A 69,982-nucleotide genomic window follows, 5' to 3' on the forward strand; every position below is an offset into this window, starting at 1 on the left:
CAGTGTATGTCTTTGTTACTTGGTGTAAGTGTATGTCTTTGTTACTTGGTGTCAGTGTGTATCTGTGTTACTGGGTATCAGTGTATGTCTTTGTGACTTGGTGTCAATGTATGTCTTTGTTACTGGGTGTCGGTGTGTGTCTTTGTGACTTGGTGTCAGTGTATGTCTTTGTGCCTTGGTGTAAGAGTGTGTCTGTGATACTGGGTATCAGTGTATGTCTTTGTTACTTGGTGGAAGTGTGTGTCTGTGTATCAGTGTATGTCTTTGTGACTTGGTGTCAGTGTATGTCTTTGTTACAGGGTGTCAGTGTGTGTCTTTGTGACTTGGTGTCAGTGTATGTCTGTGTTACTGGGGGTCAGTGTGTGCCTTTGTGACTTGGTGTCAGTGTATGTCTTTGTTACTTGGTGTCAGTGTATGTCTTTGTTACTGGGTGTGATTGTATTTCTTTGTTACTTGGTGTAAGTGTAAGTCAAAATACCTGGTGTATGTGTATGTCTGTGTTACTTGGTGTAAGTGTGTGTCTTTGTTACTTGGTGTAAGTGTGTGTCTGTGTTACTGGGTATCAATGTCTGTCTTTGTTACTTGGTGTAAGTGTGTTTCTGTGTGACTGGGTATCAGTGTATGTCTTTTTTACTTGGTGTCAGTGTATGTCAAAATACTTGGTGTAAGTTGTATGTCTTTGTTACTTGGTGTAAGTGCATGTCTTTGTTACTTGGTGTCAGTGTATGTCTGTGTTCCTTGGTGTAAGTGTGCGTCTTTGTTACTTGGTGTAAGTGTATGTCTTTGTTACTTGGTGTCAGTGTAAGTCTTTGTTACTTGGTGTCAGTGTGTGTCTGTGTTACTGGTTATCAGTGTGTGTCTGTGTTACTGGGTATCAGTGTATGTCTTTGTGACTTGGTATCAGTGTATGTCTTTGTCACTGGGTGTCAGTGTGTGTCTGTGTTACTGGGTATCAGTGTATGTCTTTGTGACTTGGTATCAGTGTATGTCTTTGTTACTGGGTGTCAGTGTGTGTCTGTGTTCCTGGGTATCAGTGTATGTCTTTGTGACTTGGTGTCAGTGTATCTCTTTGTTACTGGGTGTCAGTGTGGGTCCTTGTGACTTGGTGTCAGCGTATGTCTTTGTGACTCGGTGTAAGTGTGTGTCTGTGATACTGGGTATCAGTGTATGTCTTTGTTACTTGGTGTCAGTGTATGTCTTTGTTACTTGGTGTAAGTGTGTGACTGTGTATCAGTGTATGTCTTTGTGACTTGGTGTCAGTGTATGTCTTTGTTACAGGGTGTCAGTGTGTGTGTTTGTGACTTGGTGTCAGTGTATGTCTGTGTTACTGGGGGTCAGTTTGTGTCTTTGTGACTTGATGTCAGTGTATGTCTTTGTTACTTGGTGTAAGTGTGTGTCTGTGTTACTGGGTATCAGTGAATGTCTTTGTTACTTGGTGTAAGTGTGTTTCTGTGTTACTGGGTATCAGTGTATGTCTTTTTTACTTGCAGTCAGTGCATGTCAAAATACTTGGTGTAAGTGTATGTCTTTGTTCCTTGGTGTAATTGTCTGTCTTTGTTACTTGGTGTAAGTGCATGTCTTTGTTACTTGGTGTCAGTGTATGTCTGTGTTCCTTGGTGTAAGTGCGTGTCTTTGTTACTTGGTGTAAGTGTATGTCTTTGTTACTTGGTGTCAGTGTATGTCTTTGTTACTGGGTGTCAGTGTGTGTCTGTGTTACTGGGTATCAGTGTATGTCTTTGTGACTTGGTATCAGTGTATGTCTTTGTTACTGGGTGTCAGTGTGTGTCTGTATTCCTGGGTATCAGTGTATGTATTTGTGACTTGGTGTCAGTGTATATCTTTGTTACTGGGTGTCAGTGTGTGTCTTTGTGACTTGGTGTCAGTGTATGTGTTTGTGCCTTGGTGTAAGAGTGTGTCTGTGATACTGGGTATCAGTGTATGTCTTTGTTACTTGGTGGAAGTGTGTGTCTGTGTATCAGTGTATGTCTTTGTAACTTGGTGTAAGTGCATGTAGTTGTTAGTTGGTGTCAGTGTATGTGTTTGTGACTTGGTGTCAGTGTATGTCTTTGTTACTGGGTGTTAGTGTATGTCTTTGTTACAGGGTGTCAGTGTGTGTCTTTGTGACTTGGTGTCAGTGTATGTCTTTGTTACTTGGTGTAAGTGCATGTAGTTGTTAGTTGGTGTCAGTGTATGTGTTTGTGACTTGGTGTCAGTGTATGTCTTTGTTACTGGGTGTTAGTGTATTTCTTTGTTACTTGTTGTAAGTGTAAGTCAAAATACCTGGTGTTTGTGTATGTCTGTGTTACTTGGTGTAAGTGTGTGTCTTTGTTACTTGGTGTAAGTGTGTGTCTGTGTTACTGGGTATCAATGTCTGTCTTTGTTACTTGGTGTAAGTGTGTTTCTGTGTGACTGGGTATCAGTGTATGTCTTTTTTACTTGGTGTCAGTGTATGTCAAAATACTTGGTGTAAGTTGTATATCTTTGTTACTTGGTGTAAGTGCATGTCTTTGTTACTTGGTGTCAGTGTATGTCTGTGTTCCTTGGTGTAAGTGTGCGTCTTTGTTACTTGGTGTAAGTGTATGTCATTGTTACTTGGTGTCAGTGTAAGTCTTTGTTACTTTGTGTCAGTGTGTGTCTGTGTTACTGGGTATCAGTGTATGTCTTTGTTACTTGGTGTCAATGTATGTCTTTGTCACTGGGTGTCAGTGTGTGTCTGTGTTACTGGGTATCAGTGTATGTCTTTGTGACTTGGTATCAGTGTATGTCTTTGTTACTGGGTGTCAGTGTGTGTCTGTGTTCCTGGGTATCAGTGTATGTCTTTGTGAATTGGTGTCAGTGTATGTCTTTGTTACTGGGAGTCAGTGTGTGTCTTTGTGACTTGGTGTCAGTGTATGTGTTTGTGCCTTGGTGTAAGTGTGTGTCTGTGTATCAGTGTATGTCTTTGTGACTTGGTGTCAGTGTATGTCTTTGTTACTTGGTGTAAGTGTGTGTCTGTGTATCAGTTTATGTCTTTGTGACTTGGTGTCAGTGTATGTCTTTGTTACAGGGTGTCAGTGTGTGTCTTTGTGACTTGGTGTCAGTTTATGTCTGTGTTACTGGGGGTCAGTGTGTGTCTTTCTGACTTGGTGTCAGTGTATGTCTTTGTTACTTGGTGTAAGTGTGTGTCTGTGTTACTGGGTATCAGTGTATGTCTTTGTTACTTGGTATAAGTGTGTTTCTGTGTTACTGGGTATCAGTGTATGACCTTTTTACTTGGTGTCAGTGTATGTCAAAATACTTGGTGTAAGTGTATGTCTTTGTTAATTGGTGTCAGTGTATGTCTGTGTTCCTTGGTGTAAGTGTGTGTCTTTGTTGCTTGGTGTAAGTTTATGTCTTTGTTACTTGGTGTCAGTGTATGTCTTTGTTACTTGGTGTCAGTGTGTGTCTGTGTTACTGGGTATCAGTGTATGTCTTTGTGACTTGGTGTCAATGTATGTCTTTGTTACTGGGTGTCAGTGTGTGTCTGTGTTACTGGGTATCAGTGTATGTCTTTGTGACTTGGTGTAAGTGTATGTCTTTGTTATTGGGTGTCAGTGTGTGTCTGTGTTACTGGGTATCATTGTCTGTCTTTGTGACTTGGTATCAGTGTATGTCTTTGTTACTGGGTGTCAGTGCGTGTCTGTGTTCCTGCGTATCAGTGTATGTCTTTGTGACTTGGTGTCAGTGTATGTCTTTGTTACTGGGTGTCAGAGTGTGTCTTTGTGACTTGGTGTCAGTGTATTTCTTTGTGACTTGGTGTAAGTGTGTGTCTGTGATACTGGGTTTCAGTGCATGTCTTTGTGACTTGGTGTCAGTGTATGTCTTTGTTACAGGGTGTCAGTGTGTGTCTTTGTGACTTGGTGTCGGTGTATGTCTTTGTTACTTGGTGTAATTGTGTGTCTGTGTATCAGTGTATGTCTTTGTGACTTGGTGTCAGTGTATGTCTTTGTTACAGGGTGTCAGTGTGTGTCTTTGTGACTTGGTGTCAGTGTATGTCTGTGTTACTGGGGTTTCAGTGTGTGTCTTTGTGACTTGGTGTCAGTGCATGTCTTTGTTACTTGGTGTCAGTGTATGTCTGTGTAACTTGGTGTAAGTGTGTGTCTTTGTGACTTGGTATCAGTGTATGTCTTTGTTACTGGGTATCAGTGTGTGTCTGTGTTCCTGGGTATCAGTGTATGTCTTTGTGACTTGGTGTCAGTGTGTGTCTTTGTTACTGGGTGTCAGTGTGTGTCTTTGTGACTTGGTGTCAGTGTATGTCTTTGTGACTTGGTGTAAGTGTGTGTCTGTGAATCATTGTATGACTTTGTGACTTGGTGTCAGTGTATGTCTTTGTTGCAGGGTGTCAGTGTGTGTCTTTGTGACTTGGTGGCAGTGTATGTCTGTGTTACTGGGGGTCAGTGTGTGCCTTTGTGACTTGGTGTCAGTGTATGTCTTTGTTACTTGGTGTAAGCGTGTGTCTGTGATACAGGGTATCAGTGTATGTCTTTGTTACTTGGTGTCAGTGTATGTCTGTGTAACTTGGTGTAAGTGTGTATCTGTGTATCAGTGTATGTCTTTGTGACTTGGTGTCAGTGTTTGTCTTTGTTACTGGGTATCAGTGTATGTCTTTGTTACTTGGTGTAAGTGTGTGTCTGTGTTACTGGGTATCAGTGTATGTCTTTGTTACTTGGTGTCAGTGTATGTCAAAATAATTGGTGTAAGTGTATGTCTTTGTTAGTTGGTGTAATTGGCTGTCTTTGTTACTTGTTGTAAGTGTATGTCTTTGTTACTGGGTGTCAGTGTGTGTCTTTGTGACTTGGTGTCAGTGTATGTCTGTGTTACTGGGGTTCAGTGTTTGTCTGTGTTACTGGGGGTCAGTGTGTGGTTCTAACCGGGTGTCAGTGTGTGTCTGTGTTACTGTGTATCAGTGTATGTCTTTGTTACTTGGTGTAAGTGTATGTAGTTATTAGTTGGTGTCAGTGTATGTGTTTGTGACTTGGTGTCAGTGTATGTCTTTGTTACTGGGTGTTAGTGTATGTCTGTGTTACTGGGCATCAATGTCTGTCTCTGTTACTTGGTGTAAGTGTGTGTCTGTGTTACTGGGTATCTGTGTGTCTTTGTTACTTGATGTAAGTGTAAGTCAAATTACTTGGTGTATGTGTATGTCTGTGTAACTTGGTGTAAGTGTTTGTCTTTGTTACTTGGTGTACGTGTGTGTCTGTGTTACTGGGCATCAATGTCTGTCTCTGTTACTTGGTGTAAGTGTGTGTCTGTGTTACTGGGTATCTGTGTGTCTTTGTTACTTGATGTAAGTGTAAGTCAAAATACTTTGTGTAAGAGTATGTCTGTGTTACCTGGTGTAAGTGTAAGTCTTTGTTACTTGGTGTAAGTGTGTGTCTGTGTTACTGGGTATCAGTGTCTGTCTTTGTTACTTGGTGTAAGTGTGTGTCTGTGTTACTGGGGGTCAGTGTGTGCTTCTAACTGGGTGTCAGTGTGTGTCTTGGTTACTGGGTATCAGTGTATGTCTTTGTTACTTGGTGTAAGTGTTTTTCTTTGTTACTTGGTGTCAGTGTATGTGTTTGTGACTTGGTGTCAGTGTCTGTCTTTGTTACTGGGTGTCAGTGTATGTCTGTGCTACTTGGTGTAAGTGTATATCTTTGTTACTTGGTGTAAGTGTATGTCTTTGTTACTTGGTGTCAGCGCATGTCTGTGTTACTTGGTGTCAGTGCATGTCTTTGTTCCTGTGTATCAGTGGTTCTCTGTGTCACTGGGTGTCAGTGTGTGTTTGGTTTTGTTACTGGGAGTCAGTGTGTGTCTGTGACACTAGGTGTCAGTATTTAGTTTAGTTTGGAGATGCAGCACTTGAACAGGCCCTTCGGCACACCGAGTCTGTGCCGACCATAAACCACCCATTTATACCAATCCTACACTAATCCCGTATTCCTATCACATCCCCATCTGTCCCTATATATTTCCCTACCACCTACCTATACTAGGGGCAATTTATGATGGCCAATTAACCTATCAACCTGCAAGTCTTTGGCATGTGGGAGGAAACGGGAGCACCCGGAGGAAACTCACGCAGACACAGGGAGTACTTGCAAACTCCGCACAGGCAGTACCCAGAATCGAACCCGGGTCCCTGGAGCTGTGAAAATGCGTTGCTAACCACTGCACCAATGTGCCCCCACCCCAGCCCCCACTGTGTGCCTGTGTTACTGGGTCTCAGTGTATGTCTTTGTTACTTGGTGTAAGTGTGTTTCTGTGTTACTGGGTATCAGTGTCTGTCTTTGTTACTTGGTGTCAGTGTCTGTCAAAATACTTGGTGTACGTGTATGTCTTTGTTACTTGGTGTAATTGTCTGTCTTTGTTACTTGGTGTAAGTGTATGTCTTTGTTACTTGGTGTCAGTGTATGTCTGTGTTCCTTGGTGTAAGTGTGTGTCTTTGATACTTGGTGTAAGTGTATGTCTTTGTTACTTGGTATCAGTGTCTGTCAAAATACTTGGTGTACGTGTATGTCTTTGTTACTTGGTGTAATTGTCTGTCTTTGTTACTTGGTGTAAGTGTATGTCTTTGTTACTTGGTGTCAGTGTATGTCTGTGTTCCTTGGTGTAAGTGTGTGTCTTTGATACTTGGTGTAAGTGTCTGTCTTTGTGACTTGGTGTCAGTGTATGTCTTTATTACTTGGTGTCAGTGTGTGTCTGTGTTACAGAGTATCAGCGTCTGTCTTTGTGACTTGGTGTCTGTGTCTGTGTTTGTTACTTGGTGTAATTGTCTGTCTTTGTTACTTGGTGCAAGTGTATGTCTTTGTGACTTGGTATCAGTGTATGTCTTTGTTACTTGTGTAAGTGTTTTTCTTTGTTACTTGGTGTCAGTGTATGTGTTTGTGACTTGGTGTCAGTGTCTGTCTTTGTTACTTGGTGTAAGTGCATGTCAAAATACTTGGTGTTAGAGTATGTCTGTGCTACTTGGTGTAAGTGTATATCTTTGTTACTTGGTGTAAGTTTGTCTCGGTGTTGCTGGGTATCAGTGTCTGTCTTTGTTACTTGGTGTCAGTGTGCGTCTGTGTTACTGGGTGTCAGTGTATGTCTTTGTGACTTGGTGTCAGTGTATGTCTTTGTTACTTGGTGTAAGTGTATGTCGTTGTTACTTGGTGTCAGCGCATGTCTGTGTTACTTGGTGTCAGTGCATGTCTTTGTTCCTGTGTATCAGTGGTTCTCTGTGTCACTGGGTGTCAGTGTGTGTCTGTGACACTAGGTGTCGGTATTTAGTTTAGTTTGGAGATGCAGCACTTGAACAGGCCCTTCGGCACACCGAGTCTGTGCCGACCATAAACCACCCATTTATACTAATCCTACACTAATCCCGTATTCCTATCACATCCCCATCTGTCCCTATATATTTCCCTACCACCTACCTATACTAGGGGCAATTTATGATGGCCAATTAACCTATCAACCTGCAAGTCTTTGGCATGTGGGAGGAAACGGGAGCACACGGAGGAAACTCACGTAGACACAGGGAGTACTTGCAAACTCCGCACAGGCAGTACACAGAATCGAACCCGGGTCCCTGGAGCTGTGAAAATGCGTTGCTAACCACTGCACCAATGTGCCCCCACCCCACCCCCCCACTGTGTGCCTGTGTTACTGGGTCTCAGTGTATGTCTTTGTTACTTGGTGTAAGTGTGTTTCTGTGTTACTGGGTATCAGTGTCTGTCTTTGTTACTTGGTGTCAGTGTCTGTCAAAATACTTGGTGTACGTGTATGTCTTTGTTACTTGGTGTAATTGTCTGTCTTTGTTACTTGGTGTAAGTGTATGTCTTTGTTACTTGGTGTCAGTGTATGTCTGTGTTCCTTGGTGTAAGTGTGTGTCTTTGATACTTGGTGTAAGTGTATGTCTTTGTTACTTGGTATCAGTGTCTGTCAAAATACTTGGTGTACGTGTATGTCTTTGTTACTTGGTGTAATTGTCTGTCTTTGTTACTTGGTGTAAGTGTATGTCTTTGTTACTTGGTGTCAGTGTATGTCTGTGTTCCTTGGTGTAAGTGTGTGTCTTTGATACTTGGTGTAAGTGTCTGTCTTTGTGACTTGGTGTCAGTGTATGTCTTTATTACTTGGTGTCAGTGTGTGTCTGTGTTACAGAGTATCAGCGTCTGTCTTTGTGACTTGGTGTCTGTGTATGTGTTTGTTACTTGGTGTAATTGTCTGTATTTGTTACTTGGTGCAAGTGTATGTCTTTGTGACTTGGTATCAGTGTATGTCTTTGTTACTTGGTGTCAGTTTGTGTCTGTGTTGCTGGGTATCAGTGTCTGTCTTTGTGACTTGGTATCAGTGTATGTCTTTGTTACTGGGTGACATTGTGTGTCTGTGTTCCTGGGTATCAGTGTATGTCTTTGTGACTTGGTGTCAGTGTATGTTTTTGTTACTGGGTGTCAGTGTATGTCTTTGTGACTTGGTGTAAGTGTGTTTCTGTGTTACTGGGTATCAGTGTCTGTCTTTGTTACTTGGTGTCAGTGTATGTCAAAATAATTGGTGTAAGTGTATGTCTTTGTTACTTGGTGTAATTGTCTGTCTTTGTTACTTGGTGTAAGTGCATGTCTTTGTTACTTGGTGTCAGTGTATGTCTGTGTTCCTTGGTGTAAGTGTGTGTCTTTGATACTTGGTGTAAGTGTATGTCTTTGTTACTTGGTGTCAGTGTATGTTTTTGTTACTGGGTGTCAGTGTGTGTCTTTGTAACTTGATGTCAGTGTATGTCTTCGAGACTTGGTGTAAGTGTGTGTCTTTGTTACTTGGTGTCAGTGTATGTCTGTGTTACTTGGTGTCAGTGTATATCTTTGTTACTTGGTGCAAGTGTGTGTCTGTGTATCAGTGTATGTCTTTGTGACTTGGTGTCAGTGTATGTCTTTGTTACAGGGTCTCAGTGTGTGTCTTTGTGACTTGGTGTAATTGTATGTCTGTGTTACTGGGGGTCAGTGTGTGTCTTTGTGACTTGGTGTCAGTGTATGTCTTTGTTATTTGGTGTAATTGTGTGTCTGTGATACAGGGTATCAGTGTATGTCTTTGTTACTTGGTGTCAGTGTATGTCTGTGTAACTTGGTATAAGTGTGTGTCTGTGTATCAGTGTATGTCTTTGTGACTTGCTGTCAGTGTATGTCTTTGTTACTGGGTATCAGTGTATGTCTTTGTTACTTGGTGTAAGTTTGTGTCTGTGTTACTGGGTATCAGTGTATGTCTTTGTTACTTGGTGTCAGTGTATGAATGTGTAACTTGGTGTAAGTGTGTGTCTGTCTATCAGTGTGTGTCTTTGTGATTTGGTGTCAGTGTATGTCTTTGTTACTGGGTATCAGTGTATGTCATTGTTACTTGGTGTAATTGTATGTCTTTGTTACTTGGTGTCAGTGTATGTCTGTGTTCCTTGGTGTCAGTGTATGTCTTTGTTAATTGGTGTAAGTGTGTTTCTGTTTTACTGGGTATCAGTTTATGTGTTTGTTACATGGTGTCAGTGTATGTCAAAATACTTGGTGTAAGTGTATGTCTTTGTTACTTGGTGTCAGTGTATGTCTTTGTTACTTGGTGTCAGTGTGTGTCTGTGTTACTGGGCATCAGTGTATGTCTTTGTGACTTGGTGTCAATGTATGTCTTTGTTACTAGGTGTCAGTGTGTGTGTGTTACTGGGTATCAGTGTATGTCTTTGTTACTGGGTGTCAGTGTGTGTCTGTGTTCCTGGGTATCAGTGTATGTCTTTGTGACTTGGTGTCAGTGTATGTCTTTGTTACAGGGTGTCAGTGTGTGTCTTTGTGACTTGGTGTCGGTGTATGTCTTTGTTACTTGGTGTAATTGTGTGTCTGTGTATCAGTGTATGTCTTTGTGACTTGGTGTCAGTGTATGTCTTTGTTACAGGGTGTCAGTGTGTGTCTTTGTGACTTGGTGTCAGTGTATGTCTGTGTTACTGGGGTTTCAGTGTGTGTCTTTGTGACTTGGTGTCAGTGCATGTCTTTGTTACTTGGTGTCAGTGTATGTCTGTGTAACTTGGTGTAAGTGTGTGTCTTTGTGACTTGGTATCAGTGTATGTCTTTGTTACTGGGTATCAGTGTGTGTCTGTGTTCCTGGGTATCAGTGTATGTCTTTGTGACTTGGTGTCAGTGTGTGTCTTTGTTACTGGGTGTCAGTGTGTGTCTTTGTGACTTGGTGTCAGTGTATGTCTTTGTGACTTGGTGTAAGTGTGTGTCTGTGAATCATTGTATGACTTTGTGACTTGGTGTCAGTGTATGTCTTTGTTGCAGGGTGTCAGTGTGTGTCTTTGTGACTTGGTGGCAGTGTATGTCTGTGTTACTGGGGGTCAGTGTGTGCCTTTGTGACTTGGTGTCAGTGTATGTCTTTGTTACTTGGTGTAAGCGTGTGTCTGTGATACAGGGTATCAGTGTATGTCTTTGTTACTTGGTGTCAGTGTATGTCTGTGTAACTTGGTGTAAGTGTGTGTCTGTGTATCAGTGTATGTCTTTGTGACTTGGTGTCAGTGTTTGTCTTTGTTACTGGGTATCAGTGTATGTCTTTGTTACTTGGTGTAAGTGTGTGTCTGTGTTACTGGGTATCAGTGTATGTCTTTGTTACTTGGTGTCAGTGTATGTCAAAATAATTGGTGTAAGTGTATGTCTTTGTTAGTTGGTGTAATTGGCTGTCTTTGTTACTTGTTGTAAGTGTATGTCTTTGTTACTGGGTGTCAGTGTGTGTCTTTGTGACTTGGTGTCAGTGTATGTCTGTGTTACTGGGGTTCAGTGTTTGTCTGTGTTACTGGGGGTCAGTGTGTGGTTCTAACCGGGTGTCAGTGTGTGTCTGTGTTACTGTGTATCAGTGTATGTCTTTGTTACTTGGTGTAAGTGTATGTAGTTATTAGTTGGTGTCAGTGTATGTGTTTGTGACTTGGTGTCAGTGTATGTCTTTGTTACTGGGTGTTAGTGTATGTCTTTGTTACTTGGTGCCAGTGTAAGTCAAATTACTTGGTGTATGTGTATGTCTGTGTAACTTGGTGTAAGTGTATGTCTTTGTTACTTGGTGTACGTGTGTGTCTGTGTTACTGGGCATCAATGTCTGTCTCTGTTACTTGGTGTAAGTGTGTGTCTATGTTACTGGGTATCTGTGTGTCTTTGTTACTTGATGTAAGTGTAAGTCAAAATACTTTGTGTAAGAGTATGTCTGTGTTACCTGGTGTAAGTGTAAGTCTTTGTTACTTGGTGTAAGTGTGTGTCTGTGTTACTGGGTATCAGTGTCTGTCTTTGTTACTTGGTGTAAGTGTCTGTCTGTGTTACTGGGGGTCAGTGTGTGCTTCTAACTGGGTGTCAGTGTGTGTCTGTGTTACAGAGTATCAGCGTCTGTCTTTGTGACTTGGTGTCTGTGTCTGTGTTTGTTACTTGGTGTAATTGTCTGTCTTTGTTACTTGGTGCAAGTGTATGTCTTTGTGACTTGGTATCAGTGTATGTCTTTGTTACTTGTGTAAGTGTTTTTCTTTGTTACTTGGTGTCAGTGTATGTGTTTGTGACTTGGTGTCAGTGTCTGTCTTTGTTACTGGGTGTCAGTGTATGTCTTTGTTACTTGGTGTAAGTGCATGTCAAAATACTTGGTGTTAGAGTATGTCTGTGCTACTTGGTGTAAGTGTATATCTTTGTTACTTGGTGTAAGTGTATGTCTTTGTTACTTGGTGTCAGCGCATGTCTGTGTTACTTGGTGTCAGTGCATGTCTTTGTTCCTGTGTATCAGTGGTTCTCTGTGTCACTGGGTGTCAGTGTGTGTTTGGTTTTGTTACTGGGAGTCAGTGTGTGTCTGTGACACTAGGTGTCAGTATTTAGTTTAGTTTGGAGATGCAGCACTTGAACAGGCCCTTCGGCACACCGAGTCTGTGCCGACCATAAACCACCCATTTATACTAATCCTACACTAATCCCGTATTCCTATCACATCCCCATCTGTCCCTATATATTTCCCTACCACCTACCTATACTAGGGGCAATTTATGATGGCCAATTAACCTATCAACCTGCAAGTCTTTGGCATGTGGGAGGAAACGGGAGCACCCGGAGGAAACTCACGCAGACACAGGGAGTACTTGCAAACTCCGCACAGGCAGTACCCAGAATCGAACCCGGGTCCCTGGAGCTGTGAAAATGCGTAGCTAACCACTGCACCAATGTGCCCCCACCCCACCCCCCCACTGTGTGCCTGTGTTACTGGGTCTCAGTGTATGTCTTTGTTACTTGGTGTAAGTGTGTTTCTGTGTTACTGGGTATCAGTGTCTGTCTTTGTTACTTGGTGTCAGTGTCTGTCAAAATACTTGGTGTACGTGTATGTCTTTGTTACTTGGTGTAATTGTCTGTCTTTGTTACTTGGTGTAAGTGTATGTCTTTGTTACTTGGTGTCAGTGTATGTCTGTGTTCCTTGGTGTAAGTGTGTGTCTTTGATACTTGGTGTAAGTGTATGTCTTTGTTACTTGGTATCAGTGTCTGTCAAAATACTTGGTGTACGTGTATGTCTTTGTTACTTGGTGTAATTGTCTGTCTTTGTTACTTGGTGTAAGTGTATGTCTTTGTTACTTGGTGTCAGTGTATGTCTGTGTTCCTTGGTGTAAGTGTGTGTCTTTGATACTTGGTGTAAGTGTCTGTCTTTGTGACTTGGTGTCAGTGTATGTCTTTATTACTTGGTGTCAGTGTGTGTCTGTGTTACAGAGTATCAGCGTCTGTCTTTGTGACTTGGTGTCTGTGTCTGTGTTTGTTACTTGGTGTAATTGTCTGTCTTTGTTACTTGGTGCAAGTGTATGTCTTTGTGACTTGGTATCAGTGTATGTCTTTGTTACTTGTGTAAGTGTTTTTCTTTGTTACTTGGTGTCAGTGTATGTGTTTGTGACTTGGTGTCAGTGTCTGTCTTTGTTACTGGGTGTCAGTGTATGTCTTTGTTACTTGGTGTAAGTGCATGTCAAAATACTTGGTGTTAGAGTATGTCTGTGCTACTTGGTGTAAGTGTATATCTTTGTTACTTGGTGTAAGTTTGTCTCGGTGTTGCTGGGTATCAGTGTCTGTCTTTGTTACTTGGTGTCAGTGTGCGTCTGTGTTACTGGGTGTCAGTGTATGTCTTTGTGACTTGGTGTCAGTGTATGTCTTTGTTACTTGGTGTAAGTGTATGTCTTTGTTACTTGGTGTCAGCGCATGTCTGTGTTACTTGGTGTCAGTGCATGTCTTTGTTCCTGTGTATCAGTGGTTCTCTGTGTCACTGGGTGTCAGTGTGTGTCTGTGACACTAGGTGTCAGTATTTAGTTTAGTTTGGAGATGCAGCACTTGAACAGGCCCTTCGGCACACCGAGTCTGTGCCGACCATAAACCACCCATTTATACTAATCCTACACTAATCCCGTATTCCTATCACATCCCCATCTGTCCCTATATATTTCCCTACCACCTACCTATACTAGGGGCAATTTATGATGGCCAATTAACCTATCAACCTGCAAGTCTTTGGCATGTGGGAGGAAACGGGAGCACACGGAGGAAACTCACGTAGACACAGGGAGTACTTGCAAACTCCGCACAGGCAGTACACAGAATCGAACCCGGGTCCCTGGAGCTGTGAAAATGCGTTGCTAACCACTGCACCAATGTGCCCCCACCCCACCCCCCCACTGTGTGCCTGTGTTACTGGGTCTCAGTGTATGTCTTTGTTACTTGGTGTAAGTGTGTTTCTGTGTTACTGGGTATCAGTGTCTGTCTTTGTTACTTGGTGTCAGTGTCTGTCAAAATACTTGGTGTACGTGTATGTCTTTGTTACTTGGTGTAATTGTCTGTCTTTGTTACTTGGTGTAAGTGTATGTCTTTGTTACTTGGTGTCAGTGTATGTCTGTGTTCCTTGGTGTAAGTGTGTGTCTTTGATACTTGGTGTAAGTGTATGTCTTTGTTACTTGGTATCAGTGTCTGTCAAAATACTTGGTGTACGTGTATGTCTGTGTTACTTGGTGTAATTGTCTGTCTTTGTTACTTGGTGTAAGTGTATGTCTTTGTTACTTGGTGTCAGTGTATGTCTGTGTTCCTTGGTGTAAGTGTGTGTCTTTGATACTTGGTGTAAGTGTCTGTCTTTGTGACTTGGTGTCAGTGTATGTCTTTATTACTTGGTGTCAGTGTGTGTCTGTGTTACAGAGTATCAGCGTCTGTCTTTGTGACTTGGTGTCTGTGTATGTGTTTGTTACTTGGTGTAATTGTCTGTATTTGTTACTTGGTGCAAGTGTATGTCTTTGTGACTTGGTATCAGTGTATGTCTTTGTTACTTGGTGTCAGTTTGTGTCTGTGTTGCTGGGTATCAGTGTCTGTCTTTGTGACTTGGTATCAGTGTATGTCTTTGTTACTGGGTGACATTGTGTGTCTGTGTTCCTGGGTATCAGTGTATGTCTTTGTGACTTGGTGTCAGTGTATGTTTTTGTTACTGGGTGTCAGTGTATGTCTTTGTGACTTGGTGTAAGTGTGTTTCTGTGTTACTGGGTATCAGTGTCTGTCTTTGTTACTTGGTGTCAGTGTATGTCAAAATAATTGGTGTAAGTGTATGTCTTTGTTACTTGGTGTTATTGTCTGTCTTTGTTACTTGGTGTAAGTGTATGTCTTTGTTACTTGGTGTCAGTGTATGTCTGTGTTCCTTGGTGTAAGTGTGTGTCTTTGATACTTGGTGTAAGTGTATGTCTTTGTTACTTGGTGTCAGTGTATGTCTGTGTTACTTGGTGTCAGTGTATATCTTTGTTACTTGGTGCAAGTGTGTGTCTGTGTATCAGTGTATGTCTTTGTGACTTGGTGTCAGTGTATGTCTTTGTTACAGGGTCTCAGTGTGTGTCTTTGTGACTTGGTGTAATTGTATGTCTGTGTTACTGGGGGTCAGTGTGTGTCTTTGTGACTTGGTGTCAGTGTATGTCTTTGTTACTTGGTGTAATTGTGTGTCTGTGATACAGGGTATCAGTGTATGTCTTTGTTACTTGGTGTCAGTGTATGTCTGTGTAACTTGGTATAAGTGTGTGTCTGTGTATCAGTGTATGTCTTTGTGACTTGCTGTCAGTGTATGTCTTTGTTACTGGGTATCAGTGTATGTCTTTGTTACTTGGTGTAAGTTTGTGTCTGTGTTACTGGGTATCAGTGTATGTCTTTGTTACTTGGTGTCAGTGTATGAATGTGTAACTTGGTGTAAGTGTGTGTCTGTCTATCAGTGTGTGTCTTTGTGATTTGGTGTCAGTGTATGTCTTTGTTACTGGGTATCAGTGTATGTCTTTGTTACTTGGTGTAATTGTATGTCTTTGTTACTTGGTGTCAGTGTATGTCTGTGTTCCTTGGTGTCAGTGTATGTCTTTGTTACTTGGTGTAAGTGTGTTTCTGTTTTACTGGGTATCAGTTTATGTGTTTGTTACATGGTGTCAGTGTATGTCAAAATACTTGGTGTAAGTGTATGTCTTTGTTACTTGGTGTCAGTGTATGTCTTTGTTACTTGGTGTCAGTGTGTGTCTGTGTTACTGGGTATCAGTGTATGTCTTTGTGACTTGGTGTCAATGTATGTCTTTGTTACTAGGTGTCAGTGTGTGCCTGTGTTACTGGGTATCAGTGTATGTCTTTGTTACTGGGTGTCAGTGTGTGTCTGTGTTACTGGGTATCAGTGCATGTCTTTGTTACTGGATGTCAGTGTGTGTCTGTGTTCCTGGGTATCAGTGTATGTCTTTGTGACTTGGTGTAAGTGTGTGTCTGTGATACTGGTTATCAGTGTATGTCTTTGTTACTTGGTGTAAGTGTGTGTCTGTGTATCAGTGTATGTCTTTGTGACTTTGTGTCAGTGTATGTCTTTGTTACAGGGTGTCAGTGTGTGTCTTTGTGACTTGGTGGCAGTGTATGTCTTTGTTACTTGGTGTCAGTGTGTGTCTGTGTTACTGGGTATCAGTGTATGTCTTTGTGACTTGGTGTCAATGTATGTCTTTGTTACTAGGTGTCAGTGTGTGCCTGTGTTACTGGGTATCAGTGTATGTCTTTGTTACTGGGTGTCAGTGTGTGTCTGTGTTACTGGGTATCAGTGCATGTCTTTGTTACTGGATGTCAGTGTGTGTCTGTGTTCCTGGGTATCAGTGTATGTCTTTGTGACTTGGTGTAAGTGTGTGTCTGTGATACTGGTTATCAGTGTATGTCTTTGTTACTTGGTGTAAGTGTGTGTCTGTGTATCAGTGTATGTCTTTGTGACTTTGTGTCAGTGTATGTCTTTGTTACAGGGTGTCAGTGTGTGTCTTTGTGACTTGGTGGCAGTGTATGTCTGCGTTACTGGGGGTCAGTGTATGTCTTTGTGACTTGGTATCTGTGTATGTCTTTGTTACTCGGTGTCAGTGTGTGTCTGTGTTACTGGGTATCAGTGTATGTCTTTGTGACTTGGTATCAGTGTATGTCTTTGTTACTGGGTGTCAGTCTGTGTCTGTGAGATTGGGTATCAGTGTATGTCTTTGTGACTTGGTATCAGTTTATGTCTTTGTTACTGGGTGTCAGTGTGTGTCTGTGTTCCTGGGTGTCAGTGTATGTCTTTGCGACTTGGTGTCAGTGTGTGTCTGTGCTCCTGGGTATCAGTTTATGTCTTTGTGCCTTGGTGTCAGTATATGTCTTTGTTACTTGGTGTAAGTTTGTGTCTGTGATACTGGGTATCAGTGTATGTCTTTGTTACTTCGTGTCAGTGTATGTCTTTGTTACTTGGTGTAAGTGTGTTTCTGTGTTACTGGTTATCAGTGTCTGTCTTTGTTACATGGTGTCAGTGTATGTCAAAATACTTGGTGTAAGTGTATGTCTGTGATACTGGGTATCAGTGTATGTCTTTGTTACTTGGTGTCAGTGTATGTCTTTGTTACTTGGTGTCAGTGTATGTCTGTGTAACTTGGTGTAAGTGTGTGTCTGTGTATCAGTGTATGTCTTTGTGACTTGGTGTCAGTGTATGGCTTTGTTACTGGGTATCAGTGTATGTCTTTGTTACTTGGTGTCAGTGTGTGTCTGTGTTACTGGGTATCAGTGTATGTCTTTGTTACTTGGTGTCAGTGTATGTCAAAATAATTGGTGTAAGTGTATGTCTTTGTTAGTTGGTTCAATTGGCTGTCTTTGTTACTTTGTGTAAGTGTATGTCTTTGTTACTTGGTGTCATGTATGTCTTTGTTCCTTGGTGTAAGTGTGTGTCTTTGTAACTTGGTGTCAGTGTGTGTCTGTGTTGCTGGTTATCAGTGTATGTCTTTGTGACTTGGCATCAGTGTATGTCTTTGTTACTCGGTGTCAGTGTGTGTCTGTGCTGCTGGGTATCAGTGTATGTCTTTGTGACTTGGTATCAGTGTATGTCTTTGTTACTGGGAGTCAGTGTGTGTCTGTGATATTGGGTATCAGTGTATGTCTTTGTGACCTGGTATCAGTGTATGTCTTTGTTACTGGGTGTCAGTGTGTGTCTGTGTTCCTGGGTATCAGTGTATGTCTTTGCGACTTGGTGTCAGTGTATGTCTTTGTTACATGGTGTAAGTGTGTGTCTGTGATACTGGGTATCAGTGTCTGTCTTTGTTACTTGGTGTCAGTGTATGTCTGTGTTACTTGGTGTAAGTGTGTGTCTGTGTATCAGTGTATGTCTTTGTGACTTGGTGTCAGTGTATGTCTTTGTTACTGGGTGTCGGTGTGTGTCTTTGTGACTTGGTGTCAGTGTATGTCTGTGTTACTGGGGATCAGTGTGTGTCTGTGTTACTGGGGGTCAGCTTGTGGTTCTAACTGGGTGTCAATGTGTGTCTGTGTTACTGTGTATCTGTGTATGCCTTTGTTACTTGGTGTAAGTGTATGTAGTTGTTAGTTGGTGTCAGTGTATGTGTTTGTGACTTGGTGTCAGTGTATGTCTTTGTTACTGGGTGTTAGTGTATGTCTTTGTTACTTGGTGTAAGTGTAAGTCAAAATAATTGGTGCATGTGTATGTCTGTTTTACTTGGTGTAAGTGTATGTCTTTGTTACTTGGTCTCAGTGTGTGTCTGTGTTACTGGGTATCAATGTCTGTCTTTGTTACTTGGTGTAAGTGTGTGTCTGTGTTACTGGGTATCAGTGTATGTCTTTGTTACTTGGTGTCAGTGCATGTCAAAATAATTGGTGTAAGTGTATGTCTTTGTTACTTGGTGTAATTGTCTGTCTTTGTTACTTGGTCTAAGTGTATGTCTTAGTTACTTGGTGTCAGTGTATGTCTGTGTTCCTTGATGTAAGTGTGTGTCTTTGTTACTTGGTGTAAGCGTATGTCTTTGTTACTTGGTGTCAGTGTGTATCTGTGTTACTGGGTATCAGTGCATGTCTTTGTGACTTGGTGTCAATGTATGTATATGTTACTGGGTGTCAGTGTGTGTCTGTGTTACTGGGTATCAGTGTATGTCTTTGTGACTTGGTATCAGTGTATGTCTTTGTTACTGGGTTTCAGTGTGTGTCTTTGTTACTGGGTATCATTGTCTGTCTTTGTGACTTGGTATCAGTGTTTGTCTTTGTTACTGGGTGTCAGTGTGTGTCTGTGTTCCTGGGTATCAGTGTCTGTCTTTGTTACTTTGTGTAAGTGTGTGTCTGTGTTGCTGTGTATCAGTGTATGTCTTTGGTACTTAGTGTAAGTGTAAGTCAAAATACTTGGTGTAAGAGTATGTCTGAGTTACTTGGTGTAAGTGTATGTCTTTGTTACTTGGTGTAGGTGTGTGTCTGTGTTACTGGGTATCAGTGTATGTCTTTGTTACTTGGTGTAAGTGTGTGTCTGTGTATCAGTGTATGTCTTTGTGACTTTGTGTCAGTGTATGTCTTTGTTACAGGGTGTCAGTGTGCGTCTTTGTGACTTGGTGGCAGTGTATGTCTGCGTTACTGGGGGTCAGTGTATGTCTTTGTTACTTGGTGTAAGTGTGTGTCTGTGTATCAGTGTATGTCTTTGTGACTTGGTATCTGTGTATGTCTTTGTTACTCGGTGTCAGTGTGTGTCTGTGTTACTGGGTATCAGTGTATGTCTTTGTGACTTGGTATCAGTGTATGTCTTTGTTACTGGGTGTCAGTCTGTGTCTGTGAGATTGGGTATCAGTGTATGTCTTTGTGACTTGGTATCAGTTTATGTCTTTGTTACTGGGTGTCAGTGTGTGTCTGTGTTCCTGGGTATCAGTGTATGTCTTTGCGACTTGGTGTCAGTGTGTGTCTGTGCTCCTGGGTATCAGTTTATGTCTTTGTGCCTTGGTGTCAGTATATGTCTTTGTTACTTGGTGTAAGTGTGTTTCTGTGTTACTGGTTATCAGTGTATGTCTTTGTTACATGGTGTCAGTGTATGTCAAAATACTTGGTGTAAGTGTATGTCTGTGATACTGGGTATCAGTGTATGTCTTTGTTACTTGGTGTCAGTGTATGTCTTTGTTACTTGGTGTCAGTGTATGTCTGTGTAACTTGGTGTAAGTGTGTGTCTGTGTATCAGTGTATGTCTTTGTGACTTGGTGTCAGTGTATGGCTTTGTTACTGGGTATCAGTGTATGTCTTTGTTACTTGGTGTCAGTGTGTGTCTGTGTTACTGGGTATCAGTGTATGTCTTTGTTACTTGGTGTCAGTGTATGTCAACATAATTGGTGTAAGTGTATGTCTTTGTTAGTTGGTTCAATTGGCTGTCTTTGTTACTTTGTGTAAGTGTATGTCTTTGTTACTTGGTGTCATGTATGTCTTTGTTCCTTGGTGTAAGTGTGTGTCTTTGTAACTTGGTGTCAGTGTGTGTCTGTGTTGCTGGTTATCAGTGTATGTCTTTGTTACATGGTGTCAGTGTGTGTCTGTGCTGCTGGGTATCAGTGTATGTCTTTGTGACTTGGTATCAGTGTATGTCTTTGTTACTCGGTGTCATTGTGTGTCTGTGCTGCTGGGTATCAGTGTATGTCTTTGTGACTTGGTATCAGTGCATGTCTTTGTTACTGGGAGTCAGTGTGTGTCTGTGATATTGGGTATCAGTGTATGTCTTTGTGACCTGGTATCAGTGTATGTCTTTGTTACTGGGTGTCAGTGTGTGTCTGTGTTCCTGGGTATCAGTGTATGTCTTTGCGACTTGGTGTCAGTGTATGTCTTTGTTACATGGTGTAAGTGTGTGTCTGTGATACTGGGTATCAGTGTCTGTCTTTGTTACTTGGTGTCAGTGTATGTCTGTGTTACTTGGTGTCAGTGTATGTCTGTGTTACTTGGTGTAAGTGTGTGTCTGTGTATCAGTGTATGTCTTTGTGACTTGGTGTCAGTGTATGTCTTTGTTACTGGGTGTCGGTGTGTGTCTTTGTGACTTGGTGTCAGTGTATGTCTGTGTTACTGGGGTTCAGTGTGTGTCTGTGTTACTGGGGGTCAGTTTGTGGTTCTAACTGGGTGTCAGTGTGTGTCTGTGTTACTGTGTATCAGTGTATACCTTTGTTACTTGGTGTAAGTGTATGTAGTTGTTAGTTGGTGTCAGTGTATGTGTTTGTGACTTGGTGTCAGTGTATGTCTTTGTTACTGGGTGTTAGTGTATGTCTTTGTTACTTGGTGTAAGTGTAAGTCAAAATAATTGGTGTATGTGTATGTCTGTTTTACTTGGTGTAAGTGTATGTCTTTGTTACTTGGTCTCAGTGTGTGTCTGTGTTACTGGGTATCAATGTCTGTCTTTGTTACTTGGTGTAAGTGTGTGTCTGTGTTACTGGGTATCAGTGTATGTCTTTGTTACTTGGTGTCAGTGCATGTCAAAATAATTGGTGTAAGTGTATGTCTTTGTTACTTGGTGTAATTGTCTGTCTTTGTTACTTGGTCTAAGTGTATGTCTTAGTTACTTGGTGTCAGTGTATGTCTGTGTTCCTTGATGTAAGTGTGTGTCTTTGTTACTTGGTGTAAGCGTATGTCTTTGTTACTTGGTGTCAGTGTGTATCTGTGTTACTGGGTATCAGTGCATGTCTTTGTGACTTGGTGTCAATGTATGTATATGTTACTGGGTGTCAGTGTGTGTCTGTGTTACTGGGTATCAGTGTATGTCTTTGTGACTTGGTATCAGTGTATGTCTTTGTTACTGGGTTTCAGTGTGTGTCTTTGTTACTGGGTATCATTGTCTGTCTTTGTGACCTTGTATCAGTGTTTGTCTTTGTTACTGGGTGTCAGTGTGTGTCTGTGTTCCTGGGTATCAGTGTCTGTCTTTGTTACTTTGTGTAAGTGTGTGTCTGTGTTGCTGTGTATCAGTGTATGTCTTTGGTACTTAGTGTAAGTGTAAGTCAAAATACTTGGTGTAAGAGTATGTCTGTGTTACTTGGTGTAAGTGTGTGTCTTTGTTACTTGGTGTAGGTGTGTGTCTGTGTTACTGGGTATCAGTGTCTGTCTTTGTTACTTGGTGTAATTGTGTGTCTGTGTTACTGGGTATCAGTGCATGTCTTTGTTACTGGGTGTCAGTGTGTGTCTTTGTGACTTGGTGTCAGTGTATGTCTGTGTTACTGGGGGTCAGTGTGTGTCTTTGTGACTTAGTGACAGTGAATGTCTGTGTTACTTGGTGTAAGTGTGTGTCTGTGATACAGGGTATCAGTGTCTGTCTTTGTTACTTGGTGTCAGTGTATGTCTGTGTAACTTGGTGTCAGTGTATGTCTGTGTATCAGTGTATGTCTTTGTGACTTGGTTTCAGTGTATGTCTTTGTTACTGGGTGTCTGTGTGTGTCTTTGTGACTTGGTGTCAGTGTATGTCTGTGTTACTGGGGGTCAGTGTGTGTCTCTGTTACTGGGGGTCAGTGTTCGTTTCTAACTGGGTTTCATTGTGTGTCTGTGTTACTGGGTATCAGTTTATGTCTTTGTTACTTGGTGTAAGTTTATGTCGTTGTTAGTTGGTGTCAGTGTCTGTCTTTGTTACTTGGTGTAAGTGTCTGTCTTTGTTACCTGGTGTAAGTGTGTGTCTGTGTTAATGGGTATCAGTGTATGTCTTTGTTACTTGGTGTCAGTGTATGTCTTTGTGACTTGGTGTCAGTGTCTGTCTTTGTTACTGGGTGTCAGTGTGTGTCTGTGTTACTTGGTGTCAGTGTATGTCTTTGTTACTGTGTTTCAGTGGTTCTCTGTGTGACTGGGTGTCAGTGTGCGTTTGTTTTTGTTACTGGGTGTCAGTGTGTGTCTGTGAAACTAGGTGTCAGCATTTAGTTTAGTTTAGAGATGCAGCACTTAAAGAGGCCCGTCGGCCCACCGAGTCTGTGCCGACCATCATCCACCCATTTATACTAATCCTACACTAATCCCGTATTACTATCACATCCCCACCTGTCCCTATATATTTCCCTACCACCTGCCTATACTAGGGGCAATTTATGATGGCCAATTAACCTATCAACCTGCAAGTCTTTGGCATGTGGGAGGAAACCGGAGCACCCGGAGGAAACTCACGCAGACACAGGGAGTACTTGCAAACTCGGAACAGGCAGTACCCAGAATCGAACCCGGGTCCCTGGAGCTGAGAAAATGCGTTGCCAACCACTGCGCCAATGTGCCCCCCCCCCCCCCCCCCCCAGTGTGTGCCTGTGTTCCTGGGTATCAGTGTATGTCTTTGTTACTTGGTGTAAGTGTGCTTCTGTGTTACTGCGGATCAGTGGCTGTCTTTGTTACTTGGTGTCAGTGCATGTCAAAATACTTGGTGTAAGTGTATGTCTTTGTTACTTGGTGTAAGTGTATGTCGTTGTTACTTGGTGTCAGTGTATGTCTTTGTTACTGGGTGTCAGTGTGTGTCTTTGTGAATTGGTGTCAGTGTATGTCTTTGTTTCTTGGTGTCAGTGTGTTTCTGTGTTACAGAGTATCAGGGATGTCTTTGTGACTTGGTGTCTGTGTATGTGTTTGTTACTTGGTGTAATTGTCTGTCTTTGTTACTTGGTGTAATTGTATGTCTTTGTGACTTGGTATCAGTGTATGTCTTTGTTAATGTGTGTCACTGTGTGTCTGTGTTACTGGGTATCAGTGTATGTCTTTGTGACTTGGTGTCAGTGTTTGTTTTTGTTACTGGGTGTCAGTGTGTGTCTTTGTAACTTGGTGTCTGTGTATGTCTTTGTGACTTGGTGTAAGTGTGTTTCAGTGATTCTGGGTATCAGTGTATGTCTTTGTTACTTGGTGTCAGTGTATGTCTTTGTTACTTGGTATAAGTGTGTGTCTGTGTATCAGTGTATGTCTTTGTGACGGTGTCAGTGCATGTCTTTGTTACAGGGTGTCAGTGTGTGTCTTTGTGACTTGGTGTAAGTGTATGTCTGTGTTACTGGGGGTCAGTGTGTGTCTTTGTGACTTGGTGTCAGTGTTTGTCTTTGTAACTTGGTGTAAGTGTGTGTCTGTGATACAGGGTATCAGTGTATGTATTTGTTACTTCGTGTAAGTGTATGGATGTGTAACTTGGTATAAGTGTGTGTCTGTGTATGAGTGTATGTCTTTGTGACTTGCTGTCAGTGTATGTCTTTGTTACTGGGTATCAGTGCATGTCTTTGTTACTTGTTGTAAGTGTGTGTCTGTTTTACTGGGTATCAGTGTATGTCTTTGTTAATTGGTGTCAGTGTATGAATGTGTAACTTGGTGTAAGTGTGTGTCTGTGTATCAGTGTGTGTCTTTGTGACTTGGTGTCAGTGTATGTCTTTGTTACATGGTCTTAGTGTGTGTCAGTGATACAGGGTATCAGTGCATGTCTTTGTTACTTGGTGTCAGTGTATGCTGTGTAATTTGGTGTAAGTGTGTGTCTGTGTATCAGTGTATGTCTTTGTGACTTGGTGTAAGTGTATGTCTTTGTTACTGGGTATCAGTGTATGTCTTTGTTACTTGGTGTAATTGTATGTCTTTGTTACTTGGTGTCAGTGTATGTCTGTGTTCCTTGGTGAAAGTGTGTGTCTTTGTTACTTGGTGTAAGTGTATGTCTTTGTTCCTTGGTGTCAGTGTATGTCTTTGTTCCTTGGCGTCAGTGTGTGTCTGTGTTACTGGGTATCAGTGTATGTCTTTGTGACTTGGTATCAGTGTATGTCTTTGTTACTCGGTGTCAGTGTGTGTCTGTGTGACTGGGTATCAGTGTATGTCTTGTGATTTGTTATCAGTGTATGGCTTTGTTACTGGGTGTCAGTTTGTGTCTGTGATACTGGGTATCAGTGTATGTCTTTGTGACTTGGTATCAGTGGATGTCTTTGTTACTGGGTGTCAGTGTGTGTCTGTGTTCCTGGGTATCAGTGTATGTCTTTGTGACTTGGTGTCAGTATATGTCTTTGTTACTGGGTGTCAGTGTGTGTCTTTGTGAATTGGTGTAAATGTGTGTTTATGATACTGGGTATCAGTGTATGTCTTTGTTACTTGGAGTCAGTGTATGTCTGTGTTACTTGGTGTAAGTCTGTGTCTGTGTATCAGTGTATGTCTTTGTGAATTGGTGTCAGTGTATGTCTTGGTTACTGGGTGTCAGTGTGTGTCTTTGTGACTTGCTGTCAGTGTATGTCTGTATCACTGGGGGTCAGTGTGTGTCTGTGTTACTGGGGGTCAGTGTGTGGTTCTAACTGGGTGTCAGTGTGTGTCTGTGTTACTGTGTATCAGTGTATGTCTTTGTTACTTGGTGTAAGTTTATGTCGTTGTTAGTTGGTGTCAGTGTATGTGTTTGTGACATGGTGTCAGTGTATGTCTTTGTTACTGGGTGTTAGTGTATGTCTTTGTTACTTGGTGTAAGTGTAAGTCAAATACTTGGTGTATGTGTATGTCTGTGTTAATTGGTGTAAGTGTATGTCTTTGTTACTTGGTGTAAGTGTGTGTCTGTGTTACTGGGTATCAGTGTCTGTCTTTGTTACTTTGTGTAAGTGTGTGTCTGTGTTACTGGGTATCAGTGTATGTCTTTGTTACTTGGTGTAAGTGTAAGTCAAAATACTTGGTGTAAGTTTATGTCTGTGTTACTTGGTGTAAGTGTATGTCTTTGTTACTTGGTGTAAGTGTCTGTCTGTGTTACTGGGTATCAGTGTCTGTCTTTGTTACTTGGAGTAAGTGTGTGTCTGTGTTACTGGGTATCAGTGCATTTCTTTGTTACTTAGTGTAAGTGTAAGTCAAAATACATGGTGTAAGAGTATGTCTGTGTTACTTGGTGTAAGTGTATGTCTTTGTTACTTGGTGTAAGTGTGTGTCTGTGTTACTGGGTATCAGTATCTGTCTTTGTTACTTGGTGTAAGTGTATGTCTTTGTTACCTGGTGTCAGTGTATGTGTTTGTGACTTGGTGTCAGTGTATGTCTTTGTTACTGGGTGTCAGTGTATGTCTTTGTTCCTTGGTGCAAGTGTCAGTCAAAATACTTGGTGTCAGAGTATGTCTGTGCTACTTGGTGTAAGTGTATGTCATTGTTACTTGGTGTAAGTTTGTGTCTGTGTTACTTGGTATCAGTGTCTCTCTTTGTTACTTGGTGTCAGTGTATGTCTTTGTGACTTGCTGTCTGTGTATGTCTTTGTTACTGGGTATCAGTGTATGTCTTTGTTACTTGGTGTAATTGTATGTCTTTGTTACTTGGTGTCAGTGTATGTCTGTGTTCCTTGGTGAAAGTGTGTGTCTTTGTTACTTGGTGTAAGTGTATGTCTTTGTTCCTTGGTGTCAGTGTATGTCTTTGTTCCTTGGCGTCAGTGTGTGTCTGTGTTACTGGGTATCAGTGTATGTCTTTGTGACTTGGTATCAGTGTATGTCTTTGTTACTCGGTGTCAGTGTGTGTCTGTGTGACTGGGTATCAGTGTATGTCTTGTGATTTGTTATCAGTGTATGGCTTTGTTACTGGGTGTCAGTTTGTGTCTGTGATACTGGGTATCAGTGTATGTCTTTGTGACTTGGTATCAGTGGATGTCTTTGTTACTGGGTGTCAGTGTGTGTCTGTGTTCCTGGGTATCAGTGCATGTCTTTGTGACTTGGTGTCAGTATATGTCTTTGTTACTGGGTGTCAGTGTGTGTCTTTGTGAATTGGTGTAAATGTGTGTTTGTGATACTGGGTATCAGTGTATGTCTTTGTTACTTGGAGTCAGTGTATGTCTGTGTTACTTGGTGTAAGTCTGTGTCTGTGTATCAGTGTATGTCTTTGTGAATTGGTGTCAGTGTATGTCTTGGTTACTGGGTGTCAGTGTGTGTCTTTGTGACTTGCTGTCAGTGTATGTCTGTATCACTGGGGGTCAGTGTGTGTCTGTGTTACTGGGGGTCAGTGTGTGGTTCTAACTGGGTGTCAGTGTGTGTCTGTGTTATTGTGTATCAGTGTATGTCTTTGTTACTTGGTGTAAGTTTATGTCGTTGTTAGTTGGTGTCAGTGTATGTGTTTGTGACATGGTGTCAGTGTATGTCTTTGTTACTGGGTGTTAGTGTATGTCTTTGTTACTTGGTGTAAGTGTAAGTCAAATACTTGGTGTATGTGTATGTCTGTGTTAATTGGTGTAAGTGTATGTCTTTGTTACTTGGTGTAAGTGTGTGTCTGTGTTACTGGGTATCAGTGTCTGTCTTTGTTACTTTGTGTAAGTGTGTGTCTGTGTTACTGGGTATCAGTGTATGTCTTTGTTACTTGGTGTAAGTGTAAGTCAAAATACTTGGTGTAAGTGTAAGTCTGTGTTACTTGGTGTAAGTGTATGCCTTTGTTACTTGGTGTAAGTGTCTGTCTGTGTTACTGGGTATCAGTGTCTGTCTTTGTTACTTGGAGTAAGTGTGTGTCTGTGTTACTGGGTATCAGTGCATGTCTTTGTTACTTAGTGTAAGTGTAAGTCAAAATACTTGGTGTAAGAGTATGTCTGTGTTACTTGGTGTAAGTGTATGTCTTTGTTACTTGGTGTAAGTGTGTGTCTGTGTTACTGGGTATCAGTGTCTGTCTTTGTTACTTGGTGTAAGTGTATGTCTTTGTTACCTGGTGTCAGTGTCTGTGTTTGTGACTTGGTGTCAGTGTATGTCTTTGTTACTGGGTGTCAGTGTATGTCTTTGTTACTTGGTGCAAGTGTCAGTCAAAATACTTGGTGTCAGAGTATGTCTGTGCTACTTGGTGTAAGTGTATGTCATTGTTACTTGGTGTAAGTTTGTGTCTGTGTTACTTGGTATCAGTGTCTCTCTTTGTTACTTGGTGTCAGTGTATGTCTTTGTGACTTGCTGTCTGTGTATGTCTTTGTTACTGGGTATCAGTGTATGTCTTTGTTACTTGGTGTAAGTGTGTCTCTGTTTTACTGGGTATCAGTGTATGTCTTTGTTACTTGGTGTCAGTGTATGAATGTGTAACTTGGTGTAAGTGTGTGTCTGTGTATAAGTGTGTGGCTTTGTGACTTGGTGTCAGTGTATGTCTTTGTTACATGGTATAAGTGTGTGTCAGTGATACAGGGTATCAGTGCATGTCTTTGTTACTTGGTGTCAGTGTATGTCTGTGTAACTTGGTGTAAGTGTGTGTCTGTGTATCAGTGTATGTCTTTGTGACTTGGTGTAAGTTTATGTCTTTGTTACTGGGTATCAGTGTATGTCTTTGTTACTTGGTGTAATTGTATGTCTTTGTTACTTGGTGTCAGTGTGTGTCTGTGTTCCTTGGTGTAAGTGTGTGTCTTTGTTACTTGGTGTCAGTGTATGTCTTTGTTCCTTGGCGTCAGTGTGTGTCTGTGTTACTGGGTATCAGTGTATGTCTTTGTGACTTGGTATCAGTGTATGTCTTTGTTACTCGGTGTCAGTGTGTGTCTGTGTTACTGGGTATCAGTCTATGTCTTTGTGATTTGTTATCAGTGTATGTATTTGTTACTGGGTGTCAGTTTGTGTCTGTGATACTGGGTATCAGTGTATGTCTTTGTGACTTGGTATCAGTGGATGTCTTTGTTACTGGGTGTCTGTGTGTGTCTGTGTTCCAGGGTATCAGTGTATGTCTTTGTGACTTGGTGTCAGTGTATGTCCTTGTTACTGGGTGTCAGTGTGTGTCATTGTGACTTGGTGTAAATGTGTGTTTGTGATACTGGGTATCAGTGTATGTCTTTGTTACTTGGAGTCAGTGTATGTCTGTGTTACTTGGTGTAAGTGTGTGTCTGTGTATCAGTGTATGTCTTTGTGACTTGATGTCAGTGTATGTCTTGGTTACTGGGTGTCAGTGTGTGTCTTTGTGACTTGGTGTCAGTGTATATCTGTGTCACTGGGGGTCCGTGTGAATCTGTGTTACTGGGGGTCAGTGTGTGGTTCTAACTGGGTGTCAGTGTGTGTCTGTGTTACTGTGTATCAGTGTATGTCTTTGTTACTTGGTGTAAGTTTATGTCGTTGTTAGTTGGTGTCAGTTTATGTGTTTGTGACATGGTGTCAGTGTATGTCTTTGTTACTGGGTGTTAGTGTATGTCTTTGTTACTTGGTGTAAGTGTAAGTCAAAATACTTGGTGTATGTGTATGTCTGTGTTAATTGGTGTAAGTGTATGTCTTTGTTACTTGGTGTAGGTGTGTGTCTGTGTTACTGGGTATCAGTGTCTGTCTTTGTTACTTGGTGTAATTGTGTGTCTGTGTTACTGGGTATCAGTGCATGTCCTTGTTACTGGGTGTCAGTGTGTGTCTTTGTGACTTGGTGTCAGTGTATGTCTGTGTTACTGTGGGTCAGTGTGTGTCTGTGTTACTGGGAGTCAGTGTGTGTTTCTAACTGGGTGTCAGTGTGTGTCTGTGTAACTGGGTATCAGTGTATGTCTTTGTTACTTGGTGTAAGTGTATGTCTTTGTTACTTGGTGTCAGTGTATGTGTTTGTGACTTGGTGTCAGTGTATGTCTTTGTTACTGGGTGTCAGTGTATGTCTTTGTTACTTGGTGTCAGTGTGTTTCTGTGTTACTGGGTATCAGTGTATGTCTTTGTTACTTGGTGTCAGTGTGTGTCAAAATACTTGGTGTCAGTGTCTGTCTTTGTTAATTGGTGTAATTGTCTGTCTTTGTTACTTGGTGTAAGTGTATGTCTTTGTTAATTGGTGTCAGCATGTGTCTGTGTTACTGGGTATCAGTGTCTGTCTTTGTGACTTCTTATCAGTGCATGTGTTTGTTCCTTGGTGTCAGTGTGTGTCTGTGTTCCTGGGTATCAGTTTATGTCTTTGTGACTTGGTGTCAGTGTATGTCTTTGTTACTGGATGTCAGTGTGTGTCTTTGTGACTTGGTGTCAGTGTATGTCTTTGTTACTTGGTGTAAGTGTGTGTCTGTGATACTGGGTATCAGTGTACGTCAAAGTTACTTGGTGTCAGTGTATGTCTGTGTTACTTGGTGTAAGTGTGTGTCTGTGTATCAGTGTATGTCTTTCTGACTTGGTGTCTGTGTATGTCTTTGTTACAGGTTGTCAGTGTGTGTCTTTGTGACTTGGTGTCAGTGTATGTCTGTGTTACTGGGGGTCAGTGTGTGTCTTTGTGACTTGGTGACAGTGAATGTCTGTGTTACTTGGTGTAAGTGTGTGTCTGTGATACAGGGTATCAGTGTCTGTCTTTGTTACTTGGTGTCAGTGTATGTCTGTGTAACTTGGTGTCAGTGTGTGTCTGTGTATCAGTGTATGTCTTTGTGACTTGGTTTCAGTGCATGTCTTTGTTACTGGGTGTGTGTGTGTGTCTTTGTGACTTGGTGTCAGTGTATGTCTGTGTTACTGGGGGTCAGTGTGTGGCTCTGTTACTGGGGGTCAGTGTTCGTTTCTAACTGGGTTTCATTGTGTGTCTGTGTTACTGGGTATCAGTGTATTGCTTTGTTACTTGGTGTAAGTGTATGTCTTTGTTACTTGGTGTCAGTGTATGTGTTTGTGACTTGGTGTCAGTGTATGTCTTTGTTACTGGGTGTCAGTGTATGTCTTTGTTACTTGGTGTAATTGTAAGTCAAAATGCTTGGTATAAGTGTATGTCTTTGTTACATGGTGTAAGTGTATGTCTTTGTTACTTGGTGTAAGTGTGTGTCTGTGTTACTGGGTATCAGTGTCTGTCTTTGTTACTTGGTGTAAGTGTGTGTCCGTGTTACTGGGTATCAGTGTATGTCTTTGTTACTTGGTGTCAGTGTGTGTCTGTGTTACTGGGTATCAGTGCATGTCTTTGTTACTTGGTGTCAGTGTATGTCTTTGTGACTTGGTGTCAGTGTATGTCTTTGTGACTGGGTGTCAATGTGTGTCTGTGTTACTTGTTGTCAGTGTATGTCTTTGTGACTTGGTGTCAGTGTATGTCTTTGTTACTGGGTGTCAATGTGTGTCTGTGTTACTTGGTGTAAGTGTGTGTCTGTGTTACTGGGTATCAGTGTATGTCTTTGTTACTTGGTGTCAGTGTATGTGTTTGTTATTTGGTGTAATTGTCTGTCTTTGTTACTTGGTGTAAGTGTATGTCTTTGTTACTTGGTGTAAGTGTGTGTCTGTGTTACTGGGTATCAGTGTCTGTCTTTGTTACTTGGTGTAAGTGTGTGTCCGTGTTACTGGGTATCAGTGTATGTCTTTGTTACTTGGTGTCAGTGTGTGTCTGTGTTACTGGGTATCAGTGCATGTCTTTGTTACTTGGTGTCAGTGTATGTCTTTGTGACTTGGTGTCAGTGTATGTCTTTGTGACTGGGTGTCAATGTGTGTCTGTGTTACTTGTTGTCAGTGTATGTCTTTGTGACTTGGTGTCAGTGTATGTCTTTGTTACTGGGTGTCAATGTGTGTCTGTGTTACTTGGTGTAAGTGTGTGTCTGTGTTACTGGGTATCAGTGTATGTCTTTGTTACTTGGTGTCAGTGTATGTGTTTGTTATTTGGTGTAATTGTCTGTCTTTGTTACTTGGTGTAAGTGTATGTCTTTGTTACTTGGTGTAAGTGTCTGTCTTTGTTACTTGGTGTCAGTGTATGTCTGTGTTACAGGGTATCAGTGTATGTCTTTGTTACTGGGTGTCAATGTGTGTCTGTGACACTAGGTGTCAGTATTTAGTTTAGTTTCGAGACACAGCACTTAAACAGGCCCTTCGGCACACCGAGTCTCTGCCGACCATAAACCACCCATTTATACTAATCCTACACTAATCCCGTATTCCTATCACATCCCCACCTGTCCCTATATATTTCCCTGCCACCTACCTATACTAGGGGCAATTTATGATGGCCAATTAACCTATCAACCTGCAAGTCTTTGGCATGTGGGAGGAAACCGGAGCACCCGGTGGAAACCCACGCAGACACAGGGAGAACTTGCAAACTCCGCACAGGCAGTACCCAGAATCGAACCCGGGTCCCTGGAGCTGTGAGGCTGCGGTGCTAACCAATGCGCCAATGTGCCCCCGCCACCCCCACCCCCCCACCAGTGTGTGCCTGTGTTACTGGGTATCAGTGTATGTTTTTGTTACTTGCTGTAAGTGGGTGTCTGTGTTACTGGGTATCAGTGTATGTCTTTGTTACTTGGTGTCAGTGTATGTCTGTGTTACTTGGTGCAAGTGTCTGTCTGTGTTACTGGGTATCAGTGTATGTCTTTGTGACTTGGTGTCAGTGTATGTCTTTGTTACTTGTTGTCATTGTGTGTCTGTGTTACTGGTTATCAGTGTATGTCTTTGTTACTTGGTGTCAGTGTATGTATGTGTTACTTGGTGTAAGTGTGTGTCTTTGTTACTTGGTGTCAGTGTGTGTCTGTGTTACTTGGTGTCAGTGCATTACTTTGTTACTGTGTATCAGTGTTTCTCTGTGTTACGGGGTGTCAGTGTGTGTTTGTTTGGGTTACCGGGTGTCAGTGTATGTCTTTTTTACTGGGTGTCAGTGTATGTCTGTGTTACTTGGTGTCAGTGTGTTTGTTTCTGTTACTGGGTGTCAGTGTGTGTTTGTGTTACTTGGTGTAAGTGTGTGTCTGTGTTACTGGGTATCAGTGCATGTCTTTGTTACTTGGTGTCAGTGCATGTCTGTGTTAGTTGGTGTACGTGTGTGTCTGTGTTACTGGGTATCAGTGTATGTCTTTGTGACTTGGTGTCAGTGTATGTCTTTGTTACTGGGTGTCAGTGTGTGTCTTTGTGACTTGGTGTCAGTGCATGTCTTTGTTACTTGGTGTAAGAGTGTGTCTATGTTACTGGGTATCAGTGTATGTCTCTGTTACTTGGTGTCAGTGTATGTCAAAATACTTGGTGTAAGTGTATGTCTTTGTTATTTGGTGTAATTGTCTGTCTTTGTTACTTGGTGGCAGTGTATGTCTGTGTTACTTGGTGTAAGTGTGTGTCTTTGTTACTTGGTGTAAGTGTATGTCTTTGTTACTTGGTGTAAGTGTATGTCTTTGTTACTTGGTGTCAGTGTGTATCTGTGTTACTTGGTTTCAGTGTATGTCTTTGTTACTGTGTTTCAGTGATTCTCTGTGTTACTGGGTGTCAGTGTGTGTTTGTTTGTGTTACTGGGTGTCAGTGTGTGTCTGTGTTACTTGGTGTAAGTGTGTGTCTTTGTTACTTGGTTTCCGTGTGTGTCTGTGTTACTGGGTAGCAGTGTCTGTCTTTGTTACTTGGTGTAAGTGTGTGTCTGTGTTACTGGGTATCAGTGCATGTCTGTGTTACTTGGTGTCAGTGGATGTCTGTGTTACTTGATGTAAGAGTGTGTCTGTGTTACTGGGTATCAGTGTATGTCTTTGTGACTTGGTGTCAGTGTATTTCTTTGTTACTTGGTGTACGTGTGTGTCTATGTTACTGGGTATCAGTGTATGTCTTTGTTACTTGGTGTCAGTGTATGTCTTTGTTACTGGGTGCAAGTGTGTGTTTGTTTGTGTTACTGGGTGTCAGTGACAGTAGGTGTCAGTATTTAGTTTAGTTTAGAGATACAGCACTTAAACAGGCCCTTCGGCCCACCGTGTCTGTGCCGACCATCAAACACCCAATTATACTAATTCTACTCTAATCCCGTATTCGTTGCACATCCCCACCTATCCCTATATATTTCCCTACCACCTACCTATACTAGGGGCAAGCTATGATGGCCAATTAACCTATCGACGTGCAAGTCTTTGGCATGTGGGAGGAAACGGGAGCACCCGGAGTAAACCCACGCAGTCACCTGGAGAACTTACAAACTCCGCACAGGCAGTACATAGAATAGAACCCGGGTCCCTGGAGCTGTGAGGCTGCGGTGCCAACCACTGCGCCAATGTGCCCCCCGCCCCAGTGTGTGCCTGTGTTACTGAGTATCAGTGTATGTCTTTGTGACTTGGTGTCAGTGTATGTCTGTGTTACTGGGTGTCAGTGTGTGTCTTTGTGACTTGGTGTCATGGTATGTCTTTGTTACTTGGTGTAAGTGTGTGTCTGTGTTACTGGGTATCAGTGTTTGTCTCTGTTACTTGGTGTCAGTGTATGTCAAAATACTTGGTGCAAGTGTATGTCTTTGTTATTTGGTGTAATTGTCTGTCTTTGTTACTTGGTGGCAGTGTATGTCTGTGTTACTTGGTGTAAGTGTGTGTCTTTGTTACTTGGTGTAAGTGTATGTCTTTGTTACTTGGTGTCAGTGTATGTCTTTGTTACTTGGTGTCTGTGTGTATCTGTGTTACTTGGTTTCAGTGTATGTCTTTGTTACTGTGTATCAGTGATTCTCTGTGTTACTGGGTGTCAGTGTGTGTTTGTTTGTGTTACTGGGTGTCAGTGTGTGTCTGTGTTACTTGGTGTAAGTGTGTGTCTTTGTTACTTGGTGTCCGTGTGTGTCTGTGTTACTGGGTAGCAGTGTCTGTCTTTGTTACTTGGTGTAAGTGTGTGTCTGTGTTACTGGGTATCAGCGCATGTCTGTGTTACTTGGTGTCAGTGTATGTCTGTGTTACTTGGTGTAAGTGTGTGTCTGTGTTACTGGGTATCAGTGTATGTCTTTGTGACTTGGTGTCAGTGTATGTCTTTGTTACTGGGTGTCAGTGCATGTCTTTGTGACTTGGTGTCAGTGTATTTCTTTGTTACTTGGTGTACGTGTGTGTCTATGTTACTGGGTATCAGTGTATGTCTTTGTTACTTGGTGTCAGTGTGTGTCTATGTTACTTGGTGTCAGTGCATCAGTGTTTCTCTGTGTGACTGGGTGCAAGTGTGTGTTTGTTTGTGTTACTGGGTATCAGTGTATGTCTTTGTGACTTGGTATCAGTGTATGTCTTTGTTACTGGGTGTCAGTGTGTGTCTATGTTACTTGGTGTCAGTGTATCAGTGTTTCTCTGTGTGACTGGGTGCAAGTGTGTGTTTGTTTGTGTTACTGGGTATCAGTGTATGTCTTTGTGACTTGGTATCAGTGTATGTCTTTGTTACTGGGTGTCAGTGTGTGTCTTTGTTACTTGGTGTCAGTGTTTGTCAAAATACTTGTTGTAAGTGTATGTCTTTGTTACTTGGTGTAATCGTATCACTGTGTTCCTGGGTATCAGTGTATGTCTTTTTGACTTGGTGTCAGTGTATGTCTTTGTGACTTGGTGTCAGTGTGTCTCTGTGCTGCTGGGTGTCAGTGTGTGTTTGTTTGTGTTACTGGGTATCAGTGTATGTCTTTGTTACTTGGTGTCAGTGTATGTCATTGTGACTTGGTGTCAGTGTATGTCTTTGTTACTGGGTGTCAGTGTATGTCTTTGTTACTTGGTGTAATAGTGTGTCTGTGTTACTGGGTGTCAGTGTATGTCTGTGTTACTTGGTGTAAGTGTGTGTCTGTGTTACTGGGTAGCATTTTTATGACTTTCTTCCTGGGTGTCAGTGTGTGTCTTTGTGACTTGGTGTCAGTGTATGTCTTTGTTACTTGTTGTAAGTGTGTGTCTGTTTTACTGGGTATCAGTGTATGTCTTTGTTACTTGGTGTCAGTGTAAGTCAAAATACATGGATTAAGTGTATGTCTTTGTTACTTGGTGTAATTGTCTGTCTTTGTAACTTGGTGAAAGTTTATCACTGTGTTTCTGGGTATCAGTGTCTGTCTTTGTGACTAGGTGTCAGTGTGTGTCTGTTACTGGGTATCAGTGTATGTCTTTGTGACTTGGTAGCAGTGTATGTCTTTCTGACTTGGTGTCAGTGTATGTCTTTGTTACTGTTTTTCAGTGTTTCTCTATGTTACTGGGTGTCAGTGTGTGTTTGTCTGTGTTACTGGGTGTCAGTGTGTATCAGTGACACTAGGTGTCAGTATTTAGTTTAGTTTCGAGATACAGCACTTAAACAGGCCCTTCGGCCCACCGAGTCTGTGCCGACCATTAACCACCCATTTATACTAATCCTACACTAATCCCGTATTCCTATCACATCCCCACCTATCCCTATATATTTCCCTACCACCTACCTACACTAGGGGCAATTTATGATGGCCAATTAAACTGTCAATCTGCAAGTCTTTGGCATGTGGGAGGAAACCGGAGCACTCGGAGGAAACCCACGCAGACACAGGGAGAACTTGCAAACTCCGCACAGGCAGTACCCAGAATCGTTCCCGGGTCCCTGGAGCTGTGAGGCTGCGGTGCTAACCACTGCGCCAATGTGCTCCCCCTCCCCCCACCCCAGTGAGTGCCTGTGTTACTGGGTATCAGTGTATGTCTTTGTTACTTGGTGTCAGTGTATGCCTGTGTTACTTGGTGTCAGTGTGTTTGTTTGTGTTACTGGGTGTCAGTGTGTGTCTGTGTTACTTGGTGTAAGTCTGTGTCTTTGTTACTTGGTGTACGTGTGTTTCTGCGTTACTGGGTGTCAGTGTATGTCTTTGTTACTGGGTGTCAGTGTATGTCTTTGTTACTTGGTGTAATTGTGTGTCTGTGTTACTGGGTGTCAGTGTATGTCTGTGTTACTTGTTGTAAGTGTGTGTCTGTGTTGCTGGGAATCAGTGTATGTCTTTGTGAATTGGTGTCTTTGTTTGTCTTTGTTACTGGGTGTCAGTGTGTGTCTTTGTGACTTGGTGTCAGAGTATGTCTTTGTTACTTGGTGTCAGTGTATGTCAAAATACTTGGTGTAAGTGTCTGTCTTTGTTACTTGGTGCAATTGTCTGCCTTTGTTACTTGGTGTCAGTGTATCTCTTTGTTACTTGGTGTCAGTGTATGTCTTTGTTACTTGGTGTCAGTGTGTGTCTGTGTTACTGGGCATCAGTGTATGTCTTTGTGACTTGGTATCAGTGTATGTCTTTGTGACTTGGTGTCCGTGTATGTCTTTTTTACTAGGTGTCAGTGTGTGTCTGTGTTACTTGGTGTCAGTGTATGTCATTGTTACTGTGTATCAGTGTTTCTCTGTGTTACTGGGTGTCAGAGTGTGTTTGTTTGTGTTACTGGGTATCTGTGTATGTCTTTGTTACTTGGTGTCAGTGTGTTTCTGTGTTACTTGGTGTCAATTTATCAGTGTTTCTCTGTGTGACTGGGTGTCAGTGTGTGTTTGTTTGTGTTACTGGGTATCAGTGACACTAGGTGTCAGTATTTAGTTTAGTTTAGAGATACAGCACTTAAACAGGCCCTTCGGCACACCGAGTCTGTGCCGACCATTAACCACCCATTTATACTAATCCTACACTAATCCCGTATTCCTATCACATCCCCACCTATCCCTATATATTTCCCTACCACCTACCTATACTAGGGGCAATTTATGATGGCCAATTAACCTATCAACCAGCAAGTCTTTGGCATCTGGGAGGAAACCGGAGCACCCGGAGGAAACCCACGCAGACACAGGGAGAACATACAAACTCCGCACAGGCAGTACCCAGATTCGAACCCGGGTCCCTGGAGCTGTGAGGCTGCGGTGCCAACCACTGCGCCAATGTGCCCCCCGCCCAAGTGTGTGCCTGTGTTACTGAGTATCAGTGTATGTCTTTATGACTTGGTGTCAGTGTATGTCTGTGTTACTGGGTGTCAGTGTGTGTCTTTGTGACTTGGTGTCATTGTATGTCTTTGTTGCTTGGTGTAAGTGTGTGTCTGTGTTACTGGGTATCAGTGTATGTCTTTGTTACTTGGTGTCAGTGCATGTCAAAATACTTGGTGCAAGTGTATGTCTTTGTTACTTGGTGTAATTGTCTGTCTTTTTTACTTGGTGTCAGTGTATGTCTGTATTACTTGGTGTAAGTGTGTGTCTTTGTTACTTGGTGTAATTGTGTGTCTGTGTTACTGGGTATCAGTGTATGTCTTTGTTACTTGGTGTCAGTGTTTGTCAAAATACTTGTTGTAAGTGTATGTCTTTGTTACTTGGTGTAATCGTATCACTGTGTTCCTGGGTATCAGTGTATGTCTTTTTGACTTGGTGTCAGTGTATGTCTTTGTGACTTGGTGTCAGTGTGTCTCTGTGCTGCTGGGTGTCAGTGTGTGTTTGTTTGTGTTACTGGGTATCAGTGTATGTCTTTGTTACTTGGTGTCAGTGTATGTCTTTGTTACTTGGTGTAATAGTGTGTCTGTGTTACTGGGTGTCAGTGTATGTCTGTGTTACTTGGTGTAAGTGTGTGTCTGTGTTACTGGGTAGCATTTTTATGACTTTCTTCCTGGGTGTCAGTGTGTGTCTTTGTGACTTGGTGTCAGCGTATGTCTTTGTTACTTGTTGTAAGTGTGTGTCTGTTTTACTGGGTATCAGTGTATGTCTTTGTTACTTGGTGTCAGTGTAAGTCAAAATACATGGATTAAGTGTATGTCTTTGTTACTTGGTGTAATTGTCTGTCTTTGTAACTTGGTGAAAGTTTATCACTGTGTTTCTGGGTATCAGTGTCTGTCTTTGTGACTAGGTGTCAGTGTGTGTCTGTTACTGGGTATCAGTGTCTGTCTTTGTGACTTGGTATCAGTGTATGTCTTTCTGACTTGGTGTCAGTGTATGTCTTTGTTACTGTTTTTCAGTGTTTCTCTATGTTACTGGGTGTCAGTGTGTGTTTGTCTGTGTTACTGGGTGTCAGTGTGTATCAGTGACACTAGGTGTCAGTATTTAGTTTAGTTTAGAGATACAGCACTTAAACAGGCCCTTCGGCCCACCGAGTCTGTGCCGACCATTAACCACCCATTTATACTAATCCTACACTAATCCCGTATTCCTATCACATCCCCACCTATCCCTATATATTTCCCTACCACCTACCTACACTAGGGGCAATTTATGATGGCCAATTAAACTGTCAATCTGCAAGTCTTTGGCATGTGGGAGGAAACCGGAGCACTCGGAGGAAACCCACGCAGACACAGGGAGAACTTGCAAACTCCGCACAGGCAGTACCCAGAATCGTTCCCGGGTCCCTGGAGCTGTGAGGCTGCGGTGCTAACCACTTCGCCAATGTGCTCCCCCTCCCCCCACACCAGTGAGTGCCTGTGTTACTGGGTATCAGTGTATGTCTTTGTTACTTGGTGTCAGTGTATGCCTGTGTTACTTGGTGTCAGTGTGTTTGTTTGTGTTACTGGGTGTCAGTGTGTGTCTGTGTTACTTGGTGTAAGTCTGTGTCTTTGTTACTTGGTGTCCGTGTGTTTCTGCGTTACTGGGTGTCAGTGTATGTCTTTGTTACTGGGTGTCAGTGTATGTCTTTGTTACTTGGTGTAATTGTGTGTCTGTGTTACTGGGTGTCAGTGTATGTCTGTGTTACTTGTTGTAAGTGTGTGTCTGTGTTGCTGGGAATCAGTGTATGTCTTTGTGAATTGGTGTCTTTGTTTGTCTTTGTTACTGGGTGTCAGTGTGTGTCTTTGTGACTTGGTGTCAGTGTATGTCTTTGTTACTTGGTGTCAGTGTATGTCAAAATACTTGGTGTAAGTGTCTGTCTTTGTTACTTGGTGCAATTGTCTGTCTTTGTTACTTGGTGTCAGTGTATCTCTTTGTTACTTGGTGTCAGTGTATGTCTTTGTTACTTGGTGTCAGTGTGTGTCTGTGTTACTGGGCATCAGTGTATGTCTTTGTGACTTGGTATCAGTGTATGTCTTTGTGACTTGGTGTCCGTGTATGTCTTTTTTACTAGGTGTCAGTGTGTGTCTGTGTTACTTGGTGTCAGTGTATGTCATTGTTACTGTGTATCAGTGTTTCTCTGTGTTACTGGGTGTCAGAGTGTGTTTGTTTGTGTTACTGGGTATCTGTGTATGTCTTTGTTACTTGGTGTCAGTGTGTTTCTGTGTTACTTGGTGTCAATTTATCAGTGTTTCTCTGTGTGACTGGGTGTCAGTGTGTGTTTGTTTGTGTTACTGGGTATCAGTGACACTAGGTGTCAGTATTTAGTTTAGTTTAGAGATACAGCACTTAAACAGGCCCTTCGGCCCACCGAGTCTGTGCCGACCATTAACCACCTATTTATACTAATCCTACACTAATCCCGTATTCCTATCACATCCCCACCTATCCCTATATATTTCCCTACCACCTACCTATACTAGGGGCAATTTATGATGGCCAATTAACCTATCAACCAGCAAGTCTTTGGCATCTGGGAGGAAACCGGAGCACCCGGAGGAAACCCACGCAGACACAGGGAGAACATACAAACTCCGCACAGGCAGTACCCAGATTCGAACCCGGGTCCCTGGAGCTGTGAGGCTGCGGTGCCAACCACTGCGCCAATGTGCCCCCCGCCCCAGTGTGTGCCTGTGTTACTGAGTATCAGTGTATGTCTTTGTGACTTGGTGTCATTGTATGTCTGTGTTACTGGGTGTCAGTGTGTGTCTTTGTGACTTGGTGTCATTGTATGTCTTTGTTACTTGGTGTAAGTGTGTGTCTGTGTTACTGGGTATCAGTGTATGTCTTTGTTACTTGGTGTCAGTGTATGTCAAAATACTTGGTGCAAGTGTATGTCTTTGTTACTTGGTGTAATTGTCTGTCTTTTTTACTTGGTGTCAGTGTATGTCTGTATTAATTGGTGTAAGTGCGTGTCTTTGTTACTTGGTGTAAGTGTGTGTCTGTGTTACTGGGTATCAGTGTATGTCTTTGTTACTTGGTGTCAGTGTTTGTCAAAATACTTGTTGTAAGTGTATGTCTTTGTTACTTGGTGTAATTGTATCACTGTGTTCCTGGGTATCAGTGTATGTCTTTTTGACTTGGTGTCAGTGTATGTCTTTGTGACCTGGTGTCAGTGTGTCTCTGTGCTGCTGGGTGTCAGTGTGTGTTTGTTTGTGTTACTGGGTATCAGTGTATGTCTTTGTTACTTGGTGTCAGTGTATGTCATTGTGACTTGGTGTCAGTGTATGTCTTTGTTACTGGGTGTCAGTGTATGTCTTTGTTACTTGGTGTAATAGTGTGTCTGTGTTACTGGGTGTCAGTGTACGTCTGTGTTACTTGGTGTAAGTGTGTGTCTGTGTTACTGGGTAGCATTTTTATGACTTTCTTCCTGGGTGTCAGTGTGTGTCTTTGTGACTTGGTGTCAGTGTATGTCTTTGTTACTTGTTGTAAGTGTGTGTCTGTTTTACTGGGTATCAGTGTCTGTCTTTGTTACTTGGTGTAAGTGTGTGTCTGTGTTACTGGGTATCAGTGTATGTCTTTGTTACTTGGTGTCAGTGTGTGTCTGTGTTACTTGGTGTCAGTGTATGTCTTTGTGACTTGGTGTAAGTGTCTGTCCTTGTTATTTGGTGTCAGTGTGTGTCTGTGTTACTGGGTATCAGTGCATGTCTTTGTTACTTGGTGTCAGTGTATGTCTTTGTGACTTGGTGTCAGTGTATGTCTTTGTGACTGGGTGTCAATGTGTGTCTGTGTTACTTGGTGTCAGTGTATGTCTTTGTGACTTGGTGTCAGTGTATGTCTTTGTTACTGGGTGTCAATGTGTGTCTGTGCTACTTGGTGTAAGTGTGTGCCTGTGTTACTGGGTATCAGTGTATGTCTTTGTTACTTGGTGTCAGTGTATGTGTTTGTTATTTGGTGTAATTGTCTGTCTTTGTTACTTGGTGTAAGTGTATGTCTTTGTTACTTGGTGTAAGTGTCTGTCTTTGTTACTTGGTGTCAGTGTGTGTCTGTGTTACTGGGTATCAGTGTATGTCTTTGTTACTGGGTGTCAATGTGTGTCTGTGACACTAGGTGTCAGTATTTAGTTTAGTTTCGAGACACAGCACTTCAACAGGCCCTTCGGCACACCGAGTCTGTGCCGACCATAAACCACCCATTTATACTAATCCTACACTAATCCCGTATTCCTATCACATCCCCACCTGTCCCTATATATTTCCCTGCCACCTACCTATACTAGGGGCAATTTATGATGGCCAATTAACCTATCAACCTGCAAGTCTTTGGCATGTGGGAGGAAACCGGAGCACCCGGTGGAAACCCACGCAGACACAGGGAGAACTTGCAAACTCCGCACAGGCAGTGCCCAGAATCGAACCCGGGTCCGTGGAGCTGTGAGGCTGCGGTGCTAACCAATGCGCCAATGTGTCCCCCCACAAGTGTGTGCCTGTGTTACTGGGTATCAGTGTATGTTTTTGTTACTTGCTGTAAGTGGGTGTCTGTGTTACTGGGTATCAGTGTATGTCTTTGTTACTTGGTGTCAGTGTATGTCTGTGTTACTTGGTGTAAGTGTGTGTCTGTGTTACTGGGTATCAGTGTATGTCTTTGTGACTTGGTGTCAGTGTATGTCTTTGTTACTTGTTGTCAGTGTGTGTCTGTGTTACTGGTTATAAGTGTATGTCTTTGTTACTTGGTGTCAGTGTATGTCTGTGTTACTTGGTGTAAGTGTGTGTCTTTGTTACTTGGTGTCAGTGTGTGTCTGTGTTACTTGGTGTCAGTGCATTTCTTTGTTACTGTGTATCAGTGTTTCTCTGTGTTACGGGGTGTCAGTGTGTGTTTGTTTGTGTTACCGGGTGTCAGTGTATGTCTTTGTTACTGGGTGTCAGTGTATGTCTGTGTTACTTGGTGTCAGTGTGTTTGTTTCTGTTACTGGGTGTCAGTGTGTGTTTGTGTTACTTGGTGTAAGTGTGTGTCTTTGTTACTTGGTGTAAGTGTGTGTCTGTGTTACTGGGTATCAGTGCATGTCTTTGTTACTTGGTGTCAGTGTATGTCTGTGTTAGTTGGTGTACGTGTGTGTCTGTGTTACTGGGTATCAGTGTATGTCTTTGTGACTTGGTGTCAGTGTATGTCTTTGTTCCTGGGTGTCAGTGTGTGTCTTTGTGACTTGGTGTCAGTGCATGTCTTTGTTACTTGGTGTAAGAGTGTGTCTATGTTACTGGGTATCAGTGTATGTCTCTGTTACTTGGTGTCAGTGTATGTCAAAATACTTGGTGTAATTGTATGTCTTTGTTATTTGGTGTAATTGTCTGTCTTTGTTACTTGGTGGCAGTGTATTTCTGTGTTACTTGGTGTAAGTGTGTGTCTTTGTTACTTGGTGTAAGTGTATGTCTTTGTTACTTGGTGTCAGTGTATGTCTTTGTTACTTGGTGTCTGTGTGTATCTGTGTTACTTGGTTTCAGTGTATGTCTTTGTTACTGTGTATCAGTGATTCTCTGTGTTACTGGGTGTCAGTGTGTGTTTGTTTGTGTTACTGGGTGTCAGTGTGTGTCTGTGTTACTTGGTGTAAGTGTGTGTCTTTGTTACTTGGTGTCCGTTTGTGTCTGTGTTACTGGGTAGCAGTGTCTGTCTTTGTTACTTGGTGTAAGTGTGTGTCTGTGTTATTGGATATCAGTGCATGTCTGTGTTACTTGGTGTCAGTGTATGTCTGTGTTACTTGGTGTAAGTGTGTGTCTGTGTTACTGGGTATCAGTGTATGTCTTTGTGACTTGGTGTCAGTGTATGTCTTTGTTACTGGGTGTCAGTGTATGTCTTTGTGACTTGGTGTCAGTGTATTTCGTTGTTACTTGGTGTACGTGTTTGTCTATGTTACTGGGTATCAGTGTATGTCTTTGTTACTTGGTGTCAGTGTATGTCTTTGTTACTGGGTGTCAGTGTGTGTCTATGTTACTTGGTGTCAGTGTATCAGTGTTTCTCTGTGTGACTGGGTGCAAGTGTGTGTTTGTTTGTGTTACTGGGTATCAGTGTATGTCTTTGTGACTTGGTATCAGTGTATGTATTTGTTACTGGGTGTCAGTGTGTGTCTATGTTACTTGGTGTCAGAGTATCAGTGTTTCTCTGTGTGACTGGGTGCAAGTGTGTGTTTGTTTGTGTTACTGGGTGTCAGTGACACTAGGTGTCAGTATTTAGTTTAGTTTAGAGATACAGCACTTAAACAGGCCCTTCGGCCCACCGAGTCTGTGCCGACCATCAAACACCCAATTATACTAATTCTACTCTAATCCCGTATTCCTTGCACATCCCCACCTATCCCTATATATTTCCCTACCACCTACCTATACTAGGGGCAAGCTTTGATGGCCAATTAACCTATCGACCTGCAAGTCTTTGGCATGTGGGAGGAAACGGGAGCACCCGGAGTAAACCCACGCAGTCACCTGGAGAACTTACAAACTCCGCACAGGCAGTACCAAGAATAGAACCCGGGTCCCTGGAGCTGTGAGGCTGCGGTGCCAACCACTGCGCCAATGTGCCCCCCGCCCCAGTGTGTGCCTGTGTTACTGAGTATCAGTGTATGTCTTTGTGACTTGGTGTCAGTGTATGTCTGTGTTACTGGGTGTCAGTGTGTGTCTTTGTGACTTGGTGTCATTGTATGTCTTTGTTACTTGGTGTAAGTGAGTGTCTGTGTTACTGGGTATCAGTGTATGTCTTTGTTACTTGGTGTCAGTGTATGTCAAAATACTTGGTGCAAGTGTATGTCTTTGTTACTTGGTGTAATTGTCTGTCTTTTTTACTTGGTGTCAGTGTATGTCTGTATTACTTGGTGTAAGTGTGTGTCTTTGTTACTTGGTGTAAGTGTGTGTCTGTGTTACTGGGTATCAGTGTATGTCTTTGTTACTTGGTGTCAGTGTTTGTCAAAATACTTGTTGTAAGTGTATGTCTTTGTTACTTGGTGTAATTGTATCACTGTGTTACTGGGTATCAGTGTATGTCTTTTTGACTTGGTGTCAGTGTATGTCTTTGTGACTTGGTGTCAGTGTGTCTCTGTGCTGCTGGGTGTCAGTGTGTGTTTGTTTGTGTTACTGGGTATCAGTGTATGTCTTTGTTACTTGGTGTCAGTGTATGTCATTGTGACTTGGTGTCAGTGTATGTCTTTGTTACTGGGTGTCAGTGTATGTCTTTGTTACTTGGTGTAATAGTGTGTCTGTGTTACTGGGTGTCAGTGTATGTCTGTGTTACTTGGTGTAAGTGTGTGTCTGTGTTACTGGGTAGCATTTTTATGACTTTCTTAATAGGTGTCAGTGTGTGTCTTTGTGACTTGGTGTCAGTGTATGTCTTTGTTACTTGTTGTAAGTGTGTGTCTGTTTTACTGGGTATCAGTGTATGTCTTTGTTACTTGGTGTCAGTGTAAGTCAAAATACTTGGATAAAGTGTATGTCTTTATTACTTGGTGTAATTGTCTGTCTTTGTGACTAGGTGTCAGTGTGTGTCTGTTACTGGGTATCAGTGTATGTCTTTGTGACTTGGTATCAGTGTATGTCTTTCTGACTTGGTGTCAGTGTATGTCTTTGTTACTGTTTTTCAGTGTTTCTCTATGTTCCTGGGTGTCAGTGTGTGTTTGTCTGTGTTACTGGGTGTCAGTGTGTATCAGTGACACTAGGTGTCAGTATTTAGTTTAGTTTAGAGATACAGCACTTAAACAGGCCCTTCGGCCCACCGAGTCTGTGCCGACCATTAACCACCCATTTATACTAATCCTACACAAATCCGTATTCCTATCACATCCCCACCTATCCCTATATATTTCCCTACCACCTACCTACACTAGGGGCAATTTATGATGGCCAATTAAACTGTCAATCTGCAAGTCTTTGGCATGTGGGAGGAAACCGGAGCACTCGGAGGAAACCCACGCAGACACAGGGAGAACTTGCAAACTCCGCACAGGCAGTACCCAGAATCGTTCCCGGGTCCCTAGAGCTGTGAGGCTGCGGTGCTAACCACTGCGCCAATGTGCTCCCCCCCCCCCCACCCCAGTGAGTGCCTGTGTTACTGGGTATCAGTGTATGTCTTTGTTACTTGGTGTCAGTGTATGCCTGTGTTACTTGGTGTCAGTGTGTTTGTTTGTGTTACTGGGTGTCAGTGTGTGTCTTTGTTACTTGGTGTAAGTCTGTGTCTTTGTTACTTGGTGTCCGTGTGTTTCTGCGTTACTGGGTGTCAGTGTATGTCTTTGTTACTGGGTGTCAGTGTATGTCTTTGTTACTTGGTGTAATTGTGTGTCTGTGTTACTGGGTGTCAGTGTATGTCTGTGTTACTTGTTGTAAGTGTCTGTCTGTGTTGCTGGGAATCAGTGTATGTCTTTGTGAATTGGTGTCTTTGTATGTCTTTGTTACTGGGTGTCAGTGTGTGTCTTTGTGACTTGGTGTCAGTGTATGTCTTTGTTACTTGGTGTCAGTGTATGTCAAAATACTTGGTGTAAGTGTCTGTCTTTGTTACTTGGTGTAATTGTCTGTCTTTGTTCCTTGGTGTCAGTGTATCTCTTTGTTACTTGGTGTCAGTGTATGTCTTTGTTACTTGGTGTCAGTGTGTGTCTGTGTTACTGGGCATCAGTGTATGTCTTTGTGACTTGGTATCAGTGTATGTCTTTGTGACTTGGTGTCCGTGTATGTCTTTTTTACTAGGTGTCAGTGTGTGTCTGTGTTACTTGCTGTCAGTGTATGTCATTGTTACTGTGTATCAGTGTTTCTCTGTGTTACTGGGTGTCAGAGTGTGTTTGTTTGTGTTACTGGGTATCTGTGTATGTCTTTGTTACTTGGTGTCAGTGTGTTTCTGTGTTACTTGGTGTCAATTTATCAGTTTTTCTCTGTGTGACTGGGTGTCAGTGTGTGTTTGTTTGTGTTCCTGGGTATCAGTGTATGTCTTTGTTAGTTGGTGTCAGTGTATGTCTGTGTTACTTGGTGTAAGTGTGTGTCTGTGTTACTGGGTATCAGTGGATGGCTTTGTTACTTGGTGTCAGTGTATGTCCGTGTTGCTTGGTGTAAGTGTGTGTCTGTGTTACTGGGTGTCAGTGTGTGTCTGTGTTACTTGGTGTAAGTGTGTGTCTTTGTTACTGGGTGTCAGTGTATCTCTTTGTTACTTGGTGTAAGTATGTGTCTGTGTTACTGGGTATCAGTGTCTGTCTTTGTTACTTGGTGTAAGTGTGTGTCTGTATTACTGGGTATAGTGTATGTCTTTGTTACTTGGTGACAGTGTATGTCTGTGTTAAATGGTGTAAGTGTGTGTCTGTGTTACTGGGTATCAGTGTATGTCTTTGGGACTTGGTATCAGTATATGTCTTTGTTACCGGGTGTCAGTGTGTGTCTGTGTTACTGGGTATCAGTGTATGTCTTTGTGACTTGGTGTAAGTGTGTGTCTGTGTTACTGGGTATCAGTGTATGTCTTTGTGAATTGGTATAAGTGTATGTCTTTGTTACCTGCTGTAAGTGTATGTATTTGTTACTTGGTGTCAGTGTATGTCTTTGTTACTTGTTGTCAGTGTATGTCTGTGTTGCTTGGTGTAAGTGTGTGTCTGTGTTACCGGGTGTCACTGTCTGTCTTTGTTACTTGGTGTAAGTGTCTGTCTGTGTTACTTGGTGTAAGCGTGTGTCTGTGTTACTGGGTATCAGTGTATGTCTTTGTTACTTGGTGTCAGTGTATGTCTTTGTTACTTGGTGTAAGTTTGTGTCTGTGTTACTGGGTAACAGTGTCAGTCTTTGTTACTTGGTGTAAGTGTGTCTCTGTGTTACTGGGTATCAATGTATGTCTTTGATACTTGGTGACAGTGTATGTCTGTGTTACTTGGTGTAAGTGTGTGTCTGTGTTACTGGGTATCATTGTATGTCTTTGCGACTTGGTAGCAGTGTATGTTTTTGTTACTGGGTGTCAGTCTGTTTCTTTGTGACTTGGCATCAGTGTATGTTTTTGTTACTTGGTGTAAGTGTGTGTCTGTGTTACTGGGTATCAGTGTGTGTCTGTGTTCCTTGGTGTAAGTTTGTGTCTGTGTTACTGGGTGTCAGTGTATGTCTTTGTTACTGGGTGTCAGTGTATGTCTTTGTTCCTTGGTGTAAGTGTGTGTCTGTGTTACTGGGTATCAGTGTCTGTCTTTGTTACTTGGTGTAAGTGTGTGTCTGCTTTACTGGGCATCAGTGCATGTCTTTGTTACTTGGTTACAGTGTTTGTCTGTGTTACTTGGTGTAAGAGTGTGTCTGTGTTACTGGGTATCAGTGTATGTCTTTGTGACTTGGTATCAGTTTATGTCTTTGTTACTGGGTGTCAGTGTGTGTCTTTGTGACTTGGTGTCAGTGTATGTCTTTGTTACTTGGTGTAAGTGTGTGTCTGTGTTCCTGGGTATCAGTGTATGTCTTTGTTACTTGGTGTCACTTTATGTCAAAATACTTGGTGTAAGTATATTTCTTTGCTACTTGGTGTAATTGTCTGTCTTTGTTACTTGGTATAAGTGTATGTCTTTGTTACCTGGTGTCAGTGTATGTCTTTGTTACTTGGAGTCAGTGTATGTCTGTGTTACTTGGTGTAAGTGTGTGTCTTTGTTAATTGGTGTAAGTCTATGTCTGTGTTACCTGGTGTCAGTGTATGTCTTTGTTACTTGGTGTCAGTGTATGTCTGTGTTACTTGGTGTAAGTGTGTGTCTTTGTTAATTGGTGTAAGTGTATGTCTTTGTAACTGGGTGTCATGGTGTGTCTGTGTTACTGGGTATCAGTGTATGTCTTTGTGACTTGGTATCAGTGTATGTCTTTGTTACTGGGTGTCAGTGTGTTTCTCTGTTCCTGGGTATCAGTGTATGTCTTTGTGACTTGGTGTCAGTGTATGTCTTTGTTACTGGGTGTCAGTGTGTGTCGTTCTGAATTGTTGTCAGTGTATGTCTGTGTTACTGTTTATAAGTCTTTCTCTGTGTTACTGGGTGTCAGAGTTTGTTTGTTTGTGTTACTGGGTGTCATTGTATGTCTTTGTTACTTGGTGTAAGTGTGAGTCTGTGTTACTGCGTATCAGTGTATGTCTTTGTTACTTGGTGGCAGTGTATGTCCGTGTTGCTTGGTGTAAGTGTGTGTCTGTGTTACTAGGTGTCAGTGTGTGTCTGTGTTGCTTGGTGTAAGTGTGTGTCTTTGTTACTGGGTGTCAGTGTAAGTCTTTGTTACTTGGTGTAATTATGTGTCTGTGTTACTAGGTATCAGTGTCTGTCTTTGTTACTTGGTGTAAGTGTGTGTCTGTGTTACTGGGTATCAGTGTATGTCTGTGTTACTTGGTGACAGTGTAGGTCTGTGTTAAATGATGCAAGTGTATGTCTGTGTTACTGGGTATCAGTGTATGTCTTTGTGACTAGGTATCAGTATATGTCTTTGTTACTGGGTGTCAGTGTGTGTCTGTGTCACTGGGTGTCTGTGTATATCTTTGTTACTGGGTGTCAGTGTATGTCTCTGTTACTTGGTGTAAGTGTGTGTCTGTGTTACTGGGTATCAGTGTATGTCTTTGTTACTTGGTGTCAGTGTATTTCAAAATACTTGGTGTAAGTGTATGTCTTTGTTACTTGGTGTAATTGTATGTCTTTGTTACTTGGTGTAAGTGTATGTCTTTGTTACTTGGTGTCATTGTATATCTTTGTTTCTTGTGGCAGTGTATGTCTGTGTTACTTGGTGTAAGTGGGTGTGTTTGTTACTTGGTGTAAGTGGATGTCTTTGTTACTTGGTGTCAGTGTATGTCTTTGTTACTTGGCGTCAGTGTGCGTCTGTGTTACTGGGTAACAGTGTATGTCTTTGTGATTGGTATCAGTGTATGTCTTTGTTAACGGGTGTCAGTGTGTGTCTGTGTTGCTGGGTATCAGTGTCTGTCTTTGTGACTTGGTATCAGTGTATGTCTTTGTTTCTGGGTGTACGTGTGTGTCTGTGTTACTGGGTGTCAGTGCATGTCTTTGTTACTTGGTGCAGGTGTGTGTCTGTGTTACTTGGTGTAATTGTATGTCTTTGTTACTTGGTGTAATTGTATGTCTTTGTTAGTTGGTGGCAATGCATGTCTGTGTTACTTGGTGTAAGTGTATGTCTTTGTTACTTGGTGCAGGTGTGTGTCTGTGTTACTTGGTGCAAGTGTGTGTCTGTGTTCCTGGGTATCAGTGTATGTCTTTGTTACTTGGTGTCAGTGTATGTCCGTGTTACTTGGTGTAAGTGTGTGTCTGTGTTACTGGGTATCAGTGTATGTCTTTGTTACTTGGTGTCAGTGTATGTCCGTGTTGCTTGGTATCAGTGTGTGTCTGTGTTACTGGGTGTCAGTGTATGTCTGTGTTACTTGGTGTAAGTGCATGTCTTTGTTACTTGGTGTAATAGTCTGTCTTTGTTACTTGCTGTAAGTGTATGTCTTTGTCACTTGATGTCAGTGTATGTCTTTGTTACTTGGTGTCAGTGTATGTATGTGTTGCTTGGTGTAAGTGTGTGTCTATGTTCCTGCGTGTCAGTGTGTGTCTGTGTTACTGGGTGTCAGTGTATGTCTTTGTTACTTGGTGTCAGTGTATGTCCGTGTTGCTTGGTGTAAGTGTGTGTCTGTGTTACTGGGTGTCAGTGTGTGTCTGTGTTACTTGGTGTAAGTGTGTGTCTTTGTTACTGGGTGTCAGTGTATGTCTTTGTTACTTGGTGCAAGTGTGTGTCTGTGTTACTGGGAATCAGTGTCTGTCTTTGTTACTTGGTGTAAGTGTGTGTCTGTGTAACTGGGTATCAATGTATGTCTTTGTTACTTGGTGCCAGTGTATGTCTGTGTTACTTGGTGTAAGTGTGTGTCTGTGTTACTGGGTATCAGTGTATGTCTTTGCGACTTGAGATCAGTGTATGTTTTTGTTACTGGGTGTCAGTCTGTGTCTTTGTGACTTGGTCTCAGTGTATGTCTTTGTTACTTGGTGTAAGTGTGTGTCTGTGTTACTGGGTATCAGTGTATGTCTGTGTTCCTAGGTGTTAGTGTGTTTCTGTGTTACTGTGTGTCAGTGTATGTCTTTTTTACTGGGTGTCAGTGTATGTCTTTGTTCCTTGGTGTAAGTGTGTGTCTGTGTTACTGGGTATCAGTGTCTGTCTTTGTTACTTGGTGTAAGTGTGTGTCTGTGTTAATGGGTATCAGTGTCTGTCTTTCTTACTTGGTGACAGTGTTTGTCTGTGTTACTTGGTGTAAGAGTGTGTCTGTGTTACTGGGTATCAGTGTATGTCTTTGTGACTTGGTATCAGTTTATGTCTTTGTTACGGGGTCTCAGTGTGTGTCTTTGAGACTTGGTGTCATTGTATGTCTTTGTGACTTGGTGTCAGTGCATGTCAAAATACTTGGTGTCAGTGTATGTCTTTTTTACTTGGTGTAATTGTCTGTCTTTGTTACTTGGTGTAAGTGTATGTCTTTGTTACCTGATGTCAGTGTATGTCTCTGTTACTTGGTGTCAGTGTATGTCTGTGTTACTTGGTGTAAGTGTGTGTCTTTGTTAATTGGTGTAAGTGTATGTCTGTGTTACCTGGTGTCAGTGTATGTCTGTGTTACTTGGTGTCAGTGTATGTCTGTGTTACTTGGTGTAAGTGTTTGTCTTTGTTAATTGGTGTAAGTGTGTGTCTTTGTTAATTGGTGTATGTGTATGTCTTTGTTACTTGGTGTCAGTGTATGTCTTTGTTACTGGGTGTCAGTGTGTGTCTGTGTTACTGGGTATCAGTGTATGTCTTTGTGACTTGGTATCAGTGTATGTCTTTGTTACTGGGTGTCAGTGTGTGTCTGTGTTCCTGGGTATCAGTGTATGTCTTTGTGACTTGGTGTCAGTGTATGCCTTTGTTACTGGGTGTCAGTGTGTGTCTTTCTGACTTTTTGTCAGTGGATGTCTGGGTTACTGTTTATAAGTGTTTCTCTGTGTTACTGGGTGTCAGTGTTTGTTTGTTTGTGTTACTGGGTGTCAGTGTATGTCTTTGTTACTTGGTGTAAGTGTGAGTCTGTGTTACTGGGTATCAGTGTGTGTCTTTGTTACTTGGTGTAAGTGTGTATCTGTGTTACTTGGTGTCAGTGTATGTCTGTGTTACTTGGTGCAAGTGTGTGTCTGTGTTACTGGGTGTCAGTGTATGTCTTTGTTACTTGGTGTCAGTGTATGTCCGTGTTGCTTGGTGTAAGTGTGTGTCTGTGTTACTGGGTGTCAGTGTGTGTCTGTGTTACTGGGTGTAAGTGTGTGTCTTTGTTACTGGGTTTCAGTGTATGTCTTTGTTACTTGGTGTAAGTGTGTGTCTGTGTTACTGGGAATCAGTGTCTGTCTTTGTTACTTGGTGTAAGTGTGTGTCTGTGTAACTGGGTATCAATGTATGTCTTTGTAACTTGGTGACAGTGTATGTCTGTGTTACTTGGTGTAAGTGTGTGTCTGTGTTACTGGGTATCAGTGTATGTCTTTGCGACTTGAGATCAGTGTATGTTTTTGTTACTGGGTGTCAGTCTGTGTCTTTGTGATTTTGTGTCAGTGTATGTCTTTGTTTCTTGGTGTAAGTGTGTGTCTGTGTTACTGGGTATCAGTGTATGTCTGCGTTCCTTGGTGTAAGTGTGTTTCTGTGTTACTGGGTGTCAGTGTATGTCTTTTTTACTGGGTGTCAGTGTATGTCTTTGTTCCTTGGTGTAAGTGTGTGTCTGTGTTACTGGGTATCAGTGTCTGTCTTTGTTACTTGGTGTAAGTGTGTGTCTGTGTTGATGTGTATCAGTGTCTGTCTTTCTTACTTGGTGACAGTGTTTGTCTGTGTTACTTGGTGTAAGAGTGTGTCTGTGTTACTGGGTATCAGTGTATGTCTTTGTGACTTGGTATCAGTTTATGTCTTTGTTACGGGGTCTCAGTGTGTGTCTTTGTGACTTGGTGTCATTGTATGTCTTTGTGACTTGGTGTCAGTGCATGTCAAAATACTTGGTGTCAGTGTATGTCTTTTTTACTTGGTGTAATTGTCTGTCTTTGTTACTTGGTGTAAGTGTATGTCTTTGTTACCTGATGTCAGTGTATGTCTTTGTTACTTGGTGTCAGGGTATGTCTGTGTTACTTGGTGTAAGTGTGTGTCTTTGTTAATTGGTGTAAGTGTATGTCTGTGTTACCTGGTGTCATTGTATGTCTGTGTTACTTGGTGTCAGTGTATGTCTGTGTTACTTGGTGTAAGTGTTTGTCTTTGTTAATTGGTGTAAGTGTGTGTCTTTGTTAATTGGTGTATGTGTATGTCTTTGTTACTTGGTGTCAGTGTATGTCTTTGTTACTGGGTGTCAGTGTGTGTCTGTGTTACTGGGTATCAGTGTGTGTCTTTGTTAATTGGTGTATGTGTATGTCTTTGTTACTGGGTGTCAGTGTATGTCTTTGTTACTTGGTGTAAGTGTGAGTCTGTGTTACTGGGTATCAGTGTGTGTCTTTGTTACTTGGTGTAAGTGTGTATCTGTGTTACTTGGTGTCAGTGTATGTCTGTGTTACTTGGTGTCAGTGTGTGTCTTTGTTACTCGGTGTCCCTGTGTGTCTGTGTTAATGGGTGTCAGTGCATGTCTTTGTTACTTGGTGTCAGTGATTATCTTTGTTACTTGGTGTCAGTGTGTGTCTTTGTTACTTGGGGTAATTGTATATCTTTGTTTCTTGTGGCAGTGTATGTCTGTGTTACTTGGTGTAAGTGGGTGTGTTTGTTACTTGGTGTAAGTGTATGTCTTTGTTACTTGGTGTCAGTGTATGTCTTTGTTACTTGGTGTCAGTGTGCGTCTGTGTTACTGGGTAACAGTGTATGTCTTTGTGACTTGGTATCAGTGTATGTCTTTGTTACCGGGTGTCAGTGTGTGTCTGTGTTGCTGGGTATCAGTGTCTGTCTTTGTGACTTGGTATCAGTGTATGTCTTTGTTTCTGGGTGTCCGTGTGTGTCTGTGTTACTGGGTGTCAGTGCATGTCTTTGTTACTTGGTGCAGGTGTGTGTCTGTGTTACTTGGTGTAATTGTATGTCTTTGTTACTTGGTGTAATTGTATGTCTTTGTTAGTTGGTGTCAATGTATGTCTGTGTTACTTGGTGTAAGTGTATGTCTTTGTTACTTGGTGCAGGTGAGTGTCTGTGTTACTTGGTGCAAGTGTGTGTCTGTGTTCCTGGGTATCAGTGTATGTCTTTGTTACTTGGTGTCAGTGTATGTCCGTGTTACTTGGTGTAAGTGTGTGTCTGTGTTACTGGGTATCAGTATATGTCTTAGTTACTGGGTGTCAGTGTGTGTCTGTGTTACTTGGTGTAAGTGTGTGTCTGTGCTACTTGGTGTAATAGTCTGTCTTTGTTACTTGCTGTAATTGTATGTCTTTGTTACTTGATGTCAGTGTATGTCTTTGTTACTTGGTGTCAGTGTATGTCTGTGTTGCTTGGTGTAAGTGTGTGTCTGTGTTACTGCGTGTCAGTGTGTGTCTGTGTTACTGGGTGTCAGTGTATGTCTTTGTTACTTGGTGTCAGTGTATGTCCGTGTTGCTTGGTGCAAGTGTGTGTCTGTGTTACTGGGTGTCAGTGTGTGTCTGTGTTACTTGGTGTAAGTGTGTGTCTTTGTTACTGGGTGTCAGTGTATTTCTTTGTTACTTGGTGTAAGTGTGTGTCTGTGTTACTGGGAATCAGTGTCTGTCTTTGTTACTTGGTGTAAGTGTGTGTCTGTGTAACTGGGTATCAATGTATGTCTGTGTTACTTGGTGTAAGTGTGTGTCTGTGTTACTGGGTTTCAGTGTATGTCTTTGCGACTTGAGATCAGTGTATGTTTTTGTTACTGGGTGTCAGTCTGTGTCTTTGTGACTTGTTGTCAGTGTATGTCTTTGTTACTTGGTGTAAGTGTGTGTCTGTGTTACTGGGTATCAGTGTATGTCTGTGTTCCTTGGTGTAAGTGTGTTTCTGTGTTACTGGGTGTCAGTGTATGTCTTTTTTACTGGGTGTCAGTGTATGTCTTTGTTCCTTGGTGTAAGTGTGTGTCTGTGTTACTGGGTATCAGTGTCTGTCTTTGTTACTTGGTGTAAGTGTGTGTCTGTGTTAATGGGTATCAGTGTATGTCTTTCTTACTTGGTGACAGTGTTTGTCTGTGTTACTTGGTGTAAGAGTGTGTCTGTGTTACTGGGTATCAGTGTATGTCTTTGTGACTTGGTATCAGTGTATGTCTTTGTTACTGGGTCTCAGTGTGTGTCTTTGTGACTTGGTGTCATTGTATGTCTTTGTGACTTGGTGTCAGTGTATGTCAAAATACTTGGTGTCCGTGTATGTCTTTTTTACTTGGTGTAATTGTCTGTCTTTGTTACTTGGTGTAAGTGTATGTCTTTGTTACCTGATGTCAGTGTATGTCTTTGTTACTTGGTGTCCGTGTATGTCTGTGTTACTTGGTGTAAGTGTGTGTCTTTGTTAATTGGTGTAAGTGTATGTCTGTGTTACTGGGTATCAGTGTATGTCTTTGTTACTTGGTGTCAGTGTATGTCTTTGTAACTTGGTGTCAGTGTATTTCTTTGTTACTTGGTGTAATTGTCTGTCTTTGTTACTTGGTGTAAGTGTATGTCTTTGTTACTTGGTGTCAGTGTATGTCTTTGTTACTTGGTGTCAGTGTGTGTCTGTGTTGCTGGGTATCAGTGTATGTCATTGGGACTTGGTATCAGTGTATGTCTTTGTGACTTGGTGTCAGTGTTTTTCTTTGTTACTGGGTGTCAGTGTGTGTCTGTGTTACTTGGTGTCAGTGTATGTCTTTGTTACTGTTTATTAGTGTTTCTCTGTGTTACTGGGTGTCAGTGTGTGTTTGTTTGTGTTACTGGGTATCAGTGTCTGTCTTTGTTACTTGGTGTAAGTGTGTGTCTTTGTTACTTGGTGTAATTGTGTGTCTGTGTTAATTGGTGTAATTGTGTGTCTGTGTTCCTGAGTATCATTGCATGTCTTTGTTACTTGGTGTCAGTGTATGTCTTTGTTACTTGGTGTAAGTGTGTGTCTGTGTTACTGGGTATCAGTGCATGTCTTTGTTACTTGGTGCCAGTGTATGTCTGTGTTACTTGGTGTAAGTGCGTGTCTGTGTTACTGGGTATCAGTGTGTGTCTGTGTTACTTGGTGTAAGTGTGTGTCTTTGTTAATTGGTGTCCGTGTGTGTCTGTGTTACTGGTTGTCAGTGCATGTCTTTGTTACTTGGTGCCAGTGTATATCTGTGTTACTTGGTGTAAGTGTGTGTCTTTGTTACTTGGTGTAATTGTAAGTCTGTGTTACTTGGTGTAAGTGTATGTCTTTGTTACTTGGTGTAAGTGTGTGTCTGTGTTACTTGGTGTAAGTGTGTGTCCGTGTGACTGGGTATCAGTGTATTTCTTTGTTACTTGGTGTCAGTGTATGTCTGTGTTCCTTGGTGAAAGTGTGTGTCTGTGTTACTGGGTGTCAGTGTATGTCTTTGTTACTGGGTGTCAGTGTATGTCTTTGTTACTTGGTGTAAGTGTGTGAGTGTTTATGGGTGTCAGTGTATGTCTTTGTTACTGGGTGTCAGTGTATGTCTTTGTTACTTGGTGTAAGTGTGTGTCTGTGTCACTGGATGTCAGTGTATGTCTGTGTTTCTTGGTGTAAGTGTGTGTCTGTGTTACTGTGTATCAGTGTATGTCTTTGTGACTTGGTGTCAGTGTATGTCTTTGTTACTGGGTGTCAGTGTGTGTCTTTGTGACTTGGTGTCAGTGTATGTCTTTGTTATTTGTTGTAAGTGTGTGTCTGTGTTACTGGGTATCAGTGTATGTCTTTGTTACTTGGTGTCAGTGTATGTCAAAATACTTGGTGTAATTGTATGTCTTTGTTACTTGGTGTAATTGCCTGTCTTTGTTACTTGGTGTAAGTTAATGTCTTTGTTACTTGGTGTCAGTGTATGTCTTTGTTACTAGGTGTCAGTGTGTGTCTGTGTTACTTAGTATCAGTGAATGTCTTTGTGACTTGGTATCAGTGTATGTCTTTGTGACTTGGTGTCAGTGTATGTCTTTGTTACTGGGTGTCAGTGTGTGTCTGTGTTACTTGGTGTCAGTGTATGTCTTTGTTACTGTATATTAGTGTTTCTCTGTGTTACTGGGTCTCAGTGTGTGTTTGTTTGTGTTACTGGGTGTCAGTGTATGTCTTTGTTACTTGGTGTAAGTTTGTGTCTGTGTTACTGGGTATCAGTTTCTGTCCTTGTTACTTGGTGTAAGTGTGTGTCTTTGTTACTTGGTGTAATTGTATGTCTTTGTTCCTTGGTGTAATTGTCTGTCTTTGTTACTTGGTGTAAGTGTATGTCTTTGTTACCTGATGTCAGTGTATGTCTTTGTTACTTGGTGTCAGGGTATGTCTGTGTTACTTGGTGTAAGTGTGTGTCTTTGTTAATTGGTGTAAGTGTATGTCTGTTTTACCTGGTGTCATTGTATGTCTGTGTTACTTGGTGTCAGTGTATGTCTGTGTTACTTGGTGTAAGTGTTTGTCTTTGTTAATTGGTGTAAGTGTGTGTCTTTGTTAATTGGCATCAGTGTATGTCTTTGTTTCTGGGTGTCCGTGTGTGTCTGTGTTACTGGGTGTCAGTGCATGTCTTTGTTACTTGGTGCAGGTGTGTGTCTGTGTTACTTGGTGTAATTGTATGCCTTTGTTACTTGGTGTAATTGTATGTCTTTGTTAGTTGGTGTCAATGTATGTCTGTGTTACTTGGTGTAAGTGTATGTCTTTGTTACTTGGTGCAGGTGTGTGTCTGTGTTACTTGGTGCAAGTGTGTGTCTGTGTTCCTGGGTATCAGTGTATGTATTTGTTACTTGGTGTCAGTGTATGTCCGTGTTGCTTGGTGTAAGTGTGTGTCTGTGTTACTGGGTATCAGTATATGTCTTAGTTACTGGGTGTCAGTGTGTGTCTGTGTTACTTGGTGTAAGTGTGTGTCTGTGCTACTTGGTGTAATAGTCTGTCTTTGTTACTTGCTGTAATTGTATGTCTTTGTTACTTGATGTCAGTGTATGTCTTTGTTACTTGGTGTCAGTGTATGTCTGTGTTGCTTGGTGTAAGTGTGTGTCTGTGTTACTGCGTGTCAGTGTGTGTCTGTGTTACTGGGTGTCAGTGTATGTCTTTGTTACTTGGTGTCAGTGTATGTCCGTGTTGCTTGGTGTAAGTGTGTGTCTGTGTTACTGGGTGTCAGTGTGTGTCTGTGTTACTTGGTGTAAGTGTGTGTCTTTGTTACTGGGTGTCAGTGTATGTCTTTGTTACTTGGTGTAAGTGTGTGTCTGTGTTACTGGGAATCAGTGTCTGTCTTTGTTACTTGGTGTAAGTGTGTGTCTGTGTAACTGGGTATCAATGTATGTCTTTGTTACTTGGTGACAGTGTATGTCTGTGTTACTTGGTGTAAGTGTGTGTCTGTGTTACTGGGTTTCAGTGTATGTCTTTGTGACTTGAGATCAGTGTATGTTTTTGTTACTGGGTGTCAGTCTGTGTCTTTGTGACTTGTTGTCAGTGTATGTCTTTGTTACTTGGTGTAAGTGTGTGTCTGTGTTACTGGGTATCAGTGTATGTCTGTGTTCCTTGGTGTAAGTGTGTTTCTGTGTTACTGGGTGTCAGTGTATGTCTTTTTTACTGGGTGTCAGTGTATGTCTTTGTTCCTTGGTGTAAGTGTGTGTCTGTGTTACTGGGTATCAGTGTCTGTCTTTGTTACTTGGTGTAAGTGTGTGTCTGTGTTAATGGGTATCAGTGTATGTCTTTCTTACTTGGTGACAGTGTTTGTCTGTGTTACTTGGTGTAAGAGTGTGTCTGTGTTACTGGGTATCAGTGTATGTCTTTGTGACTTGGTATCAGTGTATGTCTTTGTTACTGGGTCTCAGTGTGTGTCTTTGTGACTTGGTGTCATTGTATGTCTTTGTGACTTGGTGTCAGTGTATGTCAAAATACTTGGTGTCCGTGTATGTCTTTTTTACTTGGTGTAATTGTCTGTCTTTGTTACTTGGTGTAAGTGTATTTCTTTGTTACCTGATGTCAGTGTATGTCTTTGTTACTTGGTGTCCGTGTATGTCTGTGTTACTTGGTGTAAGTGTGTGTCTTTGTTAATTGGTGTAAGTGTATGTCTGTGTTACCTGGTGTCAGTGTATGTCTGTGTTACTTGGTGTCAGTGAATATCTTTGTTACTGGGTGTCAGTGTATGTCTTTGTTACTTGGTGTAAGTGTGTGTCTGTGTTACTGGGTATCAGTGTATGTCTTTGTTAATTGGTGTCAGTGTATGTCTTTGTAACTTGGTGTCAGTGTATGTCTTTGTTACTTGGTGTAATTGTCTGTCTTTGTTACTTGGTGTAAGTGTATGTCTTTGTTACTTGGTGTCAGTGTATGTCTTTGTTACTTGGTGTCAGTGTGTGTCTGTGTTGCTGGGTATCAGTGTATGTCATTGGGACTTGGTATCAGTGTATGTCTTTGTGACTTGGTGTCAGTGTTTTTCTTTGTTACTGGGTGTCAGTGTGTGTCTGTGTTACTTGGTGTCAGTGTATGTCTTTGTTACTGTTTATTAGTGTTTCTCTGTGTTACTGGGTGTCAGTGTGTGTTTGTTTGTGTTACTGGGTGTCAGTGTATGTCTTTGTTACTTGGTGTAAGTTTGTGTCTGTGTTACTGGGTATCAGTGTCTGTCTTTGTTACTTGGTGTAAGTGTGTGTCTTTGTTACTTGGTGTAATGGTGTGTCTGTGTTAATTGGTGTAACTGTGTGTCTGTGTTCCTGAGTATCATTGCATGTCTTTGTTACTTGGTGTCAGTGTATGTCTTTGTTACTTGGTGTAAGTGTGTGTCTGTGTTACTGGGTATCAGTGCATGTCTTTGTTACTTGGTGCCAGTGTATGTCTGTGTTACTTGGTGTAAGTGCGTGTCTGTGTTACTGGGTATCAGTGTGTGTCTGTGTTACTTGGTGTAAGTGTGTGTCTTTGTTAATTGGTGTCCGTGTGTGTCTGTGTTACTGGTTGTCAGTGCATGTCTTTGTTACTTGGTGCCAGTGTATATCTGTGTTACTTGGTGTAAGTGTGTGTCTTTGTTACTTGGTGTAATTGTAAGTCTGTGTTACTTGGTGTAAGTGTATGTCTTTGTTACTTGGTGTAAGTGTGTGTCTGTGTTACTTGGTGTAAGTGTGTGTCCGTGTGACTGGGTATCAGTGTATTTCTTTGTTACTTGGTGTCAGTGTATGTCTGTGTTCCTTGGTGAAAGTGTGTGTCTGTGTTACTGGGTGTCAGTGTATGTCTTTGTTACTGGGTGTCAGTGTATGTCTTTGTTACTTGGTGTAAGTGTGTGAGTGTTTATGGGTGTCAGTGTATGTCTTTGTTACTGGGTGTCAGTGTATGTCTTTGTTACTTGGTGTAAGTGTGTGTCTGTGTCACTGGATGTCAGTGTATGTCTGTGTTTCTTGGTGTAAGTGTGTGTCTGTGTTACTGTGTATCAGTGTATGTCTTTGTGACTTGGTGTCAGTGTATGTCTTTGTTACTGGGTGTCAGTGTGTGTCTTTGTGACTTGGTGTCAGTGTATGTCTTTGTTATTTGTTGTAAGTGTGTGTCTGTGTTACTGGGTATCAGTGTATGTCTTTGTTACTTGGTGTCAGTGTATGTCAAATACTTGGTGTAAGTGTATGTCTTTGTTACTTGGTGTAATTGCCTGTCTTTGTTACTTGGTGTAAGTTAATGTCTTTGTTACTTGGTGTCAGTGTATGTCTTTGTTACTAGGTGTCAGTGTGTGTCTGTGTTACTTAGTATCAGTGAATGTCTTTGTGACTTGGTATCAGTGTATGTCTTTGTCACTTGGTGTCAGTGTATGTCTTTGTTACTGGGTGTCAGTGTGTGTCTGTGTTACTTGGTGTCAGTGTATGTCTTTGTTACTGTTTATTAGTGTTTCTCTGTGTTACTGGGTCTCAGTGTGTGATTGTTTGTGTTACTGGGTGTCAGTGTATGTCTTTGTTACTTGGTGTAAGTTTGTGTCTGTGTTACTGGGTATCAGTTTCTGTCCTTGTTACTTGGTGTAAGTGTGTGTCTTTGTTACTTGGTGTAATTTTTTGTCTTTGTTCCTTGGTGTCAGTGTATGTCTGTGTTACTTGGTGTAAGTGTATGTCTTTGTTACTTGGTGTAAGTGTGTGTCTGTGTTACTGGGTATCAGTGTATGTCTTTGTTACTTGGTGCCAGTGTATGACTGTGTTACGTGGTGTAAGTGTGTGTCTGTGTTACTGGGTATCAGTGTATGTCTTTGTTACTGGGTGTCAGTGTGTGTCATTGTGACTTGGGGTCAGTGTATGTCTGTGTTACTTTGTGTAAGTGTGTGTCTGTGTTACTAGGTATCAGTGTATGTCTTTGTTACTTGGTGTCAGTGTATGTCTGTGTTACTTGGTGTAAGTGTGTGACTGTGTTACTGGGTGTCAGTGTGTGTCTGTGTTACTTGGTGTATGTCTGTGTCTTTGTTCCTTGGTGTCCGTGTGTGTCTGTGTCACTGGGTGTCAGTGTATGTCTTTGTTACTGGGTGTCAGTGTGTGTCGTTGTGACTTGGTGTCAGTGTATGTCTTTGTAACTTGGTGTCAGTGTCTGTCTTTGTTACTTGGTATAATTGTCTGTCTTTGTTAAATGGTGTAAGTGTATGTCTTTGTTACTTGGTGTCAGTGTATGTCTTTGTTACTTGGTGTCAGTGTATGTCTTTGTTACTGTTTATTAGTCTTTCTCTGTGTTACTGGGTGTCAGTGTGTGTTTGTTTGTGTTACTCGGTGTCAGTGTATGTCTTTGTTACTTGGTGTAAGTTTGTGTCTGTGTTACTGGGTATCAGTGTCTGTCTTTGTTACTTGGTGTAAGTGTGTGTCTTTGTTACTTGGTGTAATTGTTTCTCTTTGTTCCTTGGTGTCAGTGCATGTCTGTGTTACTTGGTGTAAGTGTATGTCTTTGTTACTTGGTGTAATTGTGTGTCTGTGTTAATTGGTGTAATTGTGTGTCTGTGTTCCTGAGTATCATTGTATGTCTTTGTTACTTGGTGTCAGTGTATGTCTGTGTTACTTGGTGTAAGTGTGTGTCTGTGTTACTGGGTATCAGTGTATGTCTTTGTTACTTGGTGCCAGTGTATGTCTGTGTTACTTGGTGTAAGTGTGTGTCTGTGTTACTGGGTGTCAGTGTGTGTCTGTGTTACTTGGTGTAAGTGTGTGTCTTTGTTAATTGGTGTCCGTGTGTGTCTGTGTTACTGGGTGTCAGTGCATGTCTTTGTTACTTGGTGCCAGTGTATATCTGTGTTACTTGGTGTAAGTGTGTGTCTTTGTTACTTGGTGTAATTGTAAGTCTGTGTTACTTGGTGTAAGTGTATGTCTTTGTTACTTGGTGTAAGTGTGTGTCTGTGTTACTTAGTGTAAGTGTGTGTCCGTGTGACTGGGTATCAGTGTATTTCTTTGTTACTTGGTGTCAGTGTATGTCTGTGTTCCTTGGTGAAAGTGTGTGTCTGTGTTACTGGGTGTCAGTGTGTGTCTGTGTTACTTGGTGTCCATGTGTGTCTGTATTACTGGTTGTCAGTGTATGTCTTTGTTACTGGGTGTCAGTGTATGTCTTTGTTACTTGGTGTAAGTGTGTGTCTGTGTTACTGGGTGTCAGTGTATGTCTTTGTTACTGGGTGTCAGTGTATGTCTTTCTTACTTGGTGTAAGTGTGTGTCTGTGTCACTGGATGTCAGTGTATGTCTGTGTTTCTTGGTGTAAGTGTGTGTCTGTGTTACTGTGTATCAGTGTATGTCTTGGTGACTTGGTGTCAGTGTATGTCTTTGTTACTGGGTGTCGGTGAGTGTCTTTGTGACTTGGTGTCAGTGTATGTCTTTGTTACTTGTTGTAAGTGTGTGTCTGTGTTACTGGGTATCAGTGTATGTCTTTGTTACTTGGTGTCAGTGTATGTCAAAATACTTGGTGTAAGTGTATGTCTTTGTTACTTGGTGTAATTGCCTGTCTTTGTTACTTGGTGTAAGTTAATGTCTTTGTTACTTGGTGTCAGTGTATGTCTTTGTTACGAGGTGTCAGTGTGTGTCTGTGTTACTTAGTATCAGTGAATGTCTTTGTGACTTGGTATCAGTGTATGTCTTTGTGACTTGGTGTCAGTGTATGTCTTTGTTACTGTTTATTAGTGTTTCTCTGTGTTACTGGGTCTCAGTGTGTGTTTGTTTGTGTTACTGGGTCTCAGTGTCTGTCTTTGTTACTTGGTGTAAGTTTGTGTCTGTGTTACTGGGTATCAGTTTCTGTCTTTGTTACTTGGTGTAAGTGTGTGTCTTTGTTACTTGGTGTAATTGTATGTCTTTGTTCCTTGGTGTCAGTGTATGTCTGTGTTACTTGGTGTAAGTGTATGTCTTTGTTACTTGGTGCAATTGTGTGTCTGTGTTATTGGGTATCAGTGTATGTCTTTGTTACTTGGTGCCAGTGTATGACTGTGTTACGTGGTGTAAGTGTGTGTCTGTGTTACTGGGTGTCAGTGTGTGTCTGTGTTACTTGGTGTAAGTGTGTGTCTTTGTTACTTGGTGTCTGTGCATGTCTTTGTCACTTGGTGTCAGTGTGTGTCTATGTTACTGGGTATCAGTGTATGTCTTTGTGACTTGGTATCAGTGTATGTCTTTGTTACTGGGTATCAGTGTATGTCTGTGTTACTGGGTATCAGTGTATGTCTTTGTCACTTGGTATCAGTGTATGTCTTTGTTACTGGGTGTCAGTGTGTGTCTGTGTTCCTGGGTATCAGTGTATGTCTGTGTGACTTGGTGTCAGTTTATGTCTTTGTTACTGGGTGTCAGTGTGTGTCATTGGAACTTGGGGTCAGTGTATGTCTGTGTTACTTTGTGTAAGTGTGTGTCTGTGTTACTGGGTATCAGTGTATGTCTTTGTTACTTGGTGTCAGTGTATGTATGTGTTACTTGGTGTAAGTGTGTGACTGTGTTACTGGGTGTCAGTGTGTGTCTGTGTTACTTGGTGTATGTCTGTGTCTTTGTTCCTTGGTGTCCGTGTGTGTCTGTGTCACTGGGTGTCAGTGTATGTCTTTGTTACTGGGTGTCAGTGTGTGTCTTTCTGACTTGTTGTCAGTGTATGTCTGTGTTACTGTTTATAAGTGTTTCTCTGTGTTACTGGGTGTCAGTGTTTGTTTGTTTGTGTTACTGTGTGTCAGTGTATGTCTTTGTTACTTGGTGTAAGTGTGAGTCTGTGTTACTGGGTATCAGTGTCTGTCTTTGTTACTTGGTGTAAGTGTGCGTCTTTGTTACGTGGTGTAAATGTAAGTCTTTGTTACTTGGTGTAAGTGCATGTCTTTGTTACTTGTTGTAAGTGTGCATCTGTGTTACTTGGTGTAAGTGTGTGTCTTTGTTACTCGGTGTCCGTGTGTGTCTGTGTTAATGGGTGTCAGTGCATGTCTTTGATACTTGGTGTCAGTGAATATCTGTGTTACTTGGTGTCAGTGTGTGTCTTTGTAACTTGGTGTAATTGTATGTCTTTGTTACTTGGTGTCAGTGTGTGTCTGTGTTAATGGGTGTCAGTGCATGTCTTTGTTACTTGGTGTAAGTGTGTGTCTGTGTTCCTGGGTATCAGTGTATGTCTTTGTTACTTGGTGTCAGTGTATGTCTGTGTTACTTGGTGTAAGTGTGTGTCTGTGTTACTGGGTGTCAGTGTGTGTCTGTGTTACTTGGTGTAAGTGTGTGTCTTTGTTACTTGGTGTCTGTGCATGTCTTTGTTACTTGGTGTCAGTGTGTGTCTATGTTACTGGGTATCAGTGTATGTCTTTGTCACTTGGTTTCAGTGTATGTCTTTGTTACTGGGTATCAGTGTATGTCTTTGTGACTTGGTATCAGTGTATCTGTTTGTTACTGGGTGTCAGTGTGTGTCTGTGTTCCTGGGTATCAGTGTATGTCTGTGTGACTTGCTGTCAGTGTATGTCTTTGTTACTGGGTGTCAGTGTGTGTCATTGTGACTTGGTGTCAGTGTATGTCTGTGTTACTTTGTTTAAGTGTGTGTCTGTGTTACTGGGTATCAGTGTATGTCTTTGTTACTTGGTGTCAGTGTATGTCTGTGTTACTTGGTGTAAGTGTGTGTCTGTGTTACTGGGGGTCAGTGTGTGTCTGTGTTACTTGGTGTAAGTCTATGTCTTTGTTACTTGGTGTCCGTGTGTGTCTGTGTCACTGGGTGTCAGTGTATGTCTTTGTTACTGGGTGTCAGTGTATGTCTTTGTTACTTGGTTTAAGTGTTTGTCTGTGTTACTTGGTGTAAGTGTGTGTCTGTGTTACTTGGTGTAAGTGTGTGTCTGTGTTACTGGGCATCAGTGTATGTCTTTGTGACTTGGTGTCAGTGTATGTCTTTGTTACTGGGTGTCAGTGTGTGTCGTTGTGACTTGGTGTCAGTGTATGTCTTTGTTACTTGGTGTAAGTGTGTGTCTGTGTTACTGGGTATCAGTGTATGTCTTTGTTACTTGGTGTCAGTGTATGTCTTTGTAACTTGGTGTCAGTGTATGTCTTTGTTACTTGGTGTAATTGTCTGTCTTTGTTACTTGGTGTAAGTGTATGTCTTTGTTACTTGGTGTCAGTGTATGTCTTTGTTACTTGGTGTCAGTGTGTGTCTGTGTTACTGGGTATCAGTGTATGTCATTGGGACTTGGTATCAGTGTATGTCTTTGTGACATGGTCTCAGTGTTTGTCTTTGTTGCTTGGTGTAAGTGTATGTCTTTGTTACTTGGTGTAAGTGTGTGTCTGTGTTACTTGGTGTAAGTGTGTGTCTTTGTTACTTGGTGTAATTGTATGTCTTTGTTACTTGGTGTCAGTGTATGACTGTGTTACTTCGTGTAAGTGTATGTCTTTGTTACTTGGTGTAAGTGTGTGTCTGTGTTACTTGGTGTAAGTGTGTGTATGTTTTCCTGGGTATCAGTGTCTGTCTCTGTTACTTGGTGTCAGTGTATGTCTGTGTTACGTGGTGTAAGTGTGTGTCTGTGTTAATGGGTATCAGTGTATGTCTTTGTTACTTGGTGTCAGTGTATGTCTGTGTTACTTGGTGTAAATGTGTGTCTGTGTTACTGGGTGTCAGTGTGTGTCTGTGTTACTTGGTGTAAGTGTGCGTCTTTGTTACTTCGTGTAAATGTAAGTCTTTGTTACTTGGTGTCAGTGTATGTCTGTGTTACTTGGTGTCAGTGTATGTCTTTGTTACTTGTTGTAAGTGTGTATCTGTGTTACTTCGTGTAAGTGTGTGTCTTTGTTTCTCGGTGTCCGTGTGTGTCTGTGTTAATGGGTGTCAGTGCATGTCTTTGATACTTGGTGTCAGTGAATATCGGTGTTACTTGGTGTAAGTGTGTGATTTGTTACTTCGTGTAACTGTATGTCATTGTTACTTGGTGTCAGTGTGTGTCTGTGTTAATGGGTGTCAGTGCATGTCTTTGTTACTTGGTGTAAGTGTGTGTCTGTGTTCCTGGGTATCAGTGTATGTCTTTGTTACTTGGTGTGAGTGTATGTCTGTGTTACTTGGTGTAAGTGTGTGTCTGTGTTACTGGGTGTCACTGTGTGTCTGTGTTATTTGGTGTAAGTGTGTGTCTTTGTTACTTGGTGTCTGTGCATGTCTTTGTTACTTGGTGTCAGTGTGTGTCTGTGTTACTGGGTGTCAGTGTATGTCTTTGTGACTTGGTATCAGTGTATGTCTTTGTTACTGGGTATCAGTGTGTGTCTGTGTTACTGGGTATCAGTGTATGTCTTTGTCACTTGGTATCAGTGTATGTCTTTGTTACTGGGTGTCAGTGTGTTTCTGTGTTATTGGGTATCAGTGTATGTCTTTGTGACTTGGTATCAGTGTATGTCTTTGTTACTGGGTGTCAGTGTGTGTCTGTGTTCCTGGGTATCAGTGTATGTCTGTGTGACTTGGTGTAAATGTGTGTCTGTGTTACTGGGTGTCAGTGTGTGTCTGTGTTACTTGGTGTAAGTGTGTGTCTTTGTTCCTTGGTGTCCGTGTGTGTCTGAGTTACTGGGTGTCAGTGTATGTCTTTGTTACTGGGTGTCAGTGTATGTCTTTGTTACTTGGTGTAAGTGTGTGTCTGTGTTACTGGGTATCAGTGTATGTCTTTGTTACTTGGTGTCAGTGTATGTCTGTGTTACTTGGTGTAAGTGTGTGTCTGTGTTACTGGGGGTCAGTGTGTGTCTGTGTTACTTGGTGTAAGTCTATGTCTTTGTTACTTGGTGTCCGTGTGTGTCTGTGTCACTGGGTGTCAGTGTATGTCTTTGTTACTGGGTGTCAGTGTATGTCTTTGTTACTTGGTTTAAGTGTTTGTCTGTGTTACTTGGTGTAAGTGTGTGTCTGTGTTACTTGGTGTAAGTGTGTGTCTGTGTTACTGGGCATCAGTGTATGTCTTTGTGACTTGGTGTCAGTGTATGTCTTTGTTACTGGGTGTCAGTGTGTGTCGTTGTGACTTGGTGTCAGTGTATGTCTTTGTTACTTGGTGTAAGTGTGTGTCTGTGTTACTGGGTATCAGTGTATGTCTTTGTTACTTGGTGTCAGTGTATGTCTTTGTAACTTGGTGTCAGTGTATGTCTTTGTTACTTGGTGTAATTGTCTGTCTTTGTTACTTGGTGTAAGTGTATGTCTTTGTTACTTGGTGTCAGTGTATGTCTTTGTTACTTGGTGTCAGTGTGTGTCTGTGTTACTGGGTATCAGTGTATGTCATTGGGACTTGGTATCAGTGTATGTCTTTGTGACTTGGTCTCAGTGTTTGTCTTTGTTGCTTGGTGTAAGTGTATGTCTTTGTTACTTGGTGTAAGTGTGTGTCTGTGTTACTTGGTGTAAGTGTGTGTCTTTGTTACTTGGTGTAATTGTATGTCTTTGTTACTTGGTGTCAGTGTATGACTGTGTTACTTCGTGTAAGTGTATGTCTTTGTTACTTGGTGTAAGTGTGTGTCTGTGTTACTTGGTGTAAGTGTGTGTATGTTTTCCTGGGTATCAGTGTCTGTCTCTGTTACTTGGTGTCAGTGTATGTCTGTGTTACGTGGTGTAAGTGTGTGTCTGTGTTAATGGGTATCAGTGTATGTCTTTGTTACTTGGTGTCAGTGTATGTCTGTGTTACTTGGTGTAAATGTGTGTCTGTGTTACTGGGTGTCAGTGTGTGTCTGTGTTACTTGGTGTAAGTGTGCGTCTTTGTTACTTCGTGTAAATGTAAGTCTTTGTTACTTGGTGTCAGTGTATGTCTGTGTTACTTGGTGTAAGTGTATGTCTTTGTTACTTGTTGTAAGTGTGTATCTGTGTTACTTCGTGTAAGTGTGTGTCTTTGTTTCTCGGTGTCCGTGTGTGTCTGTGTTAATGGGTGTCAGTGCATGTCTTTGATACTTGGTGTCAGTGAATATCGGTGTTACTTGGTGTAAGTGTGTGATTTGTTACTTCGTGTAACTGTATGTCATTGTTACTTGGTGTCAGTGTGTGTCTGTGTTAATGGGTGTCAGTGCATGTCTTTGTTACTTGGTGTAAGTGTGTGTCTGTGTTCCTGGGTATCAGTGTATGTCTTTGTTACTTGGTGTGAGTGTATGTCTGTGTTACTTGGTGTAAGTGTGTGTCTGTGTTACTGGGTGTCACTGTGTGTCTGTGTTATTTGGTGTAAGTGTGTGTCTTTGTTACTTGGTGTCTGTGCATGTCTTTGTTACTTGGTGTCAGTGTGTGTCTGTGTTACTGGGTGTCAGTGTATGTCTTTGTGACTTGGTATCAGTGTATGTCTTTGTTACTGGGTATCAGTGTGTGTCTGTGTTACTGGGTATCAGTGTATGTCTTTGTCACTTGGTATCAGTGTATGTCTTTGTTACTGGGTGTCAGTGTGTTTCTGTGTTATTGGGTATCAGTGTATGTCTTTGTGACTTGGTATCAGTGTATGTCTTTGTTACTGGGTGTCAGTGTGTGTCTGTGTTCCTGGGTATCAGTGTATGTCTGTGTGACTTGGTGTAAATGTGTGTCTGTGTTACTGGGTGTCAGTGTGTGTCTGTGTTACTTGGTGTAAGTGTGTGTCTTTGTTCCTTGGTGTCCGTGTGTGTCTGAGTTACTGGGTGTCAGTGTATGTCTTTGTTACTGGGTGTCAGTGTATGTCTTTGTTACTTGGTGTAAGTGTGTGTCTGTGTTACTGGGTATCAGTGTCTGTCTTTGTTACTTGGTGTAAGTGTGTGTCTGTGTTACTGGGTATCAGTGTATGTCTTTGTTACTGGGTGTCAGTATATGTCTGTGTTACTTGGTGTAAGTGTGTGTCTGTGTTGCTGGGTATCAGTGTATGTCTTTGTCACTTGATGTCAGTGTATGTCTTTGTTACTGGGTGTCAGTGTGTGTCTTTGTGACTTCGTGTCAGTGTATGTCTTTGTTACTTTGTGTCAGTGTATGTCTGTGTTACTGGGTATCAGTGTATGTCTTTGTTATTGGTGTCAGTGTATGTCTGTGTTACTTGGTGTAAGTGTGTGTCCATGTTACTGGGTATCAGTGTATGTCTTTGTCACTTGGTATCAGTGTATGTCTTTGTTACTGGGTGTCAGTGTGTTTCTGTGTTACTGGGTATCAGTGTATGTCTTTGTGACTTGGTATCAGTGTATGTCTTTGTTACTGGGTGTCAGTGTGTGTCTGTGTTCCTGGGTATCAGTGTATGTCTGTGTGACTTGGTGTCAGTCTATGTCTTTGTTACTGGGTGTCAGTGTGTGTCATTGTGACTTGGTGTCAGTCTATGTCTGTGTTACTTTGTTTAAGTGTGTGTCTGTGTTACTGGGTATCAGTGTATGTCTTTGTTACTTGGTGTCAGTGTCCGTCTGTGTTACTTGGTGTAAGTGTGTGTCTGTGTTACTGGGGGTCAGTGTGTGTCTGTGTTACTTGGTGTAAGTCTGTGTCTTTGTTACTTGGTGTCCGTGTGTGTCTGTGTCACTGGGTGTCAGTGTTTTTCTTTGTTACTGGGTGTCAGTGTATGTCTTTGTTACTTGGTTTAAGTGTGTGTCTGTGTTACTTGGTGTAAGTGTGTGTCTGTGTTACTTGGTGTAAGTGTGTGTCTGTGTTGCTGGGTATCAGTGTATGTCTTTGTGACTTGGTGTCAGTGTATGTCTTTGTTACTGGGTGTCAGTGTGTGTCGTTGTGACTTGGTGTCAGTGTATGTCTTTGTTACTTAGTGTAAGTGTGTTTCTGTGTTACTGGGTATCAGTGTATGTCTCTGTTACTTGGTGTCAGTGTATGTCTTTGTTACTTGGTGTAATTGTCTGTCTTTGTTACTTGGTGTAAGTGTGTGTCTTTGTTACTTGGTGTCAGTGTGTGTCTGTGTTACTGGGTATCAGTGTATGTCATTGGAACTTGGTATCAATGTATGTCTTTGTGAGTTGGTGTCAGTGTTTGTCTTTGTTACTTGGTGTAAGTGTATGTCTTTGTTACTTGGTGTCAGTGTGTGTCTGTGTTACTTGGTGTAAATGTGTGTCTTTGTTACTTGGTGTAATTGTATGTCTTTGTTACTTGGTGTCAGTGTATGTCTGTGTTACTTGGTGTAAGTGTATGTCTTTGTTACTTGGTGTAAGTGTGTGTCTGTGTTACTTGGTGTAAGTGTGTGTATGTTTTCCTGGGTATCAGTGTCTGTCTCTGTTACTTGGTGTCAGTGTATGTCTGTGTTACTTGGTGTAAGTGTGTGTCTGTGTTAATGGGTATCAGTGTATGTCTTTGTTACTTGGTGTCAGTGTATGTCTGTGTTACTTGGTGTAAATGTGTGTCTGTGTTACTGGGTGTCAGTGTGTGTCTGTGTTACTTGGTGTAAGTGTGTGTCTTTGTTCCTTGGTGTCCGTGTGTGTCTGAGTTACTGGGTGTCAGTGTATGTCTTTGTTACTGGGTGTCAGTGTATGTCTTTGTTACTTGGTGTAAGTGTGTGTCTGTGTTACTGGGTATCAGTGTCTGTCTTTGTTACTTGGTGTAAGTGTGTGTCTGTGTTACTGGGTATCAGTGTATGTCTTTGTGACTTGGTATCAGTGTATGTCTTTGTTACTGGGTATCAGTGTGTGTCTGTGTTACTGGGTATCAGTGTATGTCTTTGTCACTTGGTATCAGTGTATGTCTTTGTTACTGGGTGTCAGTGTGTTTCTGTGTTACTGGGTATCAGTGTATGTCTTTGTGACTTGGTATCAGTGTATGTCTTTGTTACTGGGTGTCAGTGTGTGTCTGTGTTCCTGGGTATCAGTGTATGTCTGTGTGACTTGGTGTCAGTCTATGTCTTTGTTACTGGGTGTCAGTGTGTGTCATTGTGACTTGGTGTCAGTGTATGTCTGTGTTACTTTGTTTAAGTGTGTG

The sequence above is a fragment of the Heterodontus francisci genome, chromosome 39, assembly GCF_036365525.1.
Source record: "Heterodontus francisci isolate sHetFra1 chromosome 39, sHetFra1.hap1, whole genome shotgun sequence".
NCBI classification, from domain to species: Eukaryota; Metazoa; Chordata; class Chondrichthyes; order Heterodontiformes; family Heterodontidae; genus Heterodontus; species Heterodontus francisci.